Below are 72,089 nucleotides of genomic sequence, written 5' to 3' on the forward strand. Positions count from 1 at the left end.
TCAGGACACTTTCTGGCGGGACAAACAGATCCACCACAAATGCACCACAGTGGGTCTCTCAATACAACGGCTTGACAACTGTCTGTCACTCTATTTGCAGCACAGTGATGTGCACATCTAATGAGGTGAGACAGACAGACAGGATAGACAACAAAGATTTCATACCATGTACACTGTGCTGAACCGTTTTTGTACTTTTTGAACAAAGGTATGAATTAATATATATATATATATAATTCTTACAACTCCATGTTGCATGTTGTTTTTATATAATAAATGTATATAATACATAATAATTAGAATATGTAATTATTAAAATATATTATCATTTATTATATTTCCTATTAATTAATTTTAAAAAGTATTGTATAGTAGTATTTTATCTTAAATGAAAATATGAATTACTGTAAAATGTAAACACAATTGGTATAATGAAAATTCAGCATGTTTGCTCACATTTGCAACTGAAACATTTGTCAACCAAAAAAATAATAAAATAAAAAATAATAATCTTTTTCGTTATATAAAAAATTTGAATCATTTTCATTAAACCTGTCTAAAATGTTAAAGTTCTATTTAATAAAACAGTAAAACATAAAACTTTTCTCATTTATTATTCAGCCATCATATTTAATTATACAATCATCATATGTTGCCTTTTACATGTTTTGTCGTTTCAGTTCTGTTTGGTCAATATTTTATTGCTTAAATTGCCCTAAAACCGTCATGGGATTTTAATGGCAGATTCCATTGTGACAACATGCCCCGTTACAGATTGTTCAGTAAGTAAATTGTTCAGTATGTTTTTTTCCCTGGACAATAACAGAGGAAATGTTCTGTAGTTTCCTGCTCTCTTCACGGTTAAAGGCGGTTCGCTGGGCGCAGTGCTGAGGGGCTGGACCGTGACACTTCACCGGCGAAATAAACCAAACACCTGCCACCGCGCACACTTTCAACTCACGGAGACGTGCAGCGTGGAGTTTGCGTGACAAGGAAACGAACACATCGTTCTGTTTTGTATTCAAAGTGGCAAACGCTGGAGATATTTTCACGAAAACTGCAAAACACATCTTGACTTTTGTTGCCGTTATCTCCTCAACTGTCTAGATAAGAGCTTAGAAGTATCCTGAGGAATTACGTGCACAAACTGCAACTCCAATCGCTGATAATTTTTTTGGACTGACTGACACGCCCCAAAAGTGAGAATTCAAAATGCTAGAGCTATAAAAGCTCTTATGTTTTTATGAGAAGTTTTTGGACGGATATCAGAATTTCAGTAAGGCACGAGCTGTGCTCACGGAGACGGTAAAGAGTGTGCGCCTCGAGACACCAAAAACACGGAGCAACAGACCGACTGAAACAGAAGACCAGCGAATCGGGTGAATAACGCTACTTCTCTCAGTTGATAGAGAAATCAATATTAAACTTCCTTTTGTCATAAAAGAGATTTTGACCTCAGGTAGCCTAGTTGACAGGGAATTCGCTGTTAAAATATAAATTTAAATAAAAAAGAGAGAGAATTATGTTTTTTTGTTATTAGTTGACAGTACAACTGAAAATTTGTGCGAACTTGCAGCAATGTTTACATTTTACAGGCACTCCAACGTCACCTTACATACAGGGTTTTTGCACTATATGAGGATGACTGTAGGGTGAATCTAAAGCAGAAATCAAATATAGCCTGTATGTAGCCTACATTTTCCATTTATTTGTGTGTTCAGTCAAGTTCCTTTTATCTCATCTGTGTATGGATGCTTGAAAAGTTTATACTTTAGAGATGTTTTGTGTTAGAGCAGCTTTATGAACTGAAATTTCCTTTTAAAATTGTAATTTGATGACTAATTATCTTTTAAACTGGTACTGTCATGTGTTTGTGTGGTGGTTAAAGGTATTATTGTATTTCTGTATTTTATGAACAGTTTGAAAGAAAGGGACCAAAATCCTTTGAATGTCAGTTCGTGAAGTTATTTGCAGATAAAATTTTCATAGAGATCATCAGTTTACATTTAATTACATCTTAATTGTAATTATGTTTCCTATTAATATATAAAGCTTACAACTGAAAAGTCAGAATTAACATGAGAGGCAAAATGTGCAAAATTTGTCCTGTCCACTTTAGCAAACTCAGGCCTATCAAATCTGTTCATAATCGTCAAGTACTAGTGTGGCACTCCAACATCAGGCTTCAATTTGTGTGTGTTCTATAAATATTTGACTGTTTTATACCCTTTTTGTATTTACCACTATGCATTTGGACTTTTAAAAATAGAGGTACAACAACCTAGCGTTTTGTCAGTCACAAAAAAAGGGGAAAAAACAGACACGTTGGAGTTGGATTTAATGGATGTCATAGATTGCGCTTGAACATCCATAATTCATATGCTGGCCATTCCGGCAGAGGACGACTGATACATAATGCATGCTAACAAGAAAGTATAACAGTTTACACCTGTGAAGTTCCACTCAAGATTTAAAACAAATATGTCGCTTAACAGTTTACTTGAATGATGTAGACGTGCATATGCTCTATCTGTCTGTCTGTCTCTCATCTCTCCGTTTGTCTATCTACGGTATGTGTCTATCCTGTTAGGTTAGATGTATAAGTGATGTGTGTTTGTGTGTGTGAATGAGAGCCTGTGCTTCCTACTCTTTTCCCTCAAACCAGTGCCAGAACCAACATGTAAGAACACCTGAGTGACTGGTGCTGTTGAACATGCGAAGGAGAGGAGACATAAGACAGATCTGATCTTGCATAGAGAATGAGTTTCATCAAGAGCCAGTGAAACATGGTAAAGCATAAGAGGATTTTTGAAATCAGGTTCAAAAGTGAGGATGCTTTGAGCTGGAAAATATGACATCAATTATTTGTTGATTTTCATAGTCTTTCACAAGAGCACCAAAGATCACAAATGTGCATTTGCAGCTTTTCAATGCTTCTTTGCGCTTGTCTAACACTAACACAGCAGCTATGATCCATCCCAGTCTGATGTCTACAGTCATGATACACATCTACATGAACATGCAGACTGAGATAACTATCTCTAGTTCTTTCTTTTTTTCTTACTCTGCTCTCATTTACCAACTTTTCTATGCAATCTACAGTTCTCACTCTGTAGTACATTCCTGGACAAGCCCCTAGATGCACTTTGAATGTGAATTTGAACCAGTGACAGCTGGCAAAGCCTGGACCAGTGTTTGTATATGTGTGCGCGTGAGTTTGTGGAAAAGAATTAAGCGAGTTGCCTAGTGTCAAAATATTTGCCTTAGAGTAAAACAGACAAACAGCCCTAGAGCGAAGCTGTGACATATGCACAGATGTAGTATTTCTAAGTGCTACTAAAAAATCTGCAAGTTGGCATGGGATTTAAGCTGATTTAATTTTGCATTTCCAATGAAGAGAATGTATGGACATACAAATCCCAAGTATGTGAGTCCCTGCTGTGCTGACATCACTCACATACATCACTGGCCAGCTGATGATGTCATATACCGAAGCCCAGGATCAGTACCTGATGGAAACTGATCTAAAAGAGGCAGCAGTCACAGCCCTGTACTCCAGCGAGTTCTTCCAAGTTATAACAATGAGCAGCGTGACGGGGCTTTGCGGCAGCTTGGATTGATTCCCCATCTTTTCCCAGTAGCGTGGCCTGCTTTAAATCACAATCAGTGATTTTTGGGTATATTTTTTTGGGGGGGTGACGGGGTCTATTCAGTCATTCTAAAGCATGTTAAATATGCAATTCATTCATACGATATTGGGAATTCACCAGTTAATTACAATTATTTTATATATTTTATCGAGAGCATGATGTAAAAAATGTCCAAATATCGTATTGAAGAAAAAATCAACCCCTTTAGTATTGGTTATTTTTAGTAAATTAGTAAAGTTTTTGTTTTAAATATTATTTAGATTTAACATCACATTTCTAAAAAGAAGGAAAAAAAGTTTATCTGTAATTATTACGCCACTCATGCATGAGTTCCACCTCTCCTACACTGGTCACAAACCACATCTCTTACGATATCATAATCTGCTAACTCTCAAATTAGTCTGTGCAGTTGCACAGAGTGGATGAAGATGATTAACAGCACCTGTTTTTCCTAAAATAAAACTGACACCATGTTGCATAAATGCTGACCCTCTAATGCAGGCCTGATACCTCGGACTTTGCATGGAGTTGAATAGAGGAAGGTGTGACAGGCCGGGATTTGTCTGCGTGTTAAAACTCAAGGCTAAATTTACAACATAGTTGAGTACAGTACTAGTGTTTGCTTTCTGTTTCTTCTGTTGTCTGTCTAATTTGAACTGTCTCCATCTCTCTTCCTCCTTTTCGTCTCTCATTTATTTCCAAGCTATTTTTTTCCTCTTCTCGTCCTTCGTCTGTTCTTCCTTTGTCATTTCAGCCTCTTCCTTTGTCGAAATCAGTGATAAATTTAGCCTCTCCCATGCTTTTCACTCTACATGTCCAACTTGTTTTATTTTCTTTCTTCTGTGTGTTTTTTTATAGGTTGCTTGCGAATGGGTCTAACTATGAGAGTAATGGAAACGAGACTCCTCCTGTTGATATTGGCTTTGTTTGTGTTTGAAGTGGCCTGCACACATCGCTCCGCTCCCAGAGTACACCTGGCTTTTAGAGGTGAGCACAAACATTATTCATTTCCTGTCTATGCATACTCAAATACTCAGCTTTTCTTATTCACCTTTGCATACACCCACATGCCTGTATGTACACACACATGTACACATTTAGTCTAAATGAGGACATACCAGACTTCGATGGTTAAAGCTATATACAGAATGCTATTTACTAACCATAACCCACACACTTCCTCTTGAAGAAAACATTTTAGTTGTGTCCCAAATGACATGCTATACACTATATACAGTACTTCACTGTCTAGTGTATGACATTTAGACCGCTTAATACTCTTGATAACCCCTTCCCCTTCACTACGCAATTAAAGCTTCAACCGTTAAGTACTAAACATTTCACACTTCTAGGTTAAATATCTGGGTATTTCATTTGCACTTCTTGTTGGAATTTTCAGTGTGAATATTCTACTCGCACTATTTATTTCACAAAATGGCATATACAGTAATAATACATAATTATGCTAATTGGAACACACCTTTGGATTTTTAGAACAATATTTTATTTCATGTTTCTTGTTGAGAATGTGTTTGGATGTAGGAGGGTTTTGTCAGATTTGGCTTGTAGGGAGCAATTTTATTTCCACATTATAGGTTATTATGTACACGCACATGAACATGTGTTTGCATAGTTTTACTTTTCAGTGCCAAGTAGTTCTTGGCTGAAAACAAATGGTGGATGTTGATAACGCGGTTGAGGTGGGGAAGGTTCTGGATCTGGGTGGGTGTCCTCAATGGAGCATATTCCAGAGAACCTCCGAATCCTGTATGTAGTTTATTGTTTAAAAAAATTAAAGAGCTCAGTAATATTAGTAATTTCCTGGATTTTAAGATGAGATAATGCAATGTGGTGTCACTGGGGCTCTCCGAATTCCCATTAAATGGAAACTTTTCCATTTTCTTTTCCATTTTTTTGCACCATAAAACATTCTATAGGAGTGCAACAATAAAAAATGATATACGAAGGAGTAATTGTAAATCTAAATATGTTCAGAGGTCTTCTGTTCTCACTTCATACACACATCAGTGCAACTAATACATACACCGGTATCCACTCCTTACACAGGCTCTCTAACTATATTTTTGAAGCAGGTTGAAATATGGGCTGCTTAACACATACCTGATGTAAACAGGAATTAAAAGTGTGAATCACGTAAGAGGTTAAAAACATGGCGAACATTAAAGTACAGCATCTCACCAGAATATAAGCACAATTTTGTACTTGTTTATGTTGTACCAACCAGACTGTAAACAGCTTTTTTCCGAAGGAGCATTTTCTCCATTTTAGTTTGCTATTTCTGTGGGGCCTCATTCTTTGCTAGGATACAATAACTATGACCTACATAAAAAGCTGACTTGACTTGACTCGAGTTAACAACCAAAGCTACCTTTGTTGGTCTCTCTTTAAATATTCTGGGGCAGTTATTATTTTATTATTTGTAGAAGTTGTTTTTATGTTATTTGGCAAATTATGACAAGGATATTTTGGGAATAATTTTCCTTGGAAGAATTGCTGTGTAAAATCAAAGAACAAGAGCAACGGGACTTGAAACCTGCTTGAAAATTGCACTCCACTTGGAAACAGACCAGTTCATCTCTTGAATTTCAAACTTCTCATCTCATCTTGTTATTTGTAGGGATGCACAATATATTGGTACCATATTGGTTGTATGATTTTAGATCTATGTTATCTTAACACTCAAATTTCATCTTTAAAAAAAGAATTAAATGATTGTTAAAAGTAACCTTTTCGTATTGTACATAATATTGTTTGTCGTTTAAAATCACTTGCACTTGTAAAACAATTGTTTTTATTATTTAAATTTTTAATTTAGACAAACTATTAAAACATTTTCCCCCGGTTTCACAGACAAGGCTTAAGCCTAGTCCTAGACTAAAATGCAAGTCTGAGTTGTTTCAAATGAAAGAAACTTGTACTGATTGATCTTAAAATATATCAGTGCCTTTGTTTTGTCTCAAGATGCACACCAGTAATGTTTTTTTATAAGGCATGTTTATAAAAATTACTTAAATGTCCTAATTGAACTATGGCCTAATCCTGGTTTAGGCTAAGCCCTGTCTATGAAACCAGGCCTTTATGTTTGTTATATCAGCCAGATTTTTAATATCGATGCATCCCTTATTTTTTGAGGTGGGATGTGAAATGGTCTGATGATGGTTATGGACAACTGACAATAAGAGAACATTCATTGCTTCATAACCAATAAGTAGAGGTTCTTCTATTTTACAGTAAACCATGCTTGATGCCTCAATTCTTAGTGATGCTTGAGATTTAGAGAATTCAGTTGACCCTTCTGTTTTTCACAAACAATCCAATCAAGATGGGTTAAAAGTGCCTTGAAGGAAATTCATAATGATGTTAGCAGGATTCATGAGAAAGAAAAGCTGTTTCCAATATCAATCACCTCTTGTTTCATATTTCACATTGCCCAGGGCTCATATTGCTCCTGCTTGTGCCCTGATAAAACCTAATTGAAGAGATGACTTGGCTGAATTATATGCCCTCAGTAATTTCTAGCTAGTTATTGTTAGCTTTGTCTTGTCTTTCATCACCAATCCCTGTAATTCCACTGAAACCCTTTGGCTCTGATCCAGTCCGTTTCTGCCCTCCCTTTTTCCTCAATTGCAATGTATTTTACCCCCGTCAGGAAAGATCACCCCTTCCAGTACTAAGCCCCCTCTCACCCTCACCACCATCCTCTCCTTCAAATCAAGAATAGCTGGACAGAAAAATCCACTTGTCTCATTGGTCTCTCTGTTTTCTGTTATCTGAGATGGATTGTTCATTGTTTATCCCTGGGATGGTCTTTGTTTCGGAGGCACCTGCAAATGAGGGAAGGTCTTTGTGTAGCTCTAGAAAGTGTACACAACTAGAGACTATGAGAATACTGCGTGAATCTGGCAGAAAGAGTGAAAGAAGAACGTGATATACTACAATGGCCCTAATGCGCCCAGTTGTAAACTTACCTCTTATAATTAAGCAATTTACTTTGATCAAGTTAATAATTTATTCAGATTATGACATGCTGATTTAATAATTTTTTTTTTGTATAATTCAAATATATTGTGGCAAATTAGTAAATTTAAATATATACATATAATTTAAATATTTATTGTTTAAAATAATATTGGTAGAAATATAAATGTATTTACTTATAAATATAAATATATTAAATATAAAATATATTTTGACATTTTCGTTTTATTTTCCTTATATATATATATATATATATATATATATATATATATATATATATATATATATATATATATGTAATGTTTTTTGTTTTGTTATATTTGAGATTGATATCTGTTTGAAAGTGCACTAGTGTATTGTTAAGTCCCAGTTGAATTCTTCTCACAACAAAGACTTCCTGCAGGATGTTGTATCACTAGCCTCACCTTTGTACCAGCGTCTGTAATGAACCCTGTGCTGCGTCCACTTTGGTCCACTGCAGGTTTGGCAGAGGTGCTGTGTCCGGTGTTCTTTCCTGAACAGTAAAAAGAGGAAGAACGGGGAACAGGATTGTACATACGATCTTTCCCTTCTGCCCACCCTGTTCCTTGTCCAACAGATTCTTAGCAGTTATTTTAGCACCTACTCTAAAGCATCCTGTAAACACACATTCAAAGCATATTCGATACTTTCCTGTGCCTAAATGTTTCCATAAGCTACATTCAAATGCTCACCCTGTCACTCAGTAGCACAGTTCTTGAAATATTCAGCTCTTAAAAGCTCATGAGACACCCTGAAAATGACTCAAGCTCTTTGACCCACTCTTGCATTCATTTCAGCTTGATAAAACCGAAACAAAGTGTTGCGTTGGCTGAGCTAACTCTTATGTTGAGCAAGACTGCATTTATTTGATCAGAAATAGTTAAAATAGTAATATTGTGGAATATTATATTATTACAATTTAAAATAACTATTTAGAAATGTAAATTATTCCTGTGATGGCAAAGCTGCATTTTTTAGAAGCCATTACTCCAGTCCTCAGTGTCACATGATTTTTGTTAGTGACAGAATTAAAATTAATACTATTATTAGATGTTGATGTCTCTGCAGGCCTGAAATCATCTGATCATAATTCATAACCGACACACATCTGTTAAACTTTCACAACAACATTAACTTCAATTCTTGCATCAGGGCCTGGTGTTCTTTTTAAAGTTCTGTGACAGCCTGCAAGAATGTCTGAATAAACAGTTCATTTTAATCTTTGCCTTCAAGACTGAATATTTGGCCCACATGTGCAAGTGTTTTTCTGTTTGCTGGCACTCAGGAAATGTTTCTTGAACTGTGTTAAGTGCAGTTCACTCCCAAGAGAAACTAACTTGCGCTTCTCAGCTTTTCCTTCCACCTTGGAGAAGAGCTCGCTGAAGACGAGCGGCCCAGAACCCTGCTGTTACAAGATTTTTATTTTAATGATTTCATCTGAAAAAAGGAAATGCCCACAGAACTATGTCATCAGACTGAGAGCATGTTAGGTTAGTCAGAGAGCAGATGCGTGAGTAAAGAGTAAAGAGCTCCCCCTACAGATGAAACACTATTTTACTAATAGATTGATTAGTGCCTCCCAGCCTTTCTGTCGTTTGTACCTTTTAATGTACTTTAATTGACTATTGTGATTCAGCAAGGTCATTAAATTGATCAGTGTGACAGTAAATACATCTATATTTTTTTTTATAAAAATTCTATTTCAAATAGATGCTGTTCCTTTCCAGTTCCTGAATGCTGAAAAAATTGACAGTTTCTCTAAAAATAAAAGTAGCACAACTGTTTTAATGTATATTAAAATAGACAAACTTTATTTTACATCATAATAATATATCACAATATTAATTTTTTATATATATATTTATCAAGCAGTTTATTTATTTATTTTTTTCCTGTGCTTTTCTTTTGTCATTCATCAGAACTTATGGACACTCGAACAGCGAGGCCATTCAGTTTCTCCTTCAACACCAGTGACTACCGGATCTTGCATGTTGACCCAGACCAGGGGCGGTTGTACCTGGGCAGCCGTGAATATCTGGTCTCTCTAGACATGCAAAACATCAACAAAGAGCCTCTCATTGTAAGTGATGATTCAAGTGAATCAAATCCATTCACAACAAAACAACACGAAGCAATTAGCACCCAAACACTGACCCCAGAAGAATTGAAGTGTCAGTGAATTCTTCTCATAATGCGGTGGGTGTTTTATGTCTGTAGATCCACTGGCCGGCTCCAGCCCAGAGAAAGGGAGAGTGTCAGATGACTGGGAAAGGCAGGCATGTAAGTTTGCATCATTGTTTTCATCTAACCAACCACAACTCTAATTAGTACTAAATGACTCCCTAAATAAGATGTGAGACTCTTGGTCTCACGTAAATTAATATGACCTGTCTCAGTTTTTGTTTGTTTGTTTATTTTATTTATAAAGCACAATTTAATACAACAGCAGTTGCCCAAAGTGATGTACAGCAGACTTCAATCTAATACCGATAACACATAAAAGAAAACAATACAAAAATAACATACATACACAATTAGTCCAAGTTCAAAATAAGACATGCCTCCAGACCTAATCAAGGTTAAAAGCACGGGATAATAAATGAGATTTTAAGTGAGATTTAAAAATAGCTATTGATGGAGCCATTCTGATATGCAGAGGTAATATGTTCCACAGTTTAGGTGCAGCAACTGAGAAAGCCTGATGACCCCTAAGTTTCAGTCTGGATCTGGGAATTGTTAAGAGCAGTTGATCAGAGGACCTAAGAGAGTTGTGTGGCAGATGTGTGGCATTTTAATAAGCCACCAAGGTATGTTGGAGCCAGGCCATTTAACAATTTAAAAACAAATAATAAAAGTTTGTATTCAATTCTAAAACGTACCGGCAACCACTCAAGCGACAATAAAATTGGTGTAATATGTTCATGCTTGCGTGTACTTTGCAGTAGTGTAGTGGCCGTGTTCTGGACTGCCTGCAAACTGACTGGCTCCTACATAAAGAGAGTTTCAATAATCAAGCCGTGAAAAAATGAAGGCATGAATGACTTTCTCAAGATCATTAATAGAAAGAAAAGTCTTTACTTTCGCCACAACTGGATTTGACAACAGCATTTATTTGTTTATCAAATTTAAAAGCTTTGTCAAATTATACACCCAAATTCCTCACAACTGGCTTATTATATGGTGCCAGTGGACCAAGACCAAGGTTAGAAGGCACAAAATTATCTGATGGCCCGAACATGATGATCTCTGTTTTTTATTATTATTAGGTTTTAAAAAATGTAGGGACATCCAGCTTTTTATGTCATTCAGACAGGCAAATTTGTTTGTTGCAGTGGCAGATAAATTTGCATCAGCATAGCAATGAAAGTAGACACTATGCTTCTTGAGAATAGATCCCAAAGGAAGCATATATAATGAGAACAAGAGAGGAGCGAGAATGGACCCTTGAGGAACCCCACCAAAGTTAGTGGAGCTGGAGTTGAGAAAAATTCACCCAGATTAACTGCAAAGCTTCTGTTAGATAAGTAAGACTTAACCCACTGAAGGGCAACTCCTCGAAAGGCAACATAATGCTCCAGACGAGAAACCAAGATATTATGATCTATGGTATCAAATGCCGCACTAATATCTCATAATAACAAGATTGCTGAGGCTCCAGAGTCAACGCTCAATAAAATATCATAATATACTTTTAAAAGCGCTGATTCAGTACTGTGTTGTGCTCTAAAACCTGACTGAAAAACTTCAAACACTGAATTTCTCATCAAAAAGGTCTGTAATTGGATAAAAACTACCTTCTCCAGAACTTTGAGAGGAAAGGTAGTTTTGAAATCGGTCTGAAATGAGAAAGCTCTGTAGGGTCCAAATTAGGTTTTTTCAAAACAGGCTGCACTGTAGCATGTTTAAAAGAAGATGGTACATAGCCCATAGACGGGGAACAATTTATTATAGCCAAAATCCAGAGGTGGAAAGTAACGAATTACATTTACTCGCGTTACTGTAATTGAGTAGCTTTTTTGTGTACTAATACTTTTTAAAGTAATTTTTTAAATCTGTAATTTTACTTTTACTTAAGTATATTTTGTTTGAAGTATTGTACTTCGCTACATTTTAAAACACATTAATTACTGAGTAAAAAATAAATAAATAAATAAATCGCTCCCTGGAAACTTCGGCAGTAAATAATGGGCAGGAGGGCAAACTGGCGCTAAAATCACAAGAAAGATGCAGACGGTCAAAACAGGCGTTAGTTGTGCAGACACCGCTGAAAACGAAACCCCGTCATATTCTGAAGTTGAACTCGAAGGAAATGAAGTGAACCCCTGGCCATATGCAGGGGCGGACTGGCCATCTGGAGCACCGGGACTTTTCCCGGTGGGCCGCTAGCCAATGTGGGCCGGCCCACCCGGTACACAAATATATATATATATATATATATATATATATTTTTTTTTTTTTTTTTTTTAATTGACGGAAATCATAATATTACATCTCTTTTCTACGCAAATGGATGAGTGAGTCGATCGCGCAGCCAACAAGCGCGTTTTCGTCTAATTTAGAGAGAGACCGATTCATCTGGTACAACGAATTTCTCTGAGCAGCAGGCCACTGTATACGTTCACTTAAAACATAACCGACTGTGTTTACGAGAATAGCCTACTTGCAGAGACAATTATTTTGAAATAATTGTGTGTGTATTTGTTCTTTCAGAAGTTAGGATACCCAAAAGATGAATTAATTCTTTGTACGCGCATTGTCTGAAATGCTGCTCACAGCGCGTGCTTTGAACGAGTGCGCGCAAGCTTCGAACGCGCGCAAATTGTTTAAAAAAGTTGAATCAGCAAGATTTAGAAACAAGTGAAAACGATCAACTACGATACATTTCACCCCTCCAAGCGAATTTAAATTTTACCAAATTTTAAATCACTATTCACGATAGCCCGTCGGGAAGAGCAGTGATACATTTTGGAGCCCGACTGCAAAACACAATAGCCCCTGGACGTCGGGCTAGCGATTTTGCGAGCCCTGCACCTCAGATCTATCCAGTTTGTGAACCACTGGTTTCCACAATGTTTTTGTTAAACAAAATAAATGATTATTTTAAAAGATTTACTCAAGAGAATAATCTGTTCACGAATCGGATCATGAACTTATATTACCGCACATTCATGCATCTGTTAATTGCAGTGTTGGGAAGGTTACTTTGGAAATGTAATAGGTTACAGATTACAAGTTACCCTATTTAAAATGTAATAGTAGTGTAACTTTTTCAATTACTTTAATAAAGTAATGTAACTAATTACTTTTGATTACTTTTTGATTACTTTTCAAAATCTCCAATAAATGTTTATTTGCAGCTGTTAATCATCTTCAAACATTTACACCATTCAGGTTTAACCTTACAGCAGTGCTCAATACTGTCAGACTTTTACAATCCTTCATCACTTGAATTAAGATGATCAAATTTGAACACATGTCTGCATGTCTGCTTCATTAATTTCCACATGGGGCGGACTGGTATAAAATTTCAGACCGGGAAATCTCAAACTCATACAAACAAATTCATGGACAACACTATTTTTTGTATGGACCTGATATAAAAAAAGATTTAAATCTTTAGTTTGGGGACATGCAAAATAATTAAAAGTTCTCTCCTGAACTTCACCTTCACTTCATTTCTTTTTTCTTTTCAGTCTCTTTATTTTGCCCTGTTATCCATCTACCTCATGACTTTAACACTCAAGATTTAACAAAACTATACTTTCTAAATTGCCTACATGTCAAATTGAGTGCATCACTACAATATAAAATCCTAATACTGAACATGAGTCATGTTTTTCCCTCACAAAAATTAACTGCTTTTATTACGTAAAAGTACAGTAACCATGTTTTTTTTAATTATTATTATTGCAAATGGATTACCATTTGTATTTATTTTTAAATAAATAAATATGTAAATTTGTGGCATGGTTTAACAACAGTAACCTTTGTCTCTGAATGTATAGCAAATATTAAAACTTTGCATATGCTTTGATTCAAGTGTACTTTTGATATATTTGTCCAAAATGTGGCATATTCCGTCCGTGTTAGGCAATAGCAATCCCGTTTTTATGACTGGATTCTAACCAGACTATGTTTCTGCATCGCGGAAATTATAGGGCCGTACGTCTCAGAATAGTCCGTTCAATTTGGGAAAGAAATCAATTACATCTGTATGTGGATGTATGTAAATATTCAAATGTAATCCCCACTGTAATCTTTAAAATTTTCAGAAGTAACTGTAATTTAATTACTCATTTTTTCTTAGTAACTGTAACTGATTACAGTTACATTTATTTTGTAATTAAATTACGTAATTAAGTTACATGTAACTAGTTACTCCCCAACACTGGTTAACTGAATGCAAAGTGTGAGTTCTAGGAGAATGTTTGTCTCGTGATGAACATGTATCGCTCACTAGGAGTCGCTAAATGAACAGCTGCAGCACGCAGGTTATCTTTTGCCCTATTGGTTAAAATCCCCAAACAGTATACTTAAATATCAAATAAATAAATTACATCAAAACAGGGGCGTTTGCGTTTTGATGTGGTGGGCTGCTGTGGGCCAGAAAGTCCAGGGCCACTTTTTGGTCCCAGTCCGCCCCTGGCCATATGTATGCTCTATTATGCAGTGTAAGCTGTACTTGCCTAGGAAGACCAAACTAGCAGCTTATAAAATCTCGACAAGACATCAACCCTTCGCAAGAATGTAGAGGTAAGCTAAATAATTGCATCGGTGCATTGGTGGTTAAAATGAAGCTTTGACATTTTAGCAAGAGGTTTTGCACAAATTAGCCAAAAAGACCGTGGTGAGGAGTGTGCTATTTTTGTTTTAATGATGTGCGCGCGCATTTATAGTGCGTTCTTTCACTGTGATTCAGTCTCCTAAAATGCATTTAGAATGATCACAAAATTGAAGATATAGGGGCAGAAAATTCACATATTTATATAATTTCATATATTAAATCAAAATCACACAAAGAATGCCATCTTTTCCTCCAAAAATCATCATGAATATATACATATATATAACAGTTCAGTAAACAAGTTAATTAAGAGACTTGCGTTTTAGACACCATATTGCCTTTTTTAGCTCTATTTCTACAACAGAAAATAATTCCAAACACAGCCACCAAAGCACAGTTTTGCGTCTCTGAGCAACGTGACAGTGTCTCGTTCCTGAATGAATCAACCGTTTAAATGATTCGGTTCAATCGCAATGACTCACTTATTAACAGTGACTTGCTGACACATACTGGCCATTTTAATTTCACATTTAAAGTATCTTTTGATTTTTTTTTAAATAATTAATTTCTTATCATTTCAAATGAGTATTCAACATTTTATGTCTTGTATATCAAAACATTATTCATGCATTTGTAACTGCAGGTTAAATGCATTCTTGTCCTGCACTAAACAGTGTAATACATCTAAATGCCACTTCCAATGAATCTTTTGCATTTCCTCTGCATTAAAAGATGAGTTTGTTGATACTGATTTGCCTGGTAACAGCCCAAATGTTTTATTATTCTAAATAACTGATTCCTTTAATTAAAAACAACTAGTTTGAGATTAATAGACCTATCACAGGGGTGTCAAACTCAGTTCCTGGAGAGCCATAGCCCTGCAGAGTTTAGTTCTAACCCTGCTCCAGCACACATATCATGTAGTTTTCAAATAAACCTAAATGATTAGATTAGCTGGATCAGGTGTGTTTAATTAGGGTTAAATCTAAACTGTGCAGGACTGTGGCCCTCCAGGAACTGAGTTTGACACCCTTGGCCTGTCCCATTTTGACTCCCTCCCACTGTTAAAATGTAACTAAGTAATTTTTACTCTGAGTAAATTTTAAATGAGCTACTTTTTACTTTTACTTGAGTAGATTTTTAGACTGGTACTTTTACTTGTACTTAAGTAAAATTTCATTAATGTAATGGTACTTTTACTTGAGTAGAATATTTTTGTACTCTTTCCACCTCTGCCAAAATCCTTGGGCCAGTAACATTAAAAATCTGTTTAAAAATGTGTGTAGGAATAACGTCTTGAGGACTGTTAGTAGACTTCAGATTTTCAACAATCTCCGCTAAAATTGTGAGAGAAACAGGTTCAAACTGATTAAAAAAAGAGCAGAGCATGAAACAGTTGAGACCGATGGACCATAATCAGGTAAATGAATAGAAGATCTAGTATTGGCAATCTTCTCAATAAAGTGATTACGAAAGTTTTCACATGTTTCCAGAGAGAGGATTAATGGCGGAGTTCAAGGTATTAAATAAAACTCTGGGGTTGCAACTTTTTTTTTCAATAATATCAGAAAAATAGTTGCCCCTAGCTCTTTTGACCATTATCTAATTTTTTGACAGCAAAGCCCTAAAAATATCAAAAGAAACTTGAAGCTTGTCCTTCTTCCATTTGCGCTCCGCGTGCCTACAGACCTGTCGGAGAGCGCGAGTAGAATCATTTAACCATGGTTCTGAATTAGATTTAACACGCCTTACCTTTTTTTTTAACAGTGGTTTGTTTGTGTTTGTCTGTGTGTGTGTGTGTTTTCAGGGAGAGTGTGCTAACTTTGTGCGTCTGATTGAGCCATGGAACAGGACTCACCTGTACACCTGTGGCACAGGAGCTTATAAACCCATCTGCACCTTCATCAACAGGGGCTGGAGAGCTGAGGTACATGCACACAAACACAAACATACTCTTTATACTCGTACGTAGACACAACCAGCAGTAACCCAACCAATGCTTTCCCTGCTCTGATGTCCACAGGACTATCTCTTCAGACTGGTTCCTGGATATGTGGACTCTGGAAAGGGAAAATGCTCTTACGATCCAAACCAGGAGAATGTTGCAGCCCTGATTAGTAAGAAACCATTAATGAAGATTTTATGTAACTGATCCGTTGCTAGCCCATTACTAGCCAAGCCTACTGTAGCAAATGATACAGTTCACCATATTATCAAACAAACTCCAGAACAGCAGAACATAACAGAATCATAACATAAGTTAACAAACACGTATAATAAGATAACAGAAAAAATACATATAAAAACTTAACAGAATCATAACATAGCATGAAATTTCGAAATCATAGCATATTAAGTATCAGAATCATAACCGAATAACATAACATATCATAACAGAATCTTAACATAATAGAACATAGACTAGAATAATAGAATCATAACAGAAAAAAAATCTAAACAGAATCATAACACTGGACAGCTACATTTGCTCCAGGGTAAATCATAACTAATTTGTTTACATATTCATTCAAGTACTGTATATAGTTGTCTGTGATAAGCTTTTGACTTGCAGTTTCTAATCATGTTATTACATTTAAATTAAAAACAGTTACTAAAAACAGTAACATGCTTTGCAACATCAATTCATTCTAGTCCATGTATAAATGCATACTGTGCAGAATAAAATAATGGAAAATCAATTTTAATTTTACTACTTTAACATGGGCGTATTTTACAAGAAACCATGCTGTTTATGAAAATCTCCAATTCATCCTGATCTGATGTTCTGTAAAGCACAAAGGATCAACAACAAGAGGGTAGAGTTTATTGAAGGGTCAATATCCTGTCTAATGTGTCGTCACACAACAGTTCAGCAAATTTCACAAAAAATCATCTGAAATGTATAGCTTTCACTTGTACTTATGAGTTATTATACAATACTGATGGTGTCAAAGCAGTTTTACAGTGTCAAAATAGTTTGTCAATAATGCAAGAAGACAATAACAAAGAGTTATTTTTCCAGCTAAAGTCAGTTCATTGTTGATTTAGTGTTGTCATCATCCAGTTCAGCTCTCTTTCAATAGTGTGTGTGCAATCAGTCAAGCGTCCCCATCTAAGCAAGCCAAAGGCGACAGCAGCATTCATCTTTTCCTCACCTCTCCTCCATCTAGATGGAAACCTGTATGCTGGAGTGCCGGTGGACTTCATGAGCACTGATCCAGGCGTCTTCAGGACCATGGGCAGCCGGCCAGCTGTGAGATCAGAGCAGTATGACTCTAAGTGGCTGAATGGTAAATAACTTGGCTGTTCATACATTATTTGTATTTTAAGATGACAATTTAATTAGTTTGAGAATAAATACTTGCTCAGCTGTTTATGTTCCCATTTAAATATTTGGATGGACATTACAGGCACTCTCTGTTTATTTCCTAGAACCTGTATTTGTTCACATGAAACAGATTCCTGACAGCTCAGAGAAGAATGACGACAAACTCTATTTCTTCTTCCGTGAGAAGAGTCTGGACTCGGGGGCTGGAGCGAGTCCAAGTGTGCTGGCCAGAGTGGGCCGTGTTTGCCTGGTGAGCAAGATCTTGCTTCTTGTAACCAGAAACTGAACGTTCACAGCTCAGCCAGTCAATAAACAACTGTTTGTTTCATTACAGAATGATGAGGGCGGACAGAAGTTACTTGTGAACAAATGGACAACTTTTTTGAAGGCCAGGCTGGTGTGCTCTGTGATGGGCGATGATGGGGTGGAAACCTTCTTTGAAGAACTGAGTGAGTGTTGTTTTTTTTTCTTCCCAAGTTCATTTCATGGCAGTTTATTATGTGTTACATACAATCTAGCGGTGTTAAATCTGCCAAGTATTTCAGATATAGCAAATACTGATGTATTTTAAGTGATGCATACTTAAAGGGATAGTTCACCCAAAAATAAAAATTCTGTCATTTACTCACCCTCATGTCATTCCAAGCCTGAATGAGTTGCCTTCTTATGTTGAACATAAAAGAAGATATTTTGAAGATTGCTAGTAATCAAACAGTTGATGGTTTCCATTGACTTCCATATTATTTTATTTCATATTATACCTTCTCGTCCGCTCCAGGGGACGTGTTTATCCAACCCACCCAGGATGAACGAAACCCAGTGGTATATGGTGTCTTCTCAACTTCTGGGTACATATTTTCTGCAGATCAACACAAAATGTCAAATTATAGTAATTTCTTTTCTTTTCATACTCTTCTTTTTGTGTTTTAATTTCACTTTGGATATCATTTAATTGTTTCTGAATTTGTGATATTTTTCTTGTCTCTTAGCTCTGTGTTTAAAGGCTCAGCCGTCTGTGTCTACTCAATGGCTGACATCCGAAATGTCTTTAATGGCCCTTTTGCCCATAAACACGGACACAACTACCAATGGACTACTTATACAGGGAAGATTCCCTATCCTCGTCCGGGAACAGTGAGTTTCAGTCAATTTCTCTATTAAGCTTTATGAAAAAAATTTAATTTCACCCACAGTATTTGTTATTGCATATCCATTTGTTTTTCTTATATTCTTAAAGTGTCTATGATATATTTTATGGATATAAAGATATTTTTAAGACAAGCAAACCCAGAAGCATGTACATTTTTTCTGACTGGCTTTTCCTCCATGTCTCACATCAGTGTCCAGGAGGCACATTCACACCAGGCCTTCAGTCCACAAAAGAGTTCTCAGAGGAAGCGGTTAACTTCATTCGTGCTCATCCTCTCATGTATCACCCCGTGTATCCCATTCACAAGCATCCTCTGGTGGTGCGCTCTGGTGTAGACTATCGCTTTACTACTATTGCAGTGGATCAGGTGGATGCTGTGGATGGCAGATATGAGGTTCTCTTCCTGGGAACAGGTGAGCCTGCATCTTCTGAATGCTGATATTTGTTAAGCTAAGGGAATCTGTTAACTTGGTGTGGTATAGCTTAGTTGTAAAAGTAAGCATGAAATGAAAATTCTCCCCATCTTTTTTTAAAATGCATATTATAGATCTTGTTGTGAACAACCCATCCTTTTCTAATTATTTAAATTCAGCCCTGCAAGCTCACATGTATCTGCCTCCACTTTTAAACACAACGCCCAAAACCCGATCAACAACCGTTGCACAGAACCAAGTCCCCACCATAGATTTTTTTATTTTCTGATCATCTGTAATGTAGGTTGCAGATTTTGGTAAACATATTGTGCTGACAGTGTATCACTTTTCTCTCACCTCACAGATCGTGGTACTGTCCAAAAAGTTATAGTCCTGCCCAAGGATCCCACCACAATGGAAGCGCTCACTTTAGAGGAAGTGGAAGTTTTCAGGGTACCGTAAATACATTTTACAAATATATTTCAGACCTCAGCATTTTAATGTCATACTAAAAATAAATAATGACATTTGTGTGTGTTTGTGTGTGTGTGTAATAAATTTTTTTAAATATAATATGCTTTTCTATTCCTTATTTATAGACACCTGCTCATGTCAAAACAATGTACATATCAGCCAAAAGGGTAAGATATAATAAAACACATTTTAATAGCCTCTAAGAGTGTAATTGTTAGAAATGTATTACAGAAATGTTATTAATATATATATATATATATATATATATATATATATATATATATAATATCATTTTTTTTTTTTTTTTGCAGCAACAACTGTACGCATCTTCAGAAGCAGGTCTTACCCAGATGTCCTTGCACCGTTGTGGAGTATATGGAAAGGCCTGTTCGGACTGCTGCCTGGCCAGAGACCCTTACTGCGCTTGGGATGGAGTAAACTGCTCTTCCTTTACACAAGCCACCAAAAGGTCTGAAAAACTGAAATCTTCTCAGAAAACAAATTTTTTTTCAAATACTGTAACTTATTGTAGGTCCTCTATGCCCCGCCTCTCTCAAACTTACAAAACTACTGCGCTTCCTGAAACCACATCATCTTTCTTTGTGTGAAAATTTGGGCGACATTTTGCAAATATTTCCACATCGTAACATAAAGTTATGGGGGCGTGGTTTGAATGAGGTGTTTTAGCCTAATCTGGATTAGCCTTCTCTTTTAGATAGAATAAATCCTTTTGTGGGAGACTTTGAGCTTTGTAACTCTGCGGATCTTATACAAGCACAAATAGCTACATAACACATTTAAGAAAAGGAAAAATAGAAATCCCATTTTATGAACCCTTTAAAATTGTGCTTATTTATATTTAGTCTCCTCACAGCTGAATCAAGATGAGAGTGAATGATGAGAAAATGATGTGGCGTTTGATTTGATCTTGTATTATTTCATGTAGGAGGAGCAGGAGGCAGGATGTTAAACATGGTGACCCTTTGCGTCAGTGCCGAGGCTACAACGCTAAAGGTAACAAAAACAAACAGTCATCAATAAATAGTCTGCAAGATTATAATGAGGGTTGTCTGATGTATTTGTATAATATGACTGTAATATCTTTCTGTATTTACTAGTAGAGAGGAGACTGCAGGAGAAAGTTCAGTTCGGTGTGGAGGGTAGCAGCACATTTCTGGAGTGTGTGCCGCGCTCTCCTCAAGCCACTATCAAATGGCTCTACCAGAAGGATGGAAGAAGAAAAGTGGTATGATTGGATTCTTTACCTTGATCTCAAACCAACCAACTAACCAGCCAAATAGAACATTACATAACAAGATTTTTATTTTGTTGGTTAATATGCATAGTTTAAAGAAATGAAAAATTGTATACAGCAACATTAAGACACAATAAATTAAGAAAAAGTAACGTTAAACACATTAAGATTTCTAGTTTAAATAAATGCAGTTTCTACAAGAATATTAAGCAGCATAACAGTTTTCAACAATAATAAAGGGCATCAAATCATCATATTAGAATGATTTCTAAAAGAGAAGTTACTTTAATATCTAATAAAATGTCAAAATATCACTGTTCATTTTAATCGGATATATGCAACCTTATGAGAAGTGTTTAAAAACATTTAAAAATGTCTTTGTTGACAGTTGAATCGAGACGGTGAGGTTCTTAAGACTCCTCAGGGGGTCCTTTTGAAAACACTCACCAAATCAGACGCAGGCCTCTACCATTGCCTGGCCACAGAAAATAACTTCAAACATACGCTGGCTCGTGTCTCTTTGCGCATCCTGGACCGGGACATCGCTGTAGCCCTCACCACCCCCGATGAGGAGGAAGAGGCATCAAGGAGCCGTCACAAAGACCATCAACAGGACCCTGCACCTCTAACCCCAGAGCTCCTGCTGGAGCCTGAAATGCGTCTGATTCAGCAGTACTGCAAGTCCTACTGGGAGCAGCTGACGGCCGGGGGAAACTCACAGGCTGACCTCCCCAAACGTACAAATCGCAGACACACAGATGCACTGAAGGCTAGTGGGGAGTGAGGAGGACAAGAAAAGAGTCCCCTTGCTCCGAGCGGTTTGTGGACTTGCATAGGTTAGTTCATATGCAGTGGCACCAAAAAGTATTTGGACACTTTTGGACCATTTAGACACTTTTTACAGTGTTCAAAGTGAATAAAAATAAAGTTTTGATTCTTAAAAATCAAAATGTATTCATTTCCCCCCCAAAAGTATTTGGACACTTTTAAACAATTAATTATGATTACATTTGTACAGTATTCCAAAGTATTTTTGACATCTAAAAATTAATAAATTACAGTGTTCAGAAGTTAACCAGTTGCATAAATTAATGTTATTAATATTCACGTAAAATTAATTAATCCAAATATTTGGAAATGGCTTTTAAGAGATTTTTACTGTTTAAAAATCTTTTTTGTTGTTGTTGTTGTTGTTGTTGATGTAGGACTTAACATTTCCATTTGCCACAGTGATTTGACTGAATTTCAGTATTATAAACAGGTATAAGCTTTTACTAATCTCACAAATTAAGCTATAAATGACCTCCAGGATTTACATACTGGCTTTAACTAAAATCAAAAAGTCATCTGAAACATAAAGCACCTTTAAAGAGGATATTACCTCACAAGCTTTGAAACGTTCCACTATCCTGTCATCAGGAAGACCCTTTGTTAACTCACCAGTCATTGGGCCAGTGCCATGTCTAATGTTCCACCTGGATTATGAAATTGTAAGAAATGTTTGTATATATGTTTATTAGTAATATGTGTATGGATTCTAATAACTGTGTTAATAATGGTGCCAAACATTTGCAAGAACTCATTCGTCTTCATTTCTGTGACTGTTTCTCACCATTTGTAATATATATTTATTTGAAGTTGTATATTTTTGTTTGTATGGGATGATCTTTGTTGTCAGAGGATACTGAATAAGGGTGGAGGGCATTTTTGCATGATTGAGAAATTCGATATGTTGTCATATTTATTTAAAATATATAAAATGACTGACACTGACACTTTTATGTTGTGCATTTCAGTTCACACTTTGTGCCTGGTTGAGCAATCACCGTTTTAGTAAATACAAACGTCATATGAGTTCACTCAGATAATATCTAACACTGGAAATATTTCACAAAATATGTCTTTTTTTTTTTTTTTTTTTTGAATGGTTAGAATAGTGTGGTTGTAAATTACAATGTTGTGTCTTACTCGTAGATGCCTTGTATGGAAAGAAATAATAAATAATTTGTGAGCCAAAGATTACATTTTCAGTTCACATGTGAGTATATTTACATATTGCAAATACATTCAGTACAGATCCACATTATATCCTTATATAGAATCTACATCAACTGATAAACACATAGAGACTGAGAACCTTTGAGACTAGAAAGAGATGGATGCATGATGTATCGGTACAATATTTTACTATTAAATTAGATGACCTTTTAATTACCTGTGATATCACTGAATGCTCAGATAAACAAAAAATACTATAATAAATGTAATCTATAAATGTAATATTTAGCAAATCTCAAAAAGAATATCCATTTTTCCTACTGTATAATAAAATGTTGTGGCACCTAAAATTACCCCTTAGCATTTCAAACAAATGATTTCAGTGTTATTGATTTAATATTTTTAGGAATAGAATTTTAATATCGGCCGTTTATCCACATTTTTCTGAGTTGGCCAGAACATTAGTACATCTCCCTTCCAAAACATCTAAAACTGCCTAGGTGCATATATTTAAAGTATTTCAGTTACACCAGGATTAATCCCACTCTTCATCGTCCTCGTCGTCGTCATCAAATTCATCATCCTCTTCTACAAGATATGGTAGATAAGGCACGGGGTTAAAGGTTAATAGGTATGGAAGATACCAGCAGACCAACTTATTGTCTGAGCATTAATTACAAAATAAATTGTGTAAATATTAATATAAAGGTACTACATTTTCCCTTTCGTAATTACTATATACTATATTAAATGACAAAAAAAAAATGATTGAGTGGTTACCAGATGAATGGATGGCTTTACTTCTCTTCTGCATCACCATCATGAGAGCTCCAACTATTCCCTCTCCTGTATCCAGGGCAGGTGGAGCTGGTTCTTGGTTGGCGGTCACCTGGGCAAAAGACATGACTTTATATAGTTTGTATAGAGTGTAATGCCGAGAAGCTAACATTATGGGAACCTTATCCGTGCCTAGATCTTGTGAGTGGGTGATCTGCTTTGAACACTAATATGACCATCTTTTCAACAAAATATGAGACTGCATTTATATTTTATCACAAATATGGTAAAATCTGCAATGATCGTGAAATAGTATTACAAATTCAGATAACATTTGTCTGTTATAATGTATTTTAAAATGTAATTTATTTATATGATGGCAAAGATAAATTTGTAGCATGCATCACTGCAGTCCTGAGAAACATTTCTTATTATAATCAATGTTGAAAACAGTTGTGATAAATCTTTTCACACAACTCTTTGATGAATAGAAAAAAGAACACCATTTAAATAGAAACTTTTGTGACATTATAAAAGCCTTTACTGTCATTTTGGATCAATTAAATGGTTAATTATTAACTTTGGTAGTTTAGATACTCACCTTCTTGAGCTTCATCCCTGATTGAATCTGGGAAAGTAATGCCCCTCTACCCACTTCCCCACTGCTGGATGCTGGAGGTGGTGGACCACTTGGAGATGAGGGGTTGCTTCCAAAGTTCATTGGAGGAGGAGCAGCAGCGGGAGCTGGAGGAGGAGGAGGAGGTGGTGGGGGAGGTCCGCCTGCACTGGGTTTGGCTGACATCGGAGGGGGCAGAGGGTTGAAGCCAGAGGAATTGCTTCGTGGAGGAAAGTTGGATTCAAAAGAATGAGGTGGAGGCAGAGAATTAAAGTCTTCAGGTGGAGGAGGAAGAAACGAGTCACAAGGCGGAGGAGGGAAGAAATCAGACGGGGGAGGAGGTAATAGCGTATCAGATTGCGGTGGTGGTGGCAAAAAATTACTATTGTCTCTTGGAGGCGGGGGTAAGGCTGAGCTTCTCACACCCGGTGGTAGTGGTCGTGGGCCTGCCTCGGCAGGTTGGGGCGGCAGAAAACTACCTCGTCTTTCGGTCATTTGTGGTCCAGGTCTCTTTCCTGGAGCGGGTGTTAAAGACTCCCTACGTTCTCCTGGAAGTGGTGGTGTGGGCAGACCTCCACTCTGACCTCCAGGTGGAGGTGGTAAGGGTCCACTGCGGGATCCTGGAGGTTGAGGCAACGTCCCAGTACGCCCTCCGGCAGGCACCGGTGGCAGGGGTCCTAATGATGAAGAACGGGCCGGCAAAGGACCGCTGCGGCCCTCAGGGGTTTGTGGTGATGCAGCCGCTCTTTGAGGTGTTGGTGGAAGGGAACCTCGATGAGAAGGTGGACCAGAGGACTGACCGGGGACAGGGGGTAGAGGCCCCATTCGACCTTGAGGTACTGGCGGCGGCGTTGAGGAGGACCCAGACGGCATTTGGGGAAGAGAACCCCGATGTCCACTGGGAACAGGAGGGTGAGTAGGCTCTAAATGAAAAATAAACTATACATTTAGCATGAAACAAATCTAACATTTTAACTTTGCATATCACTGTGACTTACCCTGCTGGTTCACAGCCTTTTTAACAGCCTCTATTCCACCTGAACGCTCAATGACCTCATAGATGAGCTGAGAGGTTTCCGAATCGTTCATATCTGCTTCACTGATCCCAGCACAGGACAGAACTTTCATCAGTTCCGGGTCCAAATTGTTGGAACCCATGCCAAGGTGACTTACATGCCTTAAATCATGACACACACACACACAAAAAAGTAAGCAAACAAAACCCTCTTCAGAAGACATTTCTCTTGGTTAAAGTGAGTTTACTTATTCACTCACGTGAATCCACTTGGTGCTCCAATAGCCCCTTTAAGCAGTTTAAATCCTTTCTTCTTACTTTTCTTGTCTTTCTCTTTCTTGTCTTTCTTTGATTTGGAAGGGGTAGATTGGTTCTGGCTATTACTTAGTGCCAGTGGAAGCATGGAGGAAGAGGTAGGAGTACCAGAGTCTGTGATTGAAGATGCAATAATAGTGTTTTTTTATTATTATTTGTGTACACTTCATGCCGTTTTACATCACTGAACATATAGAGTTAAATATGTATTGTTTTCAGAACATTCAATGCCTGGTTCTATTATTGGGCCACATGACAATAATATCCCTTTATTTTCTTTTTTCTTTTTAGAGTAACCATATGAACACTATTACAATTTTGTAAAAATGAAAGGAATCAAAACAACTACAGCACAAGAAATAGATTAAACTGCCTTGTCTTCTCAAATAAAGTAAAGGCTAGTGAGAATCTTTATTAAGACGTGAAAGGTCTATTAAAAACATAACTTTTAAAATACAAATATTTTTAGTTGCCAATTAGACAAGCAAAATATTATTTTAAAAAGTGATTTACTTACCATTTGGTGGAGGAAGTGGTGGCAAAGCTCGCTGATCTAAGAATATATTAGAAATATATTTGACTTGCAGTTTATTCAAATAACCTACACTTCTAAATAAATAAACAAAAAGGATTTTTGAGAAATTACATTACCTCTATGTTCTTGTCCTTTTTTCTGCTGTTTATCTTTATGTTATTAGAAGAAAACAAAACATTTTAAGTGAGATGCCTTATTACAGTAGATCCATCTTCATTATCAGATTTATGAAGTAGTTTGAATTGAGAGAAATGGTTAAAAGAAATTAATACACAATTATTGGATACCAAAACGATTATTTCTCTGGCTGATCTTCTCCTCCACTACAGCAAAGAAACTGTCGGCCTCTGCTACATCTGCAAAGTTCAACCCCACTTGACACTCCTGAGGAGAGATGCAAAACAATATTTTGTTTATTATTATAAAGATGCTTGATTAAAGTAAACAAGAAAGCATAGTCAACTATTAGATAATATAGGGTTAAATTACACTGCCAGAAGCGTGCATTAAAGCTGATGGTTGTTTGAACATTACGATAACATTCTTATCATTAAGCTAGCCAACTTTTGAAAAGTAGGCCTAACATATATTGAAATGGTTTCATATATTCATAATTTGTGGATAAACATTAGTATTAGATATAAGCCAAAATATGGCAGAGCCTTTAAAAACTTTAATTTAGATTACATTAACTTAGAATAAAACACATCAAAAGGAACAACTATCAACATTATTAAACCATTGTTTCCAAATAAAACGTCACCAAAAACGGTTTAAAAATGTATTAATACAAAATAACAGTAATAAATGTACACATCCTGATAAGCAACTGTGCTTTGACCAAGGTTGCTTCTTAAAATTCTAACTGATGCTTCCACGTTTCCTCGCTCCCCCGTCCTTGAGCCCTTGACCCGGAAACCGATCAAGGTGAGCCACCTTAAAGGATATCTCAAATCTCTAATCGCACTGTGAGGATGAGGAATGAGGAAGTTTCCAGAGGAGCTATAAGCAAGCTGCATGTTTTGCAGAAGTATTTCTTGTCAAAAAACCTGACACATGTAAATTCTCCTTCCCCTTAACATTTGTTATAATAATCTTAATTAATGGGGGGGGGGGGGGGGGGGGCAGTGGGCTAGGCATCTTCACTAGGCATGCTCAGAAGCAGATGCAACAATATGAATTTCAAAGAACTGATCCAATCCAAACTGCTTCTATAGGACATCAGTGATCAAACTGAGTGTGTTCTACTTTCACCAACAAACAACAGACAACAACAGAACGTCCTCACTGTTTAAACGTTTTTTAACTAAAATGTGACTGTATTTTTGTTTACTACATTATATAGTTCAATCAGTTTTCAAAATAGAGTTAGAGTTACAGTGTGTCTGACAGCGGGATGACAATACATTGTGTTATAGTTATATGGCCAGTTAGAGTTTTCATCAGCAACAACTGCATGCAAATACTGCGTGTAACTTTAGCTTTAACTTTAGTCTAAATGGAACAGCAGATAGTTCTGTTGTACTGTAGACATTAATATGAGGAAGTAATGATGCGCTAAGATAACTTTACAGGAAAGAGAAATAAAAAACTTCCCTGACTCAATTTTTTTTTCTTATTGCTATGTCATACTGCATACAAATGTTAAAATCAATTGTAAGAATAGCAGTGAGCAGTGAGGTTGCAATGAACTGCTTTACATTCAGCAGGTAAATACTTACATCTCCAGGGAAAGTGTGAAAAAAAGGCTTGGTCCTTTGGTACATCAGTTGATTATAGATTTCCTGTTCCCACACCAGATTCCCTGCCTGGAGGGAAGAAACAGGTCTGAGATCATCTCAGTTTTCTCCCAGATAAAAGCAGGAAATAAATGGGTAAATGTGTATTACTTTTATTTTATTACTTTTTTTTTTTTAGATAGTTTGTTGAGATGTTAATTCATGCACATGAAAATGTGATGATTATTATAATGATCTGTAAAATCTAGAAATGTAAGAGTTAATGCATTTATTTAGGGCCTGCGGTTTTCACCATGTTTAGCAACAAGAGCGTTAAGAACCTTGATGTCATAGAGACGGATGAAAAAGGAGCGCTGAGGACTGTCTTTGACGAAACAAACGACTCCAGACTGCTGTGGTGTCCAGCGGTTCGGCTCACTCGGAAGAGCCATAAGCAACTGCACAACCGCTGAGGACAGAGACTGCAGACAAAACCAGAAAAAGGATGTAATTAGTGCCACACTTTCATAGAGGCCTGTTTTTCCTCACATGCATGATTGCATGTGAATTATGTTCACTAATGAACACACCAAGCGAATTACACTCAGTGACCAAAACTTGTACCTAAAGATGGCAGGTTATTTTATACAATAGCTCTTTAAAACCCTTATTCTGTGGCAGGAAATGTCTTTAAGCAACTTCCCCTGTCAACCCCCCCTCAGTGATCACAGTTCAAGCTGCAAATGAGGGCTAATTTCACACCTTCTCTTCCTTTTAATCACAAAAGTTTTCACTGTGCATTCAAGCAACACCAAAATTGTACCCACAAAATGGCAGTTATAGCACTGTAGGGTCTGATCTGTTAGAGAAAGGCAACCATGTTAAAAAAAATCTGTGTTAATTTCCATCAAACTTTTTTATTAATAATAATTATAAATATACATACTTTTTTTTTTTTTTTTTTGATGAGCATGTACTACTTACATTTTTTGAAAATTAAGCAATACAATTTCATAATCGGTGCATATTTGTATGTGTGTAGTGTACAACCATTAGATAAATGCTTCTGCATGAATACGAATGTTAGTATAAAGAATATAGCCAGCAACAACAGGATCTGGTCCTGACTGTGTCATAATAGAATGATTGGAGGAAGCGGAAATAAACAATAGAGTACAGAAATGAGAAACATTTTTGGATTTACTGGTTTACCAACAGCTTTCTTTGATGTGCATTATGACCTATGTGACTGTGATTAGTTGATGAATAACTACATCGGCAAATAAATAAATGCATGTATATGTGAGTACAGGTAGGACATTATCCATTAATTTTACAGGCATTTCCGTTAACCCTAAAACACAATGCAATGAAGAGCAAAATTTAAACAATAGGTGAAACACCGGTGCATAAAAAGAAATACAGAAATATGAAAATATTTAAAGAAAATGTAAAGAAAATACAATTTGCATTAGAGATGAAGAAAATTTCATTTGTAACGTGTCACGCGGGGACTGAGAATATCACTGTACTGATATTTTACACTTTAAAAAAACTGTTACAATACATGTATAGTCTAAATAATGCTGATTTTAATAAATGTTGCACTGTTTTGAATTAAATGTGCTGTTTAACATTTGAAAATTTTTCACAGTATAAGGTCACTTTTGGGTTTTGCATACTTTTTCCATTTATTACACACATATTAGTACACTTTAAAAGTCACACCATTAAGTTACAATGCTTTTCTAAATTAAGTTACAGAATTTGTTTTTTTTTTCTAACACATGGTCAAAGTGAAAATGTTCCACTTCTTACATGAGATAAATGAGGGGAAATACACTGAAAAAAAAAATGAGTTCAGCTTCTCAAAAAGAGAAGTAGAACGTTATGGTCAAAAGTTCTTTTCTTCAGATATTGCCAAACAGTTCGATATTACTTACCACACACCTCTTGCCCAGCAGTTGCTCCAGCCTCTCATTCTCCTGTGGACTAAGCAGAGAGCTGCCCACACTCTCCTGGTCTTTCCCCTTCGTTGCTCGCTTCATGGCCTCATATGCTCATGGAACAAACCGTTAAAAAATGAAACTCGAAGCGAGAGAAAGAAAGAGACCTTGGAAGAGAATGAGAAATCTCCTCTGTACTACCGGTGACTTGACTGAACAGCGAACATTGAGTTTCTCTTCCTAGTTCTTACTCTCAGCATCAGCAGACAAAAGCTTTTCACAGGAAATGGACAGCCACATGTTTTTTTCTATTTTCATTCTCTCGCCTTGTTGTCAATGTGACACTGTATACTCATGTTGCTTTCAGATGAGAGCGGAAGTCCCCTTAAAGCCACCCTGTCACTGGAGTCAGATCATCAGAACAGCCATTCTGCACTGTATCATGTGTATCAAGATAGCCTTCTGTTAGTCGGTCCCTGTTTGGTGACTTTAATATCTGTCTGTATGTCACATATGATGAAGAGCAGAAATCAAACTAAAAAAATGGACTGAGGAATTACTAATAGTGTTTAAATAAAAAATAAAAAAATAGAGTGGTGGTGAAAGGAAAATGAAATATATCATGGCAATGTCATGTTAAGGGAGTTTTGGCTTTTGACAACTTTTCACCAAAAAGCACCTCACACAACCACACTGAAGCTTCTAGTTTGTAACTGTTAAAAATAATAAGTTGAGGCAATAGTTGGAAAAAAAAAATCAAGGCAACACATCGCACTGAGATTTGTTTGTTTTGTTTTTGTTTCTATTAACAAATGTAATTGTCTTCAGTACTTTAGGCAGTTGGATTTGTTTATCCAGTCAGTGCTAAATGTATTTCCAACTCTTGTCACAGCAAATACAGATCTGTATGAAAAATTACATTAGAATGGAAAAACATTACATTTTCATTTAACCTTTATTAACATGTTGTCCCCATTGTTTCGCAGCCAGTAGTTAGCTTGTTAATTAAATAGCCTGCCATAGGTTGGTGAGCTAGCATGTTTGGCACAGGTATTTTTTATTTTTTTTTACAAATCTATGTTGTCAGGATTGTTAATTAATATATTGTGAAAAGCTTAAGAATTTTGTATATTGCAGTTGAATCTCTAACAATCACCTCACAATTGCTATGGGACTCTTAGCACTATTTAAAAACTCGCCAACAACGCGCATTTCCATGCTATTTTGACTAGTAGCTAACTTTTTTAATTATTGGTAACGCGCCAATAATAGTGTAAATGGTGCTCATAATAATTAGAATTATAATTTTTAATCTAGGTAATGGAAGAGGAGGACCAAATCATGGTTACTCTTAATTTTACACAAAGTGCTTTGCACAGAGAAAACTTTTGGGATGGTCTGATCTGCTCATGCAGAGCACTGGTGCAGGTTTGCAAGGCTTTCTCAACAAAACCTGCACTATAGAGTGGGGGAACTATGACATCAGAATCCGGAAGTGTAATTCGCCGTGAGTTCCTTCCAGAGGTGGGTAGTAACGAGTTACATTTACTTCGTTACATTTACTTGAGTAATTTTTTGGGGTAACGAATACTTTTCGGAGTATATTTAAAGATGGGTACTTTATACTCTTACTTGAGTAAATTTTTGGGGAAAAATCTGTACTTTTACTTCGTTACTGTGGTCGACGCTCCTCTCGTTACTTTATCTTAATGCAATAAATGTTATAAATGCTTCAGTTTATTCCAAACGCGCCGTCTACTTTTCTCTGGGCAATGAGCGATGCCCATTCGCGAATGATTCATTCTTTTGAGTCAATTCTGTTCAAAGGCTTGATCAAACCAATTGGCAAACGAGTGAATTGGTTCATGAATCAGTTTGAATGAGTCGTTCAGTTCCCTGCCGCACGCGCTGAGCGTCTGAAGTGGTTCACTCGGAGTTGTAACGTTTAAGAACAGAAAGAGCGTTGAAAACGTGGCTGGAACTGCACTGAATTGAAATCTGCAAAGGTTATTATTTGCTTGCGATGGAGATCCTTATTAGATGAACACCGCGTGTGCTGTCTACTGTTTAACAGGTAATAACTTGGGCTACATTCGATTACAGTACACGATACCACGGTGACATTAGTTTGTTGTACGTGTGTGGCTTATAACAGAGGGGAGTCAAGTTGAATGCAGCTTCCAAAAGACAAAAAATAGCCGATTAAGATTTTATTAATTTTAATACAATCACACTGGTGCAAGTACGTTCAGCGAGTCATATTATCAGCTGCTAAATTCAGATCTGTGATTGCTTGCTGGCGCTGAGCCAGAGATAGATGCGTTTATACAGCGCTACGCATTATAACAAACATCTCGGTTACGTATGTAACCTTGGTTCCCTGAATAGGGAACGAGATGCTGCGGTGACGTCACCACGTATGGGAACACCTTCGGTGTGACGAATGTCTGAAGCCCTATACCATCCCGCCAATCCTATTGGCCAAATAGCGCGTGGCACCGCCCAGTCATGCGTAGGCATATATATACCTGGTGCCGCGCGCCATTTACCTCAGATTTCATGACGAGAAGAGAAGAAAACTATCAAGGTACGGCACGGCCAGAACCGCAGCATCTCGTTCCCTATTCAGGGAACCAAGGTTACATACGTAACCGAGATGTTCCCTTTCATAGGTCACTTCGATGCTGCGGTGACGTCACCACGTATGGGAACGCTATACCATCACGCCTGACGTACCTGATAGCTTGGATCCAAGGAAGCATCTGCTCAAGCGGAGAGAACCCGGGAGCCAGGGGCCATCCTCACATCCAGACTGTAAGACCTGATAAAAGTGCTCGGTGAGGACCAGCCTGCCGCAGCACAGATATCATCCATAGAAGATCCACTGAGAAAGGCTTGAGAAGAAGCCACTGCTCTTGTGGAATGACCTTTTACTCCTAAGGGCGAAGCGAGCCCGCGCGCCTCATAGGCCAAGGAAATAGCCTCCACCAGCCAATGGGACATGCGCTGTTTCGTAACTGCATGGCCCTATTCTTATGTCCAAAACAGACAAACAGCTGGTCAGACTCACGCCATGGGGCAGTGCGATCCACATAAGTCTTCAACGCCCTCACAGGGCAAAGACTTAGATCTCCAGACTCTGTCGCAGCAGGAGAAAAGGCCTCCAGGACCACCTGCTGAAAATGAAAAGGATTAGACGCGACCTTAGGAACATAATTAGGCCTAGGTCGCAACAACACTTTCACAGAGCCTGGTGCAAACTCCATGCACGAGGGTGAGACAGAGAGAGCCTGTAAATCCCCAACTCTTTTAAGGGAGGATAAAGCCATGAGAAGAAGTGTCTTCAGAGACAGGAGCTTATCCGATACAGTTTCCAGGGGCTCAAACGGATGCCCTGACAAACCCAGTAACACAATGGATAAATCCCATGAAGGAACTCGCACAGGGCGGAAAGGCCTCAACCGTCGCGCACCCTGTATAAAGCGAGAAACCAGTGGATGACGACCCACTGAAACACCACCTATATGCTCATGGTAAGCTGAGATAGCTGCCACATAAACCTTCAGGGTGGCTGGTGTCAATCCCTCCGAAAAACGGTCTTGAAGAAACTCCAGTACTGAAGCCACAGGGCAGTAAACTGGATCCACATCATGAGTTTCACACCATGTCATAAACAGTTTCCACTTGAAAGCATATAAGCGTCTCGTAGAAACTGCTCTAGAGTTCAGTATAGTCTCGGTAGTTTCAGCAGAAAGACCGGGACATATCAACTCACTCCGCTCAGAGGCCACGCCCACAGGTTCCACAGATCTGGCCTGGGATGCCAGATCCGTCCCTGTGCTTGCGATAATAAATCCCGTCTGAGGGGAATCTCCACCGGAGAGCCCGCTAACAGATTGATGAGATCCGCAAACCACGGCTGTGTGTGCCATCGCGGAGCCACCAGCAACAGCTGTCCCACTCTGTCCCGCCGTATTCTGCATAATACCGCTGGGACCAGCCGAATCGGAGGAAACGCATACAAGCTGGTCCTGGGCCAGCTGTGAGCTAGCGCATCCAGACCCAGGGGTGATGGAGGGCTTAGGGAGAACCATAGCGGGCAATGCGTAGTCGTGCTCGACGCGAATAAATCCACTTCCGCTTCCCCGAAAATATGCCATAGGTGATTCACCGTTTGGGGGTGTAATCTCCATTCCCCTTGTTCCAGAGTCTGCCTGGATAATAAATCCGCTCCGAAGTTCAGTCGTCCGGGGATGTGAACAGCCCGGATCGACAGAAATTTGTCGTGAGACCAAAGAAGAATCCGCCTCGCCAGTCTGCACAGAGGGCGAGAACGTAATCCTCCCTGATGGTTCAGATAAGCCACGACCGCAGTGTTGTCCGTTCTGAGAAGCACATGACGGCCGGTCAGTAGACTCGAAAAATACTGGAGAGCCAGAAAAACCGCCAGTAATTCCAATTTGTTTATGTGCCAGCTGCGTTGTGCCGCTGTCCACACTCCGTGGGCTGGGCGCCCCTGACAAACAGCTCCCCACCCGGTCAAAGACGCGTCTGTCGTGACAGTCTCTCGGGAAGCACAAATTCCCAGCCGAACCCCGGTGAGGAGAAATTCGGCTGATGTCCATTGCTTTAACGACATCACACACCTCCGCGTCACCGAGATCGTTCGATGCGGAGAACAACGGGGTGAAATATTCTGTTGTTTCGTCCACCACTGAAACGGGCGCATGTAAAGCAAACCCAGATGAATCACGGGAAGCGCCGCCGCCATTAGACCTAGTAGTCTGAGGCACAGTCTCACTGTCACTGTGTGACCCGCCCTGAAGTGCTGAACGCATGACGTAATCGACTGAGCGCGCGGGACAGAAAGCTTTGCTGTCATCGCGCGAGAGTCCAAATCTACTCCCAGAAAGGTAATCCGTTGAGAGGGGATTAATACACTCTTCTGGAAGTTTGTGCGTAAACCCAGGCTGTGTAAATGATTTAGCACAATATCTCGATGAGAGTGTGCTTGAGTCTGAGATTGCGCTAACACCAGCCAGTCGTCCAGATAGTTTAACACACGGACGCCCCGGAGCCGCAACGGGGCCAGAGCTGCGTCCATGCATTTTGAGAATGTACGGGGAGCTAGCGCTAAGCCAAAGGGAAGAACGCGGTACTGATACGCTTTGCCCTCCAAAGCGAATCTGAGGAACTTCCGGTGTCTCTCGATGATCTGAATATGAAAGTAAGCATCCTTCAGATCGATCGTGACAAACCAGTCGTTTGGTTGAATCTGAGACAAAATAGATTTTACCGTCAACATCTTGAATTTGCTCGACCTGAGTGCAAGATTTAGACGGCGTAAATCCAGAATGGGTCGTAATCCGCCGTCCTTTTTTGGTACCACAAAATAACGGCTGTAAAACCCTGACTCCATCTGAGAGGGGTGTACTTCTTCTATAGCCCCTTTGCTCAGTAGAGCTAACATTTCCTGTCTCAGCACCGCCATGTCCATCGGTTTCATCACCATGGAGAGAATTCCGCGGAAAGGGGGCGGGCCTTTCCGAAACTGAATGGTGTATCCGTGACAAATTGTGCGTAACACCCATTGAGAAATGCCGGGCAAGCGTTCCCACGCGGCCCGAAACAATATTAGCGGTTTCAACATGTTCGTTTCCTGCAACGCTGTTGCACACATAGAAATGTCCGGGCACGAAAGACTCATGGTGTTCGTGCACAGGGGAAGTATATGCAGAGCAGGCGTTGTATCTCGTTGTACGTAATCCTGAAACGTGTCCACGGCAGGAATTAGGCCAACAGATTGAGCATCGGGCTCTGCCGCTAGCGAAACAGCGGCGGCTGAGCGAGCCGTCATGACGGGCCGTTCGATGAAGACCCTTTGAAGCGCTCCTCGAGCTCTGAAAACTGGATCGTGCATAGTGTCTGAGGAAGCGATTGGTGTTACAGTTGGCTCCAATGCTGTTCGAGGCGCTGTTTGCGGCGAAACAGTCAGGGTTTGAGCGTGGGGACTGCAATGAGAGTGTTGGATGCGCGAAAGCGGTCCAACAGCGCTCTCTAGCGGAGGGCACAGTCCCTGGCAGGCAGCGAAAAAATCAGGAGCTGCTGTTATGTGCCCGAGAACGAGAGGCCTTGGCCGTCGAACTCAGGTTCAACCTTTTTCGCTGGCGTTGTTGAGCCGGTGGAACAACCCTAGGGCCCCAGTCCTTGCGAGGAGGCGCCATAGGTGAAGGCTCTTCCCGAGAGGGCACTTGCTGGCGGTGAGAGGAGGTTGAGCGAGAACGCGCGGGCGCCTGACGGCGTTCAACCTCTCTGGGTCTGCGGGGAATCAGCTGGCGGAAAGCGGCTGATTGTTGTTTCGCTGCTGTGAACTTCTCCACCACTGAAGTGACCGCCTCTCCAAATAAACCGTCCTTAGACACAGGGGCATCCATGAGGAAAGATTTATCCTTTTCCTTTATATCGGTGAGATTAAGCCAGAGGTGGCGCTCAACCGTAATTAATCCAGCCATGGAACGGCCCACTGCTCGAGCAGTATGTTTGGTAGCACGAAGCGCCAAATCAGTTGCTCGCCGTAGTTCCTTGACCGCCTCAGGTGTAATGCCGTCCCCCTCGTCCAATCCTTTTAACAGCTCCGCTTGGTAGGCCTGAAGGACCGCCATGGAATGAAGCGAAGCAGCCGCTTGACCAGCGGCCATATAGGATTTTCCCACTAAGCTAGACGTGACTCGACACGCCTTCGAGGGGAGGAGGGGGCGGGACTTCCACGCCGTGGCCGAATTAGGCGCAAGATGTTCGGCGAGAGTCTCCTCTATCGGCGGTATCGCTGTATAGCCGTGACTCGCCATGCTCGAAATGGTGGCGAAATCCGCGGCCGCAGCGTTCGTGATGCGCGCCGCAAACGGCTGTTTCCAGGACCTCGAAACCTCCTGGTGGAGGTCCGGGAAAAAGGGTAAAGGCCTCCGGGGCTGCGCAGGTGTCCGACTAGTTAGAAAACGGTCGTCCAGCTTCGAAGAAGGTTGGGCCTCGGCCTTCTCAACCTCCCATTCCAGCCCCAATGTACCCACTGCACGGGAAACCACATCCAACAGCTCACTGTAGGAGGGGGAAACACGCCTCTCCTGTCCACTAGGAGGGAGAGGGCTCGTGTCGGCCGCGAAGTCCTCGGACCCCGAGGCCGCAGTGGAAAGAACGTCGTCATCATGGCGGTCACAACCGAAGGAGATGGCACTACATGCCCCCGGTGTGGGCCGTAAATCCTCACAGGAAAAAACGACAGGTTCAAAAGTTTTCCTGTGTATTAGGGTAGGGGAGAGCGAGCGATGTGGAGAGTAATTTTCCATCGCTGAACTGTCCTCGAGCTCCATGTCACACGTGTCACCCCAAGCTATCACCTCGTGCGGTGCCTCGGCAGTCGCAGAAGTGGTGTGGCGGGGGTTAGACACGGCGACATCGGAGAACACATCTACCCTCGAGCGAAGGACCCTGAGTCGCAGGCCATCGCAATGGGGGCATGAAGAAAGGCCGCTAAGCGCCTCCTGTGCGTGGTGTAAGCCTAGGCAGACTACGCACCTGTCATGAGTGTCCCCCTGAACGATGTACCTGGTACACGGGTCCTTGCACTTCTTGAAACTCATCGCGTCCGCGGAGAGGAGTATACTGCTCGTGACGATCGCTGAGAACGCGAGACAATAGGGCACAGAAGATTCGCTTCGTACTGAAGGAATGAAATCTGAGGTAAATGGCGCGCGGCACCAGGTATATATATGCCTACGCATGACTGGGCGGTGCCACGCGCTATTTGGCCAATAGGATTGGCGGGATGGTATAGGGCTTCAGACATTCGTCACACCGAAGGTGTTCCCATACGTGGTGACGTCACCGCAGCATCGAAGTGACCTATGAAAGGGAATCACTGATTCTTTTGAGCTTATTTAAGCATTGGCCAATCAGAGGCGTTCAGATGAGTCATCGCTAAAATGCCGGTGCTTCCTTCACTCGCTCACTGACTGAATACCTCTTTCTGGCGAATTCTCTCGCAGGAACAACAAAGTGCAGATGTGTGTACGAATCTTTAATTAAGATATTGATTTCACAGTGTTAACAGTTTCAGTGATTTTTTATGGGAGTTTCTGAGAGTGATTGAAATCTAGACTGTCAGTGAAAATTATCTTTAATAATGTAAATGTTATTTGCTCTCTTTCTGAACAATGAAAGATTAGTAGCAATATTTATATCACATTAACTTTCAATGTTAAATTCACATTTAATATAAAGTCAGTCGTATTAAAAATATGTTATGGCATGACACCTTTATCTGTTACTTAAGTAAACAGACAGGGTTTTATAATAAATTACATAAATTGGAGTAAAGGCTGATGAAATATATACATTTATACACGCACACATACATTACATACATTTTATCTATATATCTAAATAAAAATAGGCTCAGTATATATGACCCAAAGTAACTAGTAACTAACTACTTGAGTAGATTTTTTATCCGATACTCTTTTACTCTTACTCAAGTAACTATTCAAGACTAGTACTTTTACTTTTACTTGAGTAAATATTTCTAGAAGTACTTTTACTTGAGTACAGTTTTGGGTACTCTACCCACCTCTGGTTCCTTCAAGATTTTCCAATGGGGTTTTATAATTGGGTTTTTCAATTAAAAGTAAGATTAAAATAAAGCCTGTGGTAAACATCATTTTATGATACTTTTACGTTTTGTTCTACAATGTAAATTACACGCATCCATAAAACACAAATTTTATAGCAGTTATGTTTGTTTTTTTTTAATTGTGTTTTTAATAAGTAAATAGGTTTGAAAATTGAAAAACACCATTATAAAACCTCATAGGAAAATCTTGAAAGAACCCACAGCGGATTGCACTTCTGGATTCTGACGTCATAGTTCCTGAACTCTATTGCTACTCAAGACTAGCCCAATTGCATTTGGAGCACTTGCATTTGAACTTATTTCATAATTAATAAACTTTATTAACAGAACTAATAATAATTGTGTAAAGAGTGGTTTGGTGGTAGACATTTATATTTCAGTACTGTAGTACATTATAAAACAGTATGCAATAACATAGCGAGTTTAAATTATCATACATAAAAATATTATTAAAAGAATGCCACTATTGGGACAAAAACAACTCTACACCCACACTGCTAACCACCTAATAACACTGTATTATTAATGAGACGTTTTATTTCAAATTTTTAGGCTACTCTTTTTTTATTGAAAATAAATGTCTTTCTGATCTTATATGTACGGAAGAGGATTAGGGCCAGGCAATAATAAAAAAATAAAACCATCTCGAGATTAAAGTCATTATAATGCGAGATTAAACTCGTTAAATTTCGAGAAAAAAAGTCGAAATACAATATTGAGAATAAACTCATTAAATGACGAGAATAAAGTCGTTGTGTTGCGAGAAAAAACTCGTTAAATTTCGAGAAAAAAGTCGAGATACAATCTCGAGAATAAACTCATTAAATAACGAGAATAAAGTCGTTGTGTTTCGAGAAAAAAACTCGTTAAATTTCGAGAAAAAAGTCGAGATACAATTTTGAGAATAAACTCATTAAATATCGAGAATAAAGTCGTTGTGTTTCGAGAAAAAAACTCGTTAAATTTCGAGAAAAAAAGTCGAAATAATGAACGCGTTAAATTTTTGAGATCGATTTGAGGCGACATTCATCATAAAATCGAGCCTACATGCGTTTCAGCCATCGAAACGCGAGCGAGTGAGTGAATTTTGACTTCATGCATGTATCTTGTTGATTATTGATGACTTTGTAGGCTACCATGTGCACTGTAATACCGTATCAATAGTTCCTAAATAGTTCAAGAACGAACACTTTACAGAGCTGGTTATAGCTCCACATTGCTTTCTTCTTAGCTAGACCCATTTATTAGCCTATGTTTAAGCGAGTCACGTTTACACGACCAAGCTTTTTCTAACGTAATATCAATTTGAAAGGCCCAGGGGGAGCAGACTGCACAATTATGTCCATCATCACTGTGACAGAATTTTTACGAGGCCGGGGTATTTCAGAGGACATACTTTCACTTCTAGAGGAAGAAAAGGTATGTATTCAAATTGGAACAGTACGGTGACGCATTGCTGCCACATAAATATTATTTTCCCCCCCCAATTATGTCGTAATAACGATATCTTATGTCGTTTTAACGACATCTTTTCTCGTAATAACGAGATCTTGTCGTTTTAACGACATCTTTTCTCGTAATAACGAGATCTTATGTCGTTAAAACGACATCTTTTTCTCTTAATAACGAGATCTTATGTCGTTAAAACGACATCTTTTTTGCCCTTATAAGGGCATGTGTTATCATGTACAAAATATGCCTTTATCCACATAAAATTGACAGCCTATCGCGCCTTTATCACACATTCAAAAAGCTTAAGCAAATAGTAGCAGCCCCCAATCATGCAAAATTAATCAATGAGGCCCTTTTTAAAAATATATTTTATATAGGCTAAGTTTTTTTTAATATGATATATTATATAGGCCTAATAAGATTTATTTTTGTTAATAGGCTATATCTTCATTACCTAGAGATATAATTAAACAAAAAGTATTCAAAACACATCTAACAGAACATAGCCTGAGTTGTTTATTTTTTACAACATTGTGTTCTTATTTTGTTTAATTAACGAAATGTCAATCTTCGTCTTTATAAGAAGATACAATAAAATAAAAAAATCTTCAAGATGTATAACGGATTGTCACCTTATAAACAGTCCTTTTTTAATGGAATAATACACCCTTATAATAAAGAAAATGCTTCAGTTATAAAGAATATGAACGCAATGCATTTAATTATACATTAAGCGTTTTCCTTCCCTTTATTATAAAGAAAATAGGTGGCTCTTAACGTGTCTTTCTATGGGAGGGTGGTATTGCGGTGCACAGCGAATATTCAATGCATTCAATGAAAATATTCAATGGTATTCAATGCAAAACAAAAATGAAAAATACAATTAGCCAATAAAATAAACAAATTATTGTGGCATTAATTAGCCCATAAACAATATTTATTTTAAAGTCTAAACGAATTTGTTTAAAGAAAAACACCAGCGTTGGGCGTTTATCTGTAGGCTAAGTGTTTCAGCCGCCCTTTTCAAACTGGCGCAATAAAATGCAACAGAATTTGATTAGTTAAACATGAAGAGGATTATCTGTCTGGCATGGCCGCTCGCTCTAACATTAACCTATATAAATGTTTGCTATTATGAAGCTCATATCCAAGTGTTTGTGCGGAGTGTGGTACGCGCACTATGACATGGATGAAGGCGCCGGTGCCACTCGCATTTTCCTATCAACAGTGGAAACAACTTAAAATACTCCATCATTTCTGGTCATACAGAACAGAATAATACATCAGTCGCAACTACTTTTACTTTTATTTGTGTAAACTCACAACAACAAGAAAACGGTGTGCCTTTGTAAAACAAAATAAAACGAACAGGGCGCGCTTTCATGATCTCTGTGAATTGGAGCGCCGCTCAAAAATGAACTGACAAACAGTGTATAGACAAGCCTCACAGACATGAGAAATATAACTATAAAGTTAATAAAAAAATGTCCACCAACGAAAAAAAAATCCAATCGAAAGCAAATACGGTAGCTACTATCTGATTAAGTAATCCTGTCCGTAATAAAGGCGCATCTAGGCTACATTACAGCGGAGATGTATGGAGATATGTATGCAGGCAGCCTACACTGATTTAGAAAATACTAGTTAATTAATAAACAATTAAAATGCTTCGTTATTTTTTTCAGATACATTTATTATATCATTAGCCTACTTTTGCTGGTGCTTTGCGGCAAGTTTTATGCATGCGCTTGAGCGCGGAATATAGGCTATAGCCTACATGCACCCAGGATTGAATATAAACGTGCGATTTGTCCTAATTGCTTAAATTAATGACTAGAAAAATCCTTTAGTGTATGGCAACTCTAATCAATAGCCTACATTTAATATTTGACATTATTTCATTAGTAATTAGTATCCAGCTCGTCACATTTAATTAGCCGAGTTAGCATAATGAATGAACTAATAAAATAATAAAATAAAATTTAAATTAAGATACGAACCATATATTTCTATATAGCATTGCTTATTCCACCACACAAAGGACTGTTTATAAGGTGACAATCCGTTATACATGTGAAGATTGTAGGCTGTATCTTGAAGATTTTTGTATTGTATTGTATCTTCTGTTCTAAAGGCGAAGATTGACATTTCGTTAATTAGGCAAAATAAGAACACAATGTTGTAAAATTTTCTTTTACGCCGGTTTCACACTTTCACACAGAGTACTCTATAATGGATAAGTTGGCATTGCTTTATTTCGTTTTCAAATACATTTAAGAGAAAAGACTTGTCAAGAAGCTTATTTTATTAATCATTTCATTTATATAACTTTTGATTCGTCTTTGTTTTTATTGTTCGGGCAACAAGTTTGTTTTTGGACATTTGTTTTCTTTTTAAATTGCTGTTGATCATTTGAGTGACTGTTTAAAACACAATAGATATCATCAATGCACTTTTTGGATAACACTGCGGTGTATTTTGCCCATGATCAATGCGTGTCATTTTAATTCAGCGTAAGCGGCGCGTTAAAAATAGACTGGGCGCCGAAACTATTGCTGCACTGCTGTTCCTGCTCTGCTCCTGCTACGCGCTGCCGCGCCGCTTCTGCGTGCGATGTGAATGCACTCATTGAATAACATGGACGCCGAAAAAAATACGTGCTGCTCACGGGCCGCTGACGCTTGCGGTGTGAAACCGGCGTCAAGCCTGTTTTATGCTTCTGCGTCTACTCGACGGCGTTGCTACGCCGTCACTCCTACGGCGTCGTGGCCGTTTTATAGTTCTGCGTCGGGTTGCGTTGCATCGCGGTGCATTTCACCGCCAGAACGCTAGGGGGGTGTGGGGTTCGCGAATCTCTTTGCTAGTTTGTTTTGGTTCAGTGCGAGCGAAAGAGAGAGAGAGAGTGTTCAGTGTTGTTGCAGCTGGAGCTAATCGACGTTGAACAACAATGTTCCAGCGTCTTTCAAAGCTATATGTGTGTTTCAGCCAGAGAACTTAACGAAATTATACTGCAGTAATAAAAATAACCATATAAGAATGGATATTCTCCTCACAGAGCGATGAGCATGTTCCTCATCTAATTCGGATTCACAGTGCGTGCCGTGTTCCACTGCGATCCATAAACGCCTTATATCATATCATATGTATTTTAACAAATGATTTTATTTCAAATGTTTAATCGCAGAAGAAAAAGAAGTCTCCACATGGATGACTGTGCCATGGCATGATAATGTAGTGTCCCGTGGCAGACTTTGATTACTGTATCCATGATGTAACCATGAACATATTGTAAATAAACAACAATCTTTTTGCAAAACAAACGTTGATTTATTTATTGATTGATAAAAAAAGATAAATGAATATGTAAATGTATACATATTAACACAATAAAAAAACAGTTTATCACCCATACATGCATATATTTTTGTGGGCTTTATACAAGAATTGAGCAGTATAAAATCAAAATTTTAGATTGCAGAAATAATATATTTGTGTGGTCAAATATCTCACCTTGTGTATAATTCGAATTTGTTTTTGGAGTAGTGAACTTTATAATTATTGCCCCAAATTTCTATACAATAAGTACGAACATGGAAGCATAAGATAATAAGAACAAAGGGCAAAGTTTTAAGTACAATTAAAATATAAATAACTTAGGTTATTTTAAATAACTTAGTAGGCTATATAAAAATATAAAAAACTTTGTCCATCGTTGAACACAAACAGTGCAGTGTTCACTTTAAAAATGTCGCTATAGCGGGAGGGGGAAACCCGGGGAAACCAGAAAAGCTACACTCCAGAAATGATGTATAATCTGACCAATCACAGCCCTTGGGGTCTGCGTCGCCTCGACGCGTAGTTACAATTTTTTGGAGGTGCGCGTCGAGCTCCGGCGGAGGGTTTGGAGAGGGGTTCGCGTCGACGCAAAGGGGTCCGCGGAGGTACGCCGTCGACTCGACGCAGAAGCATAAAACAGGCTTAAAAGTGACAAAGCATTGATCATGGGCAAAATACACCGCAGTGTTATCCAAAAAGTGCATTGATGATATCTATTGTGTTTTAAACAGTCAATCAAATTATCAACAGCAATTTAAAAATAAAATAAATGTCCAAAAATAAACTTGTTGCCCGAACAATAAAAACAAAGATGAACCAAAAGTTATAGGCTATAATTAAATGATTAATAAAATAAGCTTCTTGACAAGTCTTTTCTCTTAACTGTATTTGAAAACGAAATAAAGCAATGCCAACTTATCCATTATAGAGTACTCTGTCTGTACAAAACCCGCAGTTCAGGCGCGCGTGACAAACGCTGCCAGTGTGAAAGCAAAACGCGCGTATGGTGCTCCTGCTCACCATATGCACTGCTCCTGCGCTGCTTACTATGAAGATAAAATTATGCCATAATGAATTGCAAGCGCAAGGTAAAATTTGTGAAAGTGTAAATAAGATTGCAAGCGTAAATCAAATTTGCATGCGCAAGATAATATTTGTAAAGGTGTAAGTCGACTTTCAAGTGTAAGAAAAAAATATTTGCAGCATTTTAGTGTTATTCGTAAGTGTAATTCATGTATTGTGAAACTGCAGCTTCATGCTAACGCAAAATAATAAGGATCTGCATTCTTCTGACTTCCATTTTTCCGCGTGTACACTTTTGGCACTGTTTCAGCGCACAGATGCGGCCAAAAGTACTGCAGGTCTGTGAACATCAATTTGCAAGCGAAAGCAACAGAGTCAAGAACTGCAAAACAGATTAATTGCGTAAAATCAAACTTTGTTTAAAAAATAAACTGCTGCAAACGTCTAAATTACTTGTTGGGTGCGTAGGATAAACGCTCCCGAAATAACCTGGTTTGCACAGTTCGTCTTTCTGCGCTTACAGTTTTGGCACGATTCTATCACTGACTTAGCTTTGCAAGCGTGAAAGAGGAGGGCGGGTCCACCTTCTTCATGTAGCCAATCAAATGAGCTTCTTGCTGACTCTCGATTTACTCTTATCTGATTGGTTCAATTATCGCGCCAGTCACCAGAAGAGAAACAAACTCCTTCGTGAGTGACTTTCTGACTTGGCTCAGCATCTTCCTCGCCGCCGTTGATGAAGCACATTGTAGTAGATGTTTGTGGCTGCAACCCAGACATCTCTCCAAAGCCTCTCTATTCTGTTAATGTATAAATTTTATGTTACAATATTGACATTATTGTTTTTTGAATTAACATTTGAAATAGGTATAACAACAGTACAACCTTTGATTGTGGACACTCTTCCCCGCAATGAAGCTGCTTCTTCCTGTACCTCGAACTGAAAACATCATACGGGCCACTTCTACATTTTCAACCCCTTGATCTCCCCTGACCCTAAACAAATATTTAGATAGCACATCTTAAAAATAACTATCTCACAAAATTTGGAAAACACTTTATAATAACATTCAGTTGTAAGTCATTTTTAAGTGGTTAGTTAATGATGAACTAATCATTTAGAAAACATTCATAAATGATTAGAAAGTGATATACTAATATTTTATGTATATTTTGTAAACTGTTACAAGTCATTACAAGTGATTAGTAAAATAATAACTAATAATTTACAAAACATGAATATGCTTTTCATAAATATTTAATAAATAGTTTTTTTGTGTATATATGTAACATGCACATTATAGATTTGCTATAAAATGTATTAATTATATAGTTTAGCATCAGCTCAAAGCAGATACCATTTAATATGCTTAGACCTTTGAGCTGATGCCTAACATATACATAATTTTGAGCTGATGCTTAACATATAGACCTACATCCTTTCAATGAAAATGCCAAACCAGCCGAATCTGTTTTTCTTAACACCGAGAATGTCATAGTATGCAGTATTAACACACGGGAGGCGGGAGTCGGCTTAATAGTAGCCTACACAACTTATAAATTATTTTAATATAGGCCTACAACAATTGTTTATTTTTATATATTTGTGTGTGCGTTAAAAGTACCATAACGGCGGCGAGGAAGATGCTGAGCCAAGTCAGAAAGTCACTCACGAAGGAGTTTGTTTCTCTTCTGGTGACTGGCGCGATAATTGAACCAATCAGATAAGAGTAAATCGAGAGTCAGCAAGAAGCTCATTTGATTGGCTACATGAAGAAGGTGGACCCGCCCTCCTCTTTCACGCTTGCAAAGCTAAGTCAGTGATAGAATCGTGCCAAAACTGTAAGCGCAGAAAGACGAACTGTGCAAACCAGGTTATTTCGGGAGCGTTTATCCTACGCACCCAACAAGTAATTTAGACGTTTGCAGCAGTTTATTTTTTAAACAAAGTTTGATTTTACGCAATTAATCTGTTTTGCAGTTCTTGACTCTGTTGCTTTCGCTTGCAAATTGATGTTCACAGACCTGCAGTACTTTTGGCCGCATCTGTGCGCTGAAACAGTGCCAAAAGTGTACACGCGGAAAAATGGAAGTCAGAAGAATGCAGATCCTTATTATTTTGCGTTAGCATGAAGCTGCAGTTTCACAATACATGAATTACACTTACGAATAACACTAAAATGCTGCAAATATTTTTTTCTTACACTTGAAAGTCGACTTACACCTTTACAAATCTTATCTTGCGCATGCAAATTTGATTTACGCTTGCAATCTTATTTACACTTTCACAAATTTTACCTTGCGCTTGCAATTCATTATGGCATAATTTTATCTTCATACTTACGCTCTGCTATCGCGTGCAGTGTGAAACCAGCGTTATGGTCAGCCGTTGTCTTTTTAGTAAAATATATTTTTAACAGCAAAAGAGGATTAGCTCTGGTGCAAGCTGTTAGTACAACTGGCCCGTAGTGTTGTAGCCTATTTACAGTTAGTTGATGATAAATTATAAAACACAAACCATTAATAATACATTTAATATACATTTTCTGTACACTCATAATGACTACTGCCAGTGCCTACGCATTAGAAAAATATAAATCATTAGTTTATACCTTTAAACTGACCTTGATTGTTCTTTTGAAAGGCAAATGGCATATTATTTTTTTAATCCACAGATTGACAGTGATGTTATCTTGCTAATGGAGGATTCAGCTCTGGCCAACTATATTCCCTCATATGGAGATAGACTTGCTCTTTTCAATTTTTGCCGCAATCAAAACCCTGCTTCCAAAAGGAAGTTGGGTCTGTTTGAAAGACTGAGAGAAAAGATGAAACTGAGAAAGCAATCTACAACTGAACCCCAATCTGAAGAGAGACCTGAGACTTCTAAACCCAAACCCAAATCCAGAGCCAAAGCAAGTAAGCGACAGATTGAAATTGGCTGGATTCATACAGAAAACAAAGAAACAAAACAGGTCAGAACAAAACAAGGAGGGGGTACTAGAAAGGTTGCAATGGACATTAATGCAGGATACAATGAGATCCTTAAAGAAGGAAAAGAACTTTTCTTCCCGGATGGAAATTCTTGTAAGGGTGATGAATGTGACTTCACATTTGAAGTTTGGGACTTCAGACAAAATGTTCTTCCCAATGATGTCTCCATTGGCACAATACATGAGGCAGTGAAACTGCCAAATTTGCGCTTCTACATAGCTACTAAGCCAAACGAGTCAGCTGACAGTACTTCAAATATTGAGTCTGAAAGTGAAAATAATGATGAGACCAGCATCATCTCACTACAAAGTGATTATAGTGAAGATTTAGCAGACTTTTCTACAATGCCCACTAACAACTATGCAGATTCCTCAGTTGTCACAGATCTTCCAGTGGTACCAGGCCTGAGTATTACATTAGCTGAGGAAGTTTTCATCATGGCAGATGATGTAGTGAATGACCCACTTAATATTTCTGACCCTGAAATCACATTTGGCCCTTACTCAGGAGATGAATCTGACCTGGAGAACACGTTAGTTTATGTGCCTCCAGAAACCACTGAAATTGGCATTCAAACAAAACAAATCATTATACGTCATGGAAACTGCCTCCATGACATGATCAATGAATTTTCTGATCCGGAGACTTTGACCAGGCAACTGGCATTTAAACGCTTATTGCCAGACAATTCAGAGGAAGCTGGCTGTGGGTCAGGGGTTCTCCGAGATATATATAGTACCTTCTGGCAAGAATTCTATGATCGTTGTACACTTGGAACTACAATGAAAGTTCCTTTCATTAGACATGATTTCCAAGCTGACTCTTGGAAAGCTGTTGGCAGAATTTTCCTGAAAGGTTACAAAGACTGCCAATACATTCCAATAAAGATGGCCCCCCCTTTTATGGAGGAGATGCTTTTTGGTGCAGTATACAGTGACCTAATAGAGTGCTTCCTTCAGTTTGTAAGCACCCAAGAACGAGAAATTCTTCAACGTGCATTACAGGATTTCTCTTCTGTTGAACTTGATGAACTGTTGGAAGTTCTTGACAGCTATGAATGCCGCAGAAAAGTCTCTGCAGAAAACTTCTCCGAAATTCTGAAGGAGATTTCCCACAAAGAGCTTGTCCAAAAGCCAATGTTTGTGTTAGACTGTTGGAAGGACATCACACAATCACAAATCACCCTTACTTTTGAGGAGCTAAAAGAGATATATGCTAAACTCTTACCAACAACTAAAAAGGTCTTAGGACTTTTGAAGTTCCCTGCTGATATGACAGCAAAGCAAAGAGAAGTGGCACATCATCTGAAAAGGTACATCAGAGAAATGGATGATGAGAAACTAGGAAAGTTTCTGAGGTTCTGCACAGGATGTTACTTGATTGTGTCAGAACGCATCTCTGTTGAGTTTGCAGTGATGTCAGATTTCACAAGGCGCCCTATTGGTCGTACATGTGGGATGTTCCTTCAGCTGTGTGAGAACTATGAGAATTTTCCAGACTTTCGTGCTGAATTTAATGCTGTTTTGGAGAGCAACATTTGGGTAATGGACATAGTTTAACATGTAGTTGTCCACCTCATTCAGAATATCTGAAAAATAATTTTGATTTCTGTTTGATTTAATTTTGATTTGATTTTCAGTTACAGAAATCAAAAGTTTATCATAAGTTAAAGATGAGTTAACACACATTTCCCTTTGCTTGTTTGGTTTTAGCAATGTTGCCTTAGAAATCTTAGCTTGAAGATTGCAATTATACAAGCATATACTTTTGAAAAAAAAAGTAGTTTAAATCCCAGTCTAATTATGCTGTAAATTGTTAATAATTTAACTGCTTGATCACATTTTAAGATACAGATACAGATAAAAAGACACTATTGTCATACATACACTGATACTTGTAATTGTATGCTCAAATATTTTATTGTTAATTTTCAGTGCAGACTCAAAGTTCCTTTAGAAAATGTTTCTGTTAAAATCCAAGGAGTTTTGTGCCAATTTAACAGATTTTGAAATTTCAAAATGTTTTCATGTTTCAATAAGCAGTGCTGTTTTCATGTTTCAATAAGCAGTGCACTTCATAAGCAGTGCTGTTCATTGTTCACATTTGTACTAAATAAACATTTTTCTTAAAGGTGAAATGTGCATATACAACAACTGTGCATAAATCAGACATAATGTTGGTAATTCAGTATCATAAAAAACATCAAATACTCTTATTTTTAACATGGCACACAGCAACATGCACTTTAGCTAAATAAAGGCTGTGCAATCCATAATGCACTATATAGTGATACTTTGGACACATGGTATGTTTACCTACAAAGGGTTAAGTAAGCATTGTGTATTAAACTTTTGCTGTTGATATAGCAGTCACACTCATTTTAACACACCTGCTCTAATTTTCATTGATATGGAGCATGAACTACAGAAAAGACAAATAAATATGAGTTATGACAGATAGGTGCCCAGCTAACAAACTTTTCTTTGGATTAAGGACCATCAAATATTTTGCTGTATTTCTGCTCTCAACAAAATGTAAAGATTAGCTGCACTGAATGGATCTGTAGGAGCATCCCATCCATTTTCCTCCATTAACAGACAGCACAGATCAAAAACTGTTTCATCACAAGGGAACTGACCCTTGGGGGTGCACTCTTCCTGACACAAGGCCGCTTCGTCCATGTCAATTAATTTGAGTCTATCTTCAGCATTGTGCAATCCTGGAAGAGAGAACATCACTATCGGACGTCCTGATGCTGCATCATTTCCAGATCGTGCTCAGATTTTGTGGGAATTCCATGTATTTACTACCTCATCAAGTTCGTCCTGTAAAGAATAAAGAAATACAAAATAATAAAAATGTACAGAGAAATAAAGCATACTTTAGGTATATTGAACAATAGTGTGATGTATGCGTAATTATATAGCTATTTAAAAGATATAGTTTAGCAAGTGCTACTATATCAATCGTTTTAAAATCTATTGGCGTTGTTAGCCTAATAGTTACTAGTTCATTGTTTATCTTGGCTGTTAGTGGCTATAGGTCTGGAACTGTTTTTTTTTTCATGGTAAACCCACATGAAAAAAATACTATAGTATTTTTGAACCACACTATAGTAAAGTACTTGAATTAATTTGTTGGGGTAATTCTATAGTTGTTGTGGTAATATAAAAACTATAGTAATATAAACAAATTACTTTACCCAATACTGTAGCCTACTAAGTTTTTACTATAGGTTATACTACAACACACTACAGTTTACCGTAGTAAAAACTAAAGTATACTACAGTATATGCAGTTGTCAGTTCACTATAGTTAACACTACAGTATGCATTGGATTCAGTAACAAATTGTTAATACTTTAGTATAGGCTATACAGTAGGCAATACTACAATTGAATTTACTATAGTAAATACTATAGTATTTTTTCATGTTAGAAATGTCATAGGTTATAAAACTATAGTAGGTCTACAAAATGGCATTTTAAAACAAGACATACCTGAATAAGGTTAAGGAAGCAGAACTGGATCAGACTTTTATCCAAAAAGTCTCCGCTAAAGTGTCCATCACTGATTAATGTCTGGAAAAGGTTCATCCAAAACTGTGCGCTCTGCTTACGGAGGATACCCCACCATCCCTCGATTCGTTGGTTTGCTGTGCTTCTTCCGTAAAGCAAACTCCTTTCTCCGGCAAAACTGTCTCCATGGTTACTTCGTAAAGACCTTTGCATTGCTGCCACACTACCATTTTCGGTCCCCATGTCCGCGCGCAACCTCTCGGGACACCCTCCTATGCCAGTAACTGTTTTTATGAAGTAACTGGCTATTACTTTAGGATCGTTGTTGGTTGTGTACGCCTCCATCCACAGAATGTAACGACTGTAACCATCTATACAGCCATTAATGGCAATGCCGTACGGTTTTAATTTATCATAGCTGTCCATATGCCAGAGTGCATTCGGGCCAGCACAAGTGTACTGGCGTCTTCTCAAGCGTTTCCTTCGTCGAAATTCCACACCTTGAGGATCAACAAGTTTAATAATGCGTCTTATGGTATCCTGGGAAACCACGAAACCTCGATGAATCGCGCGTAGGTGAAGCCAGCGATAACCTTGCATTTGTCCACTGGTTGTCATTTCATGTTGGACAAAAGCGAGTACATCGCGCAAATTGGACTGATTTTTTCTTCTAAAAAGACCTAGCCGCTGGCAAATTCTCTTTAAAGTTCGTATGCTAATTAAAATTCTGTCATAATTAGCTAAAATTGATAGTATTTCTTTGTTACTGAAAGAAAGTCTAAAATATAGCTTGACTAAGTGATCCAACTCTGCCATCCTCTATCAGTAGGCTGCAATGAACACTGGTCGAATGCGTTATTCTCTACATTTCATTTAGACTTTTTTTCTCGAAACACAACGACTTTATTCTCGATATTTAATGAGTTTATTCTCGAGATTGTATTTCGACTTTTTTTCTCGAAATTTAACGAGTTTTTTCTCGAAACACAACGACTTTATTCTCGATATTTAATGAGTTTATTCTCAAAATTGTATTTCGACTTTTTTCTCGAAATTTAACGAGTTTTTTTCTCGAAACACAACGACTTTATTCTCGATATTTAATGAGTTTATTCTCGAGATTGTATCTCGACTTTTTTCTCGAAATTTAACGAGTTTTTTCTCGAAACACAACGACTTTATTCTCGTTATTTAATGAGTTTATTCTCGAGATTGTATCTCGACTTTTTTCTCGAAATTTAACGAGTTTTTTCTCGCAACACAACGACTTTATTCTCGTTATTTAATGAGTTTATTCTCAAGATTGTATTTCGAATTTTTTTCTCGAAATTTAACGAGTTTAATCTCGCATTATAATGACTTTAATCTCGAGATGGTTTTATTTTTTTATTATTGCCTGGCCCTAATCCTCTTCCGTATATATGTGATGGGAAAAGGAGAAGAACAAGTTTGGTAAAGGACAGACTCACACTCGGGTCACTCGTGTCAAAATCAATCATCACATGTCTTTAACTCGCTGCGCTACTGATTCTACAGATAAATAGGCATCTTTTGCAGTGTTTATCGCAGCCAGGCAGTAATTGGCAGTTAATGTAAATAGTCTCTGACAACAAATTGGTCTATTTGTCCTTTCATTCCATTTCGAGCTGCTTCACAGCTAAATTTTATTCTGTTTGCATAATTGAAATATTATTTTAATTTATATGTTATTTATATATAATATTACTGCAATATTTTTTATTATTCAATATCTTTGAAATAATATGTACTGTATAAATCACTATAGAGATAAAAGTGATGTCATTTAATCTCTGTATGAGATTAAAGTACAATTTATGTCCTAATTACCATATTGTTTTTAGATACACAGAATAGTTTACATTAACATGTATATTTGTATAAAAGTGTTTTATAATTACTTTTTCCCACCTCCAGTTCACTCACACACTTGAAGATGAAACATTACAGTATCCCATGCAGTGTCTTCAGATGCATACATCAAATTTCAGCAAATGTAGTAGGTAATTCCATACATACACAACATTTACTTACTATTCACAGTATACACAAAGCATACTGAAATATAGTAAGAGTTGTACATTAGTATGTGTGGTGAGCGGGGCATGATTTAGGGAGGTCTGCAGCGGGAGAGAGAGTTGGAAGATGAGCGTGGAGTAAGTGGGTCAAATGCATATGACAAACACCTGTGTCTTGTTCCAGTAATTGGCATGAAGAGAACACATAAAGAGCTCAGGAGTGAGCTGGGAGGCAGAGAGAAACCGACTGCAGTTTTGAGTGTGGAGACTGTGCCTGCTCTGGAGAGCCCTGTGAACTTTCTTATGCAACTGTGCTACATACAACTGAGCGCTGGTAGCAGAATGTTTTGTTTATTTAATGAATGTGAATAAAAATCACCTGCAGCAGTCAATCCAACCCTGTTCTCTCCCTTCCCCCCGATCATTGACTTTGTTACAGTATGCCATTCCAAACACAGCTTCTGTACTGATTTCCATGTACTTGAATTTGCCAGCAGATACTGGTAAATATATTAAGTCATCCGGGTATTTCATGCATACAAAAAAAAAAAATTCCACATTATGCACAGCATACATACTGCAGAAATAGTAAGAGCCGTATGATAGTATGGTATTTCGATCACAGAAAGAGAAACTCTAAAGGCCCCCATTTACTTCAAGCCAAATCAAAGAACTAAGTGATGTGATGTAATTTCAAACAAAATCCGGGAAAAACAAAGTTTGTTTTGTGAGTTCGAAATGGCTTGCCAAAGTGAACTTTCTGGAAAAGCTAGATCCAGCTGCAAAACACACACTACCACTGGTGCGTGACTATTACGTCATAGGAGGCATGTGCTGTCTTCTTTCATGTGGAACTCTTCTCTGGGTTCATTACATCTATCGCACATGTCAATTACAAAGCCCACGGGCCAGACAGGGTGCATCTTGACTTTTAATTAGGCCCGCCAACAAATTCATTTAATGTAGCCCTTGCATGTTTAAATATTATTCTGTGACAATTACAACCCTGAGAGGCAGGTGGTGCTGCTGTGCTTTACTCTACTTGCAAATTTTTCACTCACGGTTTTCAAAGAGTAATCGTTCAAGTAGAAAACTGCATTCCCGGGGGACTATTGCGAGACCCGCAGGATCCGATGCAACAGAGTGCAGTGCGGGACGAGACTTGATGAGTAAGTGCGGGTGTGAGCGCAGTTCAAGAAACCGTTGTTTGGTCCCCTACACCCTTCAACCTGTCGAAGCTCTCACTCTGGACGGTAAACTAGAGTCCTGCACGGGTTCATTTTTGGAGACCCGCGCCCGACCGTGCCCGCAAAGTTCAGGACCAGATCCGACCCGTCACCCGTGATAATAAAAAAATGTAATCCGCACCCTCCCAGACCCATTGATATTTGGCCTGTTACCCGATCCGCGCCCGCGATATCACACACGCTAAAATAATTTGCTCGCATTCCGTAATTCCAATTAAAGTGCTTTATTTTTTATCTCGCTCCTCTCTCAACATCACAACAGTTTCATTAATGTGCTATTGAAACGCTACCCGCCCGCAAGAAGTTAATTATCTGCCCGCATCCCTGCCCGTGAATTTTATGAATGTCAAAATCCACCCGTTTCAGCCACTTTTATGTGGATACCCGACCCGTTGCAGGACTCTACGGTAAGGGATGTGGGGGATTAGGGCATAGGGATGTGCCCTTCTGAATGTAAATCAAGGTCTATTTATAGAATGTGTGCAGCGCTGAACAATGTGGTCAATCACAGACATATCTGTTGATTTCTGAAATGCAATGGCCAGTCAGAGGTATTTACGTTAGAATCCGGTCAATGCCCAAAAACGGCTGAGTTCCTGTGCATTGATGAAATTTGCGTGATCATGCATACTCTAATTATAACACACATTGTGCATTTATTTATTTGTTATAACAGAGTTATTTTTAGATTGAGATGAACAGAGGTGTCAGTTTTTCGGAGATAAGCAAGTGCTCTTTGCTCGCATTCCGTGTTAAATCATGCACACAGAAGTCTATGCTTGCTTTTCTGTTAAAATTAACAGTGGTTGTAAATGTTTATACGTTTAAATATAATATTAAATAAATATTTTATCGGGAGCACTGTGATAATGGATGTTTTCAGATTTTCAGGCCAAGAGGATTTGGAGTGCAGCTTCCAAAAGACAAAAAAAGTTTATTTATTTATTTATTTTTTATATTTGATACAATCACATGGGTGTGATGTGCAGCACAACACTAGCTGCTAAATTCAAATCTGCATTCGGGCTTTGGCTGGCACTGCCGGAGACAGACACGTTTTTTACAATGCTGCGCATTATAACCAATCACACATGATTCTGTTGAGCTTATGAATGCAATGACAAATCAGAGGCGTTCAGATGAGTCATCATTGAAACACCAGAGTTTTGCTCACTGCATGCGTTGCTGAATTCAGATCAATGGCGAATAAACGCTCTCATCAGAAACAACAAATTCCAAATGGAAGTAAGATATGCCTTTCACGGTGTAAACAGCTTCTGTTTTTGTAATGGGAGTTTTTGACTCATGCCCCCTCAAAAATAATAAGTCCATGATTGTTATCTATATATAGCATATAGATTGACCATCTGGTGACCTGGTGCAATCAGCACAACCTGGAGCTCAATGCGGTAAAAACAGTGGAGATGGTGATTGACTTCAGGAAGAACCATGCCCCCATTATCCTGTGTGACTCCTCTGTAAAAACTATCATCACCCTCAAGTGGGAGTTCAACATCAACTCTCTAATTAAAAAGGCACAGCAGAGGATTTAATGCTTGAGGCAGCTGAAGAAGTTTTACCTGCCAAAGACAATGATGGTTCACTTCTGCACTTCCATCATTGAGTCTATTCTCACCACCTCCATCACCATCTGGTATGCTGCTGCCACTGCCGAGGACAAAGGCCGACTGCAACGTGTCATCTGCTCTGCTGAGTAGTAATTGGATGCAACCTTCCATCTCTTCAAGGACCCTGAAGTGGGCGGTAAAGATAGTGGCTGACACTTCTCACCCTGGACACAAACTTTTTGAAGCACTCCCATCTGGCAGAATTTTGCTCTGGTTTCTTTCCATCCACAACTGTCCTTATCAACGATACCCATGACACATAATGGCTTCTTACTCACAACCATGGACATTAGACTTGACACTTAAAAATTAAATAAAAAAATAGATGCCATACACACACATGTTGTTTCACACGTATTAAATTAACACACACAACTCTGGCTGCTATATTCTTATATTCTCACATCACAGACTGCACTGGCTCTTCGCTGCACATTTTGCACAATTTTCATGAAGTGATGTGACAGTCATTAGCTAAGTATGGTGACCCATTCTCAGAATTCATGCTCTGCATTTAACCCATCCAAAGTGCACACACACAGCAGTGAACACAGACACACTGTGAACTCACACCCAGAGCAGTGGGCAGCCATTTATGCTGCGGCGCACGGGGAGCAGTTGGGGGTTCAGTGCCTTGCTCAAGGGCACCTCGGTTGTGTTTTTCATGTTTAATACTGCTGCTTGCTTTTAAGCAACATTGAATAAAGTGTCATGTAAATACATGGGACGTGACTTCACAGGCGTGCCAGTTTGCAGAGCTCGTGCAAATATACCCATGTTGCTGTTGTCTCCACTACTGATGTGTTAATTTAGTTACTAAGAGGAAAGTGCACAGCACATATTAACATATTTATATAAGCGTTGCTTTCATCAGAGTGGGCGGTGTTGGGATGTTCAAAAACACTACCGCTGCTCACGCATTTCAAACTTTATTTTATCCCTAAATGAAGAATGATAAGAACTTTGTTTTGAGTCGGTATATCAGGGTCTTAACTTGTTAAGGAAGTTGCTTGTTAAAGTGATGCTGTCAGTGAAATTGTAAAGAAACATGGCATGTAAGTATAAGGTTGTTTAACAGCTTGTAAAGTGTATCTTTTGCACTTACAATATTTAAAAGTACTGTCCAGAAATATTTGTAATATTAATATGACTTGGTTTTGTTTTATGCACTAAAGGTGGACAGATGAGAAGCTTACAGTTGTGAATGAAGACTTGCTCAACAGGAAGTGGGAAGGGACCAAAGAAATATCATTCTTGGAGAAGAAAATGGACATCAGACACTTATCAGAGAAAGCTGAGAGTGCATGAACTATATGTGTGAGTGATGGTTTTTGTTTTGAACATATTTTCAAGTTTTTTATAAGCATATTTCTGTTTGTAAGAGCATGTTGGAGTACATAAAATCATATAACGGATATGAGTTTTATGTTATTTGATAAATGTTTTTATAAGACACATGAATTGAAGTGCTTGTTTAACAAGTTCAAAATGTTTTAATATTCTTGTCTAACAGTTCTAAGTTCAGTTCTATCTTTTGGAAAATCTAGGGCGCCCCCTGCTGTCTAGGAACCTGCCTTGCAGACAGACAAATTCATAACATGTATTGGATTTTTTTCTATAATAGTTTAGAAAATAGTTTTCCATAATAAAACCAGTGGTCTTTAAACAGTCTTTCAACTTTATTATTCAAGCCTAGAGAGAGAAAGCAATAAATAGATGTATTTCTGAACATTAATCTGTGGAATGCTTGAATTGTTGAATTGAAACGTCAGGCACTTTGACAAAAATAAAAATAATAATAATAATTGGGGAAATGTGAATCAATTTAAATCTGTTAATATGCTTCCCACTTATTATTGATCTGTTATGTATTGTTTCATTTTTTTGCTCAGCATTCAGGTCCATTCTGTGCAAAATATTAGAATATGTACACAGGTGTACAACAATTAATGGAAATCTTCTGTTTCACACACAATATGTACATAAAAGACTATACAAAATAAGCATACATGTTAACATTTATGATAAAGTAGTTATCTCCAACAGGAAACAATATTAGTCCTGGTTCCTTTAAACAGATACTGATGAGGTGTAACAGAGATGGACGTATTATAGTATGACCACAGAAACATTTCAATAAACTTGCAAGCCCATCAATGCTGTATTATGATGTAGTGACCTTTCGCAAAAAATGATCAACGTCATCATTGTTCGGCCTATTTCTGGAGAGGAACTTCACTGAAACACAACATGTCACCATGCAAACCACATATTTTCAAGCTTATTAAAACTATGCTCATTTTCAAGATGTTCAAATAAAAATCCAATTATACAACAAGCAAAATGACACAACATGAATAATCTTCAACAGTATTGTGTGTTTCTTGAATACTACTAGATAACTATGACATTTATGTTCCTTCTCCTCTCAAAAACAGAGTAAAGAAATGTTGTCATATGAACGTGCCGAGAACTGCACTAATCACTAAAGGATTGTAAAACTTCTTGTTCTGTACATTTCATTTCTTTGATTTTGTCACCAAAAATGTACCAGTACATACAATACATTTACTTCAGGTTCTTCATCTGACATTGAAGCATTGTGCTTAAACATATGCACAAAACTGTACACTTCCTACTTACATGTTATAAACTCTTTTTTGGGACTGCTGAATGATATTCATCAAGAATGATAGGAACTGACATTCACATACAATGGGGTTGTACAATAAGTTTTTTAGGATCATCAGAATCTAACATTTCACTTAAATGTTTATAGTTTTTAGAATTATAAAAATGTGTATTGAACTAGAATTTTGAGTTATAAAAGCGGACAGTGTCAGTGTAAAAATGCTCGGTGTAGCAGGAGGTAGTCTTCAAACTGCATGTTCACAACTTTGGCAATTCTCATCTCAGTTTCACAGTTTTGTGTAGATTTGGAAGTTTCGTCTGCCAGTCATAACTGCAATACTTTTGCAAGAAAAAATGGTCTTTCATTAAAAATACATTTATAAACAGGGGTGCACATACGTTTTTCAGCTTGGTTCTCAAAAGAGCACCTGGAGATTTGGTTTTACCCATTAAATAACTATAAAATATAATAATAATAATAATAATGATAATAATATTATTGCACTTTATTATTATTACTATTTTATAAAATAATAGACAAAATAATAAAGTGTGATAATACTATTATGCCTATATTTTAAAAAAAGGGAGTATTAAATAAAAATACAATTATTGTATAATAAACCTAAAAATAAAATGCTAATATATATATACATATATATATATATATATATATATATATATATATATATATATATATATATATATATATATATATATATATATATATATATATATATATATTCGATATCTATCAGAGTAAATGAAACTGAACATGGTACAGAGGTTTTAGGTTCAGGAGTTTGTGTTTTGGTCTTTAACTGTTGTAGTCCATTTGTAGCTCTTTCAGTGGCCACCCGACACCTTCTTTCCGGTCACCCACTCTATTATGATGAACGTAAAACTCATAATCATGAAGATGAAACCCAGTGTCACAAACGCAAGTGCCTGGAAAACATAAAAGAGTGTGAGGAAAAAACGAAGCCATAGATCTGTAAGAGTGAACTGACATTCAGTCTGATTCTCACCTGGATTTTTGGCCGAGATTTCAACGGCTCCTTTTCTTTAGGGACGATGCAAATGTAGAATATTCCCGGAAGAATGAAAATGAGGCTGGGAGCAGATGTGGCACCTAAAACAAAAATCATTCAGGTCAATTCTGCATTTGAATGATATTAATGTGACCATTATAAAGTCCTCTACATGACATATCTGACTTACCGATGAAGCCGAAGATGTCACGAATGTTGGGCACGAAAATGACGAGCAGGTTGACTAAGATGAGGAGGCATACAGCGATGGAGATGTGACGCACCCAGTGGAAAGGCTGATCAGGGAAAAGAAGCTGCAAGATGGCACGACGAATCTAGAGAAGAACAAGTCACTGTCAACACTCAGCCAGCACGATTAAGAAGAATTATATATTATATTATATATGCAAGCAATAATGAGCCAGGAAAATGAAAGTACCGGGAAGAGGACCACTGGAACAGTCAGCGTCACTGCTATCAGCACAGCCAGCCGAACACACAGCATCAGGGTGTCTTTTTTACTGTACATCTCCAGAAGCTCTGACTTCACATTCCCTACACATATGTAGACACAGTGAATGTTAAAATATTTACAAATATAACAAACCTTGAAATGTTGGTACTTTGATTATTATTTACCATGGTACTTTGTAAATGCCATAGATCTAGAACTAGGTGTAGGTATTTTAGTTTGTTTGTGAACTTTCACTTACCATAGAAGGTGAGGTAGCCAAAGATGGCAGTCAGCAGATACATGACAAACATGGCCAAGATAGAGATATTAGCAATTTTTTGCATGCGTTCCTTCTTAGGACTGAAATGAGGAGACAAAAAAAAAAAAATCAGTACATACAGTAAAAAAATACGATTTTTAAAGCCAATGTGAATGAACAAGAATGCAGTTCCTGTCTTACTTTTTGAGTTCTGTGTAAATGGGCAACACTTCAGGGTGGCACACAAAAGCAAAAGCCATAATGGGAATGGTAAAAGCCGTCTATGATGAATAAAAAAAAAAACATAAAATTTAATGTTTAATTCACTGTACTAAAGCAAAAAGGACATATGTTCTGATTTGCAGTTTATCTCTCTAACCTGTGGGTTGATAGTTATAAATTTGGCTTCACATGTGTCGTCGGTAGTGTTGTGTATGTTTTCAGTGACAGCCGTTTCATTATAGGTGTGATCTAAAGAACACTCCGTGACAAACTTCTTGTAGATAACCTAGTAAGGAACAATGGAGAGATGCTTTTATTTGTCACATCTACATAACAGTCATTTTTTAATATAGACTGGTGTTTATATACTGTATGTAGGTGGATGGAGATTGGACTTACAGATATGAGGAAGAAGACCATGCAGCTGAGAGAGAAACCACTGGTGTAGCCCAGATACCCTAAAATAAATGCAGAAAGTTCATGCCATACTAATTATACGAAATTGATTTTAAATGCGTCGTTTGAGACACTCAACATAGATTTTTAGCACAGATGTGTAATTGCTTAATTGTGATTATTATAAAATATACTGAAATGAGAAATGACAGGGGGGGAACAAAATGAAATGAAAGGAAAGGAGGCAGGAAGTGGAACCTACCAAGTCGTTTCATAAAAGCCAGAGGAAGAATGATGGCGACACTAACAATAATGATGAGACACTTCCCATCAACAAACCAGTAACTGACAAAGAGAACACATGTACATATTTCACACAGCTTATCATGTCTGAAGGAGTGATATGATTATGAAAAGCAGACAGAATGGACACTTCAGAGTTTGTTTTAGTCATACACAGAGAGTAATAAATTAAATAAAAATGTAATACAAGTGAGGTTAAGAGTTTATTTAGTATTTAAGAGAAGCAAACAACTAACCTTTGAATTAGGATTTCACATGCTTAATGCCACAAATTATCTTATTTGATTAGTGACCTTGAAATAGTACATAATCTATAGTTCAGTAGTTCTCATTCATTTTACATCATGATTATTTGTTTTTATCTTTTTCAAAATCTTTCAGTTTTGGACCCCACTAGATTCAGCGCATCAGTGTTATGTTCTGATACTCACGTTGAGTTATCTGGCAGTTTCATAAGACCCTGAATAACTGAAGGTAACTCGATCTTCACAATAAACAGGTAACTGGACATTGCTGTTGGATCAAATGAAGAAACATTGAGTGTTGTAGTGCATCTGTATTCAGTGCTCATATTGCTTTAAGTAGTTATCCCTGCCTTTGATTGATCAGCTGTGATGTCTTTTTGACATTATGAGAGTAACAGTAAAATGTTGAATTTTACCTCCGATGTTGTGCAGTGTTATAATGCATGCTGCTAAGATCTTCCCTGGTGGACCAAATGCACGGTACCCGAGCTGTTCATATGCACGGATGCCTAAACATACAAGCAAACATAACAGAAAGTTCAGAAGAAAGTCAAGGTGGATTTTAAACACAGCGTGTGATGTTATCAGGATTGTCTGAGGAGATGAAAGAGATAATGTTTCTTACCAACCACGCCTGCAGTCTTCAGAAGCAGGTGAATGGAGTAGGCAGAGAGGATAGCGATGAGAATCAACAGGATTCTGCAAACAGATTATGAAACTAGATAAACCACAACAGCAAAAAGCAACTTTCCATGTGGAATGTTTTTGACCATCCAAAGAAAGTCAAAGAGGTACAAAACAACACTAGATCCCACTGTCTTTCGTTAATTAATTTAAATTTTTAAATTAATTCATTTTAAAAATATATTTTTTATGTTCCATAGAAGAAAGTCATGTTTGAAACAACATGAAGGTGAGTATATGTTGATAGAATTAACACTTTTGGATGACTTTAAAATATTATTTTAATCATGCTCTTTTAGTTTTATAGATTGTCAGACTCATTACCCTTACGAAAAAGTAGTATACTTCAAGTTTATTTACTAAGTATACTGACGTAAAGTTCAAGTATATTTTTAAGTATACTTTGTGTAGCAAGTATACATATATCAGTGTTTTAATAGTATACTTGCAAGTGTACTGTTTCAATACTCCTTGGGACTAAATTGGCCCACTTTCTAGTATATGAAAGTATACTTTTAAGTATCCTTTATATATAACAGTAGAAAACTACTAGTTTACCTCTATGTTTGTAATTTGTACTGCAATTATACTAAAAGTGAACTTATAAGTATACTGAGAGTTTACTAATTAAATACTTTGTACATTTTGAAGTATAGTCTCAGTAAACTACTAGTTTAGTAGATTTATACTGCAAGTATACTCATAAGTTTTCTTTAAGTGAACTTTACATCATACTTTAAGTAAACTACTATGTCCCTATTTTAATGTGTATATATTTTGTTTTATGAATTTTTGAACAAACAAAACATCCAAAGAAAGAATAGGGTATCTGCATGTAAACAAAAACATTTTATTTTAGCTTCATGCATTATTTTTTAAACATTTTAATGTATTTCATAAAAAATTAAGAAATAAGATTTTGAACCAAAAGCTGAAAAAAAAGACTATGAATTGGATTCAGAATGATAATCAAAACGTAGATGGAGTCGATCAACAACCCCAAAACTTGACTGTAATTATTACCTCTTCATAGGGCGACATTTTATTCCATAACGTTACAGTTTTGATGCTGTTTCATGTCAGATGATCATGTTAGATCACATGTGTTAGTATCTGGTGTTTCTTTTTTCTTCTTCACTTGTGTTTTTTTGGAAATTCTGTGCAGAAGATGTGTACTAGCGCCCACTACAGTATAATAATGAAAACACGGATTCTAGGAATAGCTCAAATATATTTCGACTTTTTGTAAGTATAAGTCAAGTATACATAAATGTCATTTTAAGTAAGAAGCCCATTTCTGAGAAGTACATAAAGTCAACTAAAAACGTACTTTCCTATTTTTAGTTTAAAATAAGTATACTAATAGTACACTTGAATAAATACATTTTTCGTAAGGGTAACCAGTCATTTGTCTTTCAGAGGTGCTAATTTAATCATGATTAGGTGACACAAACTGCAGTTTGATCAGGGATATTATCACCAGTTGACGTAGAGATGACAGAGGAGACACAAATCTAACCTCTAATCTCATTAATGACGCATTAGACAAACTGAGAGTGTATTTCTTTGGAGTGCAACTTACAACAACACTGTCACACACACACACACACACACACACAAAAGTCTCTGTAGTAAAAGTACACAAAATAGCCATCGATTACGTGGGCTATGAGTTAACACTTCCCCCTAGTATCTATTTGCATTTATTGGCAGGAAGTTTTGTTGTGTGTTTGGTTTTTTTTTTAGCTGTTGAGGTTGAAACTATACTAGCAAACGTTTTTCTTTGTTTCTCTTCTCTCTCTCTCTCTCGTACAACAAGCTGCTTGAAAAGCCTGATTGAGCTAGACAGACAGACAAATATACAGACAGACAGACAGACAGACAGACAGACAGGCTTTGATTTGAGTACAGATTACAGCAGGCTATTATTAACCCTCTCAGGTCTGATCTGTAAGCTGTGCATGTGCAGTTGTCACATCATAGACACACAGTTACTGTACGTTTAAGCTCCCTACACAAATAAAACCCTGTCATTCACAAGGATTAGCAACTGCATTTGTTCTATCAAGGAGCGTAGTTCTATTTAGTTGTTGTTTTATAATATGTCTGCTGTCAGAACTTGATAATTCATCCTAGCACTTGATTTTTAAGGAACATGGTACGTGGTATGGAGGCAGAGAAATTGAAAGAATGAATTTTTAGCACTAGGTTTGCTCATGTTACATGATACCTCAGCCAAGAAAAAGCATGCAAATATTTGAGTTTGTATTGACTTAGCATTTGTGAGGCTGGTTGTGACTGGCACGTGTACAGAGGCACACTGGAATGTGGCTGGATGGGCTTTAAAGCTCGGTCAGGCCAAACCCGGACACGCATACAGAGCACATGCATTCCCTGCATACTAACTGAAGTTAATGAATAAAACACAGCCAAATGCCAAAAAAGAGACATCATTCCACTTAGAACCTGAAATGTTTTGTTGACATTTGTAACTATGGACACATACCAGAAAGACTAGATGGCTTTTCGACTCAAATAGTATTTACACACCGTACTTAATTGTTGATGACGTTAAAGAAACACTAGAACTCATTTTTATTATTACATCTTCAATAACCTTTATTTTTAGAATGTATTATAGCACAAATCAACCCAAATGCGAATGAATGATTGGAAGTGTAGTTTGACTTACACAAAAAGGATGATTCCGGTGTTGGCCATTGCGTAAGCCAGTCCCAGAATTCCACTGCCCATAATGGCATTACTGAGGTTGAAAATAGACATTCTGAAGGAAGTCTTTCCCTCGAACTGGAATAAAAGATAAATCGGTTATTAGTCAAGAATTGTTTATCTGTTTATCTGAATAGGTTCTTTTAGCTTAAATGGTTGTTTCACTTTTTCTGTGTATTAACTCCACAAATAATTAGTAGGATGGATTAGTTAGAAGTTATTCCTAGTGTTACACATTATACTTAACTGTAATATGGAGCATCTATATTTGTGAGTGTTTTACATCATTTTAATCAGTCTCACCCAGCCTTACTCAGTAAGTTTTTGTGAAGTCAACTCTGAAATTTGGATACTCACATCTGTAAACGGAGTCTCTGTCTTTCCATTGCTTTTGTTGGGGAGGAAGTTATCCCCATCTGTCATGTTTTCAAGGGCATCAAATCTGTAATACAAGGAAAAGGAATATTGTTTTTTATGTAAAGTAACAATGACATTTGAATTGCCCTGTTTTGAGTTCTGTTTCATTATGTTTTGTGAAAATGCAGGAAATGACTGAGCTGCTGAATCACTGCATCATAATGCAACAGGTTTGTGAATGCTGTATTAATAAATGCCTTTGAAACAGGGGTCTCAAACTCAAATTATGTTGTTTTCTACCAGGGGGGCAAACTAAACGTCTTCAACAAATATAAGTGTTTTTACAACATGAATATGCCTCTGTGTTTTTATCTTAAAAAAAATAATAATAATAATAATAATAATAATAATTTAATTGTTAATAAAGCTGAAATTCAATAAAATATTAGATGAAAACTTATAAGTTTAAGTACTAAAATTACTAACTGAAATAAAATTTAAACATAAATACAAATAAATTGAAACTATATATTTAAATGATATTTTATAAAAAATGACAACAGCACATAAAATTACACTAAAATTAAAATTAAACCGAAAATATACAGTTAAAAGCTAATTTAAAATATTAACGAAAAAACATAATACTAAATGAATAATACTAAAAAACAGTCATATGTAACAATCACATGATATAATATTATTGCCCAAACCAACATGCAATTGAAAATTGATCTCTGATTTAATGATAGTAACACCTGAGTTTAAGATCCTTTCTCAACTTGAATATCTAACATACTTTCAAACCAAGCTTTGCTTCAAAGCGGAAAAGGTTGTCAACTAAAAGATATGATGTCATGTAAAATTTTATAAGTTTTTTTTTCTGACATTACTCTTGTGTTGGTGTGGAAACGTACCCATTCTCTGGAATTCTGCTAGGGCTGAGATCATGGTGACCGTTTGACATTTTCTGAAGTTCCATTTTAGACTGTACAGCACTTAACAATCCTCCAAAGAACACTGTCTGTAAGGTCAAGCTCTGTAAACACAATCTGAAACACAGAAAAAGGTTCTAAGATAAACTATCATTTTACTGACAACTGAAATTACTGTAAAACATGAATGCTTTGCTGAAAAATAAACAGGAGCATAACCTTCACATAAATATCAAGGTTGAGGAGAAGGCAGGGAAAAGGTAATGGTAAAAACATTCCCCAGAGCATTACTGCATGCTATAAAAACACCTAATGGAAAGATAAGCCTTGATATAGAACAGCTGTGAGTGTGTGTATTTCCCATCATTATATTTAGGCTGGTTAGTTGTGGGTAGTATTCTGAAGCATTGATTAAAGCATGATTACTGTAAACAAAGTAAAAATACACTATAATTTTAATATGTGGGAGGTGCAATTACATGCAGGTTATCTCTACTAGCGTAATTACCTAAAAACTAAATATATATTCAGATCTTTAAAGGTCAAATGTGAATAAATGTAAAGATATGGCAGAAATAAGAAAAGTGTCATGCTATTGTAAATTCAGCTGACTGTTTTCTCACAGGTTTCCTGTACACGATTGCCATTGGTCGGGTGAATTATAACTCTGCCTCCAAATTCTTGCTTTTGTTTAAGTTATTTGGTCGGGATACTCAACCAGGAGGTCAATGTTTAACTGGTTAGCATGGCCATATGCTTACAGATTTCTCCAATACTACAGACCTCTTTGACTTAAACAAACAGAGCAATGTTTTCATAGTGTTGCAGAACTGTGAAAATCAACCTATGAATTGCAGGCCTATGACTGTCTCTCATATTACACTTGGACAGTATTTTACGTTTTGGTATAGTAAATTTATAATATATTAACTAATTAACTAATTATAATCAAGTACTTCACATGTGCTTTAGTGTGTTAGTCAACACAACAAAATAAGGGTAATTTTGTAAAGCATTGCAAAAGATCATTAAAACAATTATTTACAATTTACAGTAAAACTTTTAATTTGACTTTTTAAAAAGTGTGCTTAGGAAACAGTCATAAAATACACTTGAGTGGCCTTTTATTTCTTTAATTTTGTTTGCAAGTACACATTAAACATTACCATTTGAAGTACATTAAAGTGCACACTGAATACAATGTACTGTACAATTGTATGAGTTTATCATATTGGCTTCTTTTGGTACAAATAGCATGACTGATGCATCTTTTCTTAAACTTGCACTCTCAGCATGACAAGGAACCATTGTAAAAAAAATTGCAGTTCTTGTAGGTCAGGAAATACTGAAGTCTTAATCTGTCATTCAAGAGACTGGCCATAGCCTTATTAGGAAACAAATGTCTGTATTCATTCAGGTCTTTATTTGGGTTCTCTGACTACTTTAAGTCTTGCCAAAAGCTCGAAAAGCAATGAATTTCAGTGTTTAGTGGTCAATCTACTAGCAAAATAAGTCAGTCAATATAAAATATCTGAACTTTATTTAGCTTTATAGCCACAAATTAATTAATGTTCCATTCAAAACACTACATTTAAGACCACCATCATACTCTGTACAATCTATTATGTGCTTGTTTCAAATAAAAGTGAATCAAGGGATATACAGTTCAAGTGAAGTGTATTTTAACAGTATTCCATCACCGAATGTCTGTAGCTGTTTGGTTATAATGTAAAATATGTCAACGGAAAAGAGGTTAATGCAAAAGTTACCCTTGACAAACCATCAACTCACTGCCCAAATGAACAACTGGTGTTTAAATAAAGCATGAAAGACAAAGACTGCAAAGCAAGTTAAGCCTGTGGGAAAAGCCTTGGCAACAGGACTTCTGTCTGATGCAAGACTTTATCTGTATTGAAACAGCATGAACCTCCCTACACACCCATATTCAAACATGCTTTTGTTCCAACAGGAAGCGGACATTTAGAAAGTACTCACCACTGTGGGATAAAATTGCAAGTCTCTAAGTGTAGCTATGTGGTGTCCTGAGGTCAGAGAGTCTTCACTCATTAGTTTGTTTCTGTGTTGCCTTAGTGAAGCTGTCCAGCTTGTGTGAGCAGACGTTCAGAGCTCACCTGTGTGCTGAGACGGAGTAAGGGAGGAGATTAACTCCTGTGTGGAGGAGTGAACATGTGTCTGTGTTTAGGAACAACCTGGCACAAGTCATCCATCTTAACACTCTTGTAAATGTTAAAAATTGTAAATTTGTAGATTTGTATGTATGTATGATGTACATTTATACATTAACACATTATATGGCAGAGAAAAAAATTCAGGCATTAGAGCTCTGAAGAATGGTCAGGGGGGATTGTTTAATATGGGTGGGCTATAAAATTGGATAAGGGGTTATAAAGTATGTGGTAGAAGCCAGAGGATTTTGGGTAAGTGTACATTTTCTATCCCCTTATTTGAGGTCTCTACACTTTAAAAAACACTGGGTTAAATACAACCCAATTTGGGTTAACCCAAGGGCTGGGTAAATATAGAACAATGCCCATCTTGGGTTAATTTTACCCAGCAAATTGGCTTGTTTATTTAACCCTGCTATGGTTTATTAATTTTTTTAACAGTGTGATGTGGGAGAGAAGCAAGTAAACGAGGCAGGTGATGATACAAAGTCTTTAATAATCCACACAGGGGTAATCCATAAGGTGAAGGCAGAAACACACATACACGTTGACGAGACCGGTCAACCAAACACTGAACTAAATGCATAGAACGTTAAAGAGGGTTATTGAAAAACACACCTTAACATAATGACACAATGAACATGAGACAGAAATTAGGTCACATGGAGAACATGAGGAATGAAAACGCAACATAATGAGTCCAGAAGCATGACATTACTCCCCCCTCCCAGAAGGTGTGACCTCTGACCGTGGAACAGAGGGAGGGAGGGACCAAGGTGGAGGTTCTGGTGGAGGACGGACCCCCAGGAGGGGGTCAGCAGACAGAGACCACTGAGGGAGAAGCCAGTGAGGAGACCATGGAGGGAGGAGGGATCCAGGCCACAGCCATGATGGTGGCCCACGGGGGAGCCGACAGAGGGAAGAGCCATGGTGGATGAAGGGCCAACGACTCCAAGGGGCCGACCAATGGTGGTGGAGCAGGTGGAGACGGAGAGCCGATTAGAGACTGAGCGACACTGAGGATCCAGAGAGCCAAGGCGGAGTAGATAATGCCATCGACCAAGGCGGGGATCCGGAAGGCCCCGGTGGAGCCAGAGCGACCGAGGACTGAGGTTGAGCCAGAGGGCAGGAGGAGCCTTACAGAGCCTGAGGGATGGAGGGACGAAGTGGAGTCCCTGGGCGGCGGATGGTCGATGACAGTCCAATGTGGAGCCGGAGGGATGATGGAGCCCGGCATAGCTGATGGACTGACAGGCCATGGTGGAGTGGAGGGAGCTAGGAGCCATGGATCCGCTGGGTCGAAGGGCCAAGGCGGAGCCTGGAGGCGGAGACAAGGGATCCTCCAGCCATGAAGCCGATGGAGAGTGGCAGACTCCTGGCGAATCAAGCGCACAGATGGTGGGCTGAGGGCAAGCAGAGGGGCTGCCAGATGACAGCGGTGGAGGAGGCTGGAGCAGGTGATAGGTCAGGCATCTTCGAGGAGCAGGCAGTGGAGGGCACATTCTAAGAGCAGGCACTGGAGGATCGTAAGCCCCCTCAGGGCTGGACGAGGAAACCAAGCTCAAAGGAGGGCTGGACGGACCAGCGGAGATGATGGAAAGAGGTCGCGGCAGGCTATTGCTCTCTATCAGCAGTGAGCTTGGGCTTGCACTCCATGCATCGGGGAGATGGTGGGGTGTCCACAGTCAGAGGCGATGCACAAGACACCAGCACCCACTCCACCAAGGTGGCAATATTCCGGACAACCACGCTCTGCACTCGTCATTCTGGCTGGTCTTGTAGAAAGTGCATAGGCAATGAATAGTTCAATGAATAGTTTTATATGATCCTCGAGGAAAAGGCTCCTCTGCTCCAGCAGGAGGAAGAAGATGGCAGGATCGCCATAAAATAAAACAAAAACTGACAAAAGGAAAAACAAAACGTGCGGAAACACACCACCTGATTTCTGTTACGGTGTGATGTGGGAGAGAAGCACTAGGTCTAGGTCACACAGAGAACACGAGGAATGAAAACATTACATAATGAGTCCAGGGGCGTGACATTTTTACTTCATTACATTTACTACAATCTTATTTTTTACTTCATAAATTAAATAATGTGTACAGATTAACTTAAATCCTTAAAATTAACTTCCTTTATTTATCATTTATAGCATTGTTTCCTTATAAATCATAACATAAAATAAACAACAAGCTTATAAATCATACAGAACGAGTTTTCTTTTTTTTTGAATGCAAAAATGCAGAAAGTTTTCTGTGAGGGGTAAATTTAGGTGTAATGTTGGTGCATAGGGCAGAATACAGCATGATGTATAGTTCACTTTCACTTTTTCAGTTTCAGAATATACAGTGTAGAATATTGTGTTTGTACAGTATAAAAACCATAACACCAGCTGAGAGTCCCCACAAGGTTAGTAATCCAGACACGTGTGTCTGTTGTGGTAAGTAATGAGATTAGAAGATCAGGGCTTTTTTAAGGTTACCTGCATGCACTTGTTCTGCAAGGCAGGGGAGAGCGGGGTGATTTGGGCCTATGGGTAAGTTGAGCCAACCCCTTGTTTCTGGACAACCTAAAATAAAATTGGTGATATCAACCATGTGATGGAGGGAAGCCCATGGAATAATTAATAATTAGATTTAGGTAAAAAAAAAAAAACAGTGATTTTTGTGTGTTGAAGGAAAATTATAGACAAATCTGAAAAAATATCACATGTTTGTGCTAAAGGAAGTAATATGATGCTAAAATGTTAGCATGATGTTTTAACTCTAAACTGCTCGATAATACAAGTTTGTTAAAATGGTAGGCGTGGGGTAATTTGAGCCAATGGCTTACCCCTTCTTATACAGTATTATTTTACTGTAATTCTACATGATATTTCATTCATTTTAGAACAAAGATTTTTTAATTTGTTCTTTGTTTTGAACTTGGTTTTGTTTTGAAAATTTTAATTAGGCCATGTTTATGAAAATTGGCCATTGAAGTTTATGAAACTGTTTTCCTCTACAACATTTATAAATGGGATTTTGAGTACTATTAACCCAATTCTGTAAGGTCAATTGCAGTTTTTTTTTTCATTCTTTAGTTTGAACTTTATTTTGTTCTGAAAATAATTTAAAAAAATGACTTCAAGGTTGTGAACTGTACCTTTGAATAAAACTTTTAAGTAGTCATCCATCCATCCATTCTATTATTCATACCTCTTTGTCCTTATTTCGGTCGCAGGAAGCTGGACCCACAGAAGGGGAAACTCCCTGGATGAACGGTCAGTCCATCACAAGGCTCACACATAGATTTTAAGAAATCATTTTTATTGAATGTCTCTCCCTTTGATATAGGATGAAGTGAAAATGTTCAGTTCAGTTCAACAAAATTAGTGGCACAGTTTAACTCCATGTGGCTCAACTTACCCTCTCCCAAGGCTCAATTTACCCCACACTGGGGCAAGTTGAGCCAAGAGACTACTTTTTTGTTGGAAAGCCATGTTCTAAAAGCAGATTATTTTAGATCCAAAGTGGTTTTTCCCAAGGATGCACCACATCCTGAAATTTGTGTACATATTTAAGTTGGACCTATTACTGTCATGTGCTCACTGTAAACACACTGGCTCAACTCATCCTGCTCTCTCCTATAATTTCCTGATTCATTAAGTCATGCTTATCTAAAGAAAGTGTGATTTTTTTTTTCTTGAGTCAATTTAATCTTTAATAATACAGTTTGCTTTTAAGCTATTCTTTATCTTCTAT

At 37.8% G+C, this 72,089-nt stretch overlaps 3 protein-coding genes across 5 annotated transcripts in view; 1 reads left to right on the forward strand and 2 right to left on the reverse strand.

Moving 5' to 3' along the window:
- The first annotated feature begins 853 nt into the window (after positions 1–853).
- On the forward strand, positions 854–23,089 carry LOC132114551 (semaphorin-3F-like). 2 transcript variants are annotated; one of them, XM_059522721.1, is made up of 18 exons: positions 854–1,379; positions 4,509–4,637; positions 9,590–9,750; positions 9,888–9,950; positions 16,262–16,381; positions 16,478–16,571; positions 17,625–17,744; positions 17,887–18,032; positions 18,117–18,231; positions 18,561–18,630; positions 18,772–18,916; positions 19,123–19,345; positions 19,710–19,798; positions 19,945–19,986; positions 20,131–20,288; positions 20,766–20,833; positions 20,938–21,065; positions 21,463–23,089. In XM_059522721.1, the coding sequence occupies exons 2-18, from the start codon at positions 4,520–4,522 to the stop codon at positions 21,856–21,858; spliced, it is 2,256 nt and encodes a 751-aa protein (XP_059378704.1). In that variant the 5' UTR covers positions 854–1,379; positions 4,509–4,519; the 3' UTR covers positions 21,859–23,089. The 2 variants fall into 2 exon arrangements, with proteins under 2 accessions (XP_059378704.1, XP_059378705.1); XM_059522722.1 differs by having other exon boundaries at positions 20,941–21,065.
- Positions 23,090–23,264: 175 nt separating this feature from the next.
- LOC132114552 (actin nucleation-promoting factor WAS-like) lies at positions 23,265–30,306 on the reverse strand. 2 transcript variants are annotated; one of them, XM_059522723.1, is made up of 11 exons: positions 29,992–30,306; positions 28,390–28,530; positions 28,052–28,138; positions 26,618–26,714; positions 26,447–26,479; positions 26,313–26,348; positions 25,741–25,909; positions 25,464–25,642; positions 24,451–25,388; positions 23,853–23,961; positions 23,265–23,660 (listed from the first exon to the last, which is right to left on the reverse strand). In XM_059522723.1, exons 1-11 carry the CDS (start codon positions 30,094–30,096, stop codon positions 23,608–23,610), a joined length of 1,947 nt encoding a protein of 648 aa, XP_059378706.1. In that variant the 5' UTR covers positions 30,097–30,306; the 3' UTR covers positions 23,265–23,607. The 2 variants fall into 2 exon arrangements, with proteins under 2 accessions (XP_059378706.1, XP_059378707.1); XM_059522724.1 differs by having other exon boundaries at positions 29,999–30,135.
- Positions 30,307–59,329: 29,023 nt separating this feature from the next.
- LOC132114554 (sodium-coupled neutral amino acid transporter 5-like) overlaps positions 59,330–72,089 on the reverse strand; it is a 14,932-nt gene continuing 2,172 nt past the window's right edge. Inside the window, exons 2-16 of the mRNA XM_059522725.1 lie at positions 66,143–66,277; positions 65,226–65,310; positions 64,831–64,946; positions 62,080–62,153; positions 61,871–61,963; positions 61,641–61,722; positions 61,169–61,251; positions 60,910–60,968; positions 60,668–60,796; positions 60,490–60,569; positions 60,289–60,389; positions 60,015–60,130; positions 59,766–59,910; positions 59,573–59,676; positions 59,330–59,492 (exon numbers count right to left, since the gene is read on the reverse strand). Coding sequence (XP_059378708.1) covers positions 59,391–59,492; positions 59,573–59,676; positions 59,766–59,910; positions 60,015–60,130; positions 60,289–60,389; positions 60,490–60,569; positions 60,668–60,796; positions 60,910–60,968; positions 61,169–61,251; positions 61,641–61,722; positions 61,871–61,963; positions 62,080–62,153; positions 64,831–64,946; positions 65,226–65,310; positions 66,143–66,207 — 1,434 coding nt within the window. The 5' untranslated portion in view covers positions 66,208–66,277 and the 3' untranslated portion in view covers positions 59,330–59,390. The remainder of the gene's footprint in view (positions 59,493–59,572; positions 59,677–59,765; positions 59,911–60,014; positions 60,131–60,288; positions 60,390–60,489; positions 60,570–60,667; positions 60,797–60,909; positions 60,969–61,168; positions 61,252–61,640; positions 61,723–61,870; positions 61,964–62,079; positions 62,154–64,830; positions 64,947–65,225; positions 65,311–66,142; positions 66,278–72,089) is intronic.

Source organism: Carassius carassius, chromosome 34 (genome assembly GCF_963082965.1).
Source record: "Carassius carassius chromosome 34, fCarCar2.1, whole genome shotgun sequence".
NCBI classification, from domain to species: Eukaryota; Metazoa; Chordata; class Actinopteri; order Cypriniformes; family Cyprinidae; genus Carassius; species Carassius carassius.

Coding starts and splice junctions, on each gene's coding strand:
- LOC132114551 (XM_059522721.1), top strand. CDS start 4,520: ATGGGTCTAACTATGAGAGTAATGGAAACGAGACTCCTCCTGTTGATA. Junction 18,631..18,771: donor GGTGTCTTCTCAACTTCTGG/GTACATATTTTC, acceptor CTTGTCTCTTAG/CTCTGTGTTTAAAGGCTCAG. Junction 21,066..21,462: donor AGGATGGAAGAAGAAAAGTG/GTATGATTGGAT, acceptor CTTTGTTGACAG/TTGAATCGAGACGGTGAGGT.
- LOC132114552 (XM_059522723.1), bottom strand. CDS start 30,096: ATGAAGCGAGCAACGAAGGGGAAAGACCAGGAGAGTGTGGGCAGCTCT. Junction 26,715..28,051: donor TTCACACTTTCCCTGGAGAT/GTAAGTATTTAC, acceptor ATCTCTCCTCAG/GAGTGTCAAGTGGGGTTGAA. Junction 23,661..23,852: donor TAAAGCCATCCATTCATCTG/GTAACCACTCAA, acceptor CATATCTTGTAG/AAGAGGATGATGAATTTGAT.